Genomic DNA, 72089 nt, shown 5'->3' on the forward strand with positions numbered 1-72089 from the left:
CATCTCTCCGTGCACCTTTCCGTGCACTTATAGCAGATAGTTTCATCTCCTGGGACAACACTTAAGGCATGGTCTCCCTCACCAGACTGTCACTAGCTCAGGGTCATTCTTTGATGACCCTCAGTTCCTACAGCCTTATTACTTGCCGCCCCATTGCAAGACTACCGTGCGGGCCCGTGGCCACCAGGGGGCGTGATGGCCACACGTCCTCTTCCCCCTCTCTCCGGTCCTGCGCGACCCGAGGAGGGCGGAGCCAGCGTTGGGCGGAGCCGGCCAGACCGCCCCGGGGAAGCTATCCCGGCGGGCTGCGCGCGTGGCCGCGTTTGAATGGCTCAGAGTGGGGCTCGGCCCGGGAGCCGAGGGACGTCCTGGGCTGCCGGGCGTAGTTGGTTAGTCCCGGGGCTGGGTTGAGGCGCCGCGGTACCATGAGGCGCCGGTAAGTGACCGCCGGGCCTCCGTGAGCCCGGCGTCCGCAGCTGCCCTGCGGAGGCCGCGCGTCTCCTCGCGCCCGGACGCGCCCTGGGCCCACCTGAGGCCCCGCGGCGGCCTCCGCTCCGCCGAGCCGGCTGCGGGGTCGGGGGCGGGGCGGTGAGGCCGCGGTCTCCGGGCGGGAGCCCCTGCCCCGCCGCGGCGAGGAGCATCCGGGCGGCGGGCGCTGGAGGCCGCCGCGGGGCGGGGTGGGGGGCGCCAGGGGCGGGGTGGGGGGGGCGCCAAGGGGCCCGAGCGGGGAGAGGCGTGGACGCGGCCAGCTGTCACTTAATTTATCTGCGGGTGGGGCCGACTGCAGCACGCCGGGGAGGGGGAAGGACGGAACGAGTCTGCGGCGGTCTCTTTGAGGACCTGTTTTCCCGAGCCGCCTAGGCCGGGCCTTGGTATTTCCTTATTTTCTGACGGGTCCGTGGTTCCCTGACAGATAAGCTTTTGTTTAGCTGGACAAAAGCTTGACATAACTGCGTAAGAATTGCTGATTGCAACTTTAAAAATCTCATTGTATTTTCTGAAAAGTTGTTCTGTAACAGTACCTAGGCTTTTACCACGCTTTTAAATATGGAGATAACAAAGAGTTCAATTGTTTTCTTGTGGCTTGTAAAGTTCCTTGAAAACAGAGGTGTCTATGTCAGTTCCTTTGCAGATTAAAAGAAAAAAAACTGACAAAAATTAGTTGTGTGATAGTTTAGCACTAGCAAAAATTTCTGAGAACCTAGACCACCTAATAATAGCTTAAACTTGTGTCAGTAGTTTATTCTGTTTTGTTTGAACCTGCTTCAGACTTGAATCAGAACTTTATACATTGAGGCTTTTACTTGGCTAATAACTAGCATTGTAATAATGTAAATATTTTGGGGAGGTGTTCTATATGCTAAGCACAGTTTGAGAGCTCTATACTTTGGGACGGATACTATTATTATCCCCTTTTTGACAAGGAGGAAACTGAGACACAGAAGTTGAGTAACTTGTACAAGGACACGCAGCTAATATATTTGGGACCCAAGCAGGCAGGCTTCATGCTTTTAACTATGCTTCTTTAACTGCATCCTTTATATCGTGACTCTTTTTACTTTACAAAGCTCTTTCATTTATTTTTCTCAACTGGGGATATATGTGAAGTGTGTTCGTGTATATATATATATACACTCACACACTATTCAACTGAGTTCTCTGCTCTTGTTGACCATCCTTAAATTTTGTGCACTGAGCAAAAATTCCGCTGGATATTTTAAGATAAATGGAGTTCATAAAGTTCATGTTTGTGTTGTAGTTTATAATTTTAATTACTTTATATCATTCCTGACAGTGTAGAGAACAGTTTGAAACCTATATATTCCTTAAAATATACCATTATATATTTTTGTTTTGAAATACCATTGAGTGGTTACTCTGTGTTTGTTTTTTTTTTTTTTAAGATTTTATTTATTTATTTGACAGAGCGAGAGCAGGAACACAAGCAGGGGGAGTGGGAAAGGGAGAAGCAGGCTTCCCGCTGAGCAGGGAGCCCGATGGGGGGCTCGATCCCAGGACCCTGGGATCATGACCTGAGCCGAAGGCAGACGCTTAGCGACTGAGCCATCCAGGCGCCCCTGGTTACTCTGTACTTGGAATGATTATACTTACAGCTCCATGACAAGAAATAAGCAAAATCATTTCATAAGAAATCAGTTTATAGTGATTTACAGCAGAGCATTTAAATTTCATTCATCAGTTATCAGCTTTTGATTGTCTCTATGCCCAGCAGTGTTAGGTGCAATTGTTTATACAAAAGAAATGTGCCAGGGCAACAAACCTTAGTTTGGGATATGAGATTAACAGCAACAATATAAAATACTGTTGTTTAGTGCAGACGGTGTATGGTGAACTGAACTAGGCTGAACGGTAATGCTTCTGCAAAGACCCAGCTACTAAAGGATAGGTGTAGGGCATTGAATAGAAGTGTGAATGAGGAATTTTAGTGAGGAAACAGTGTGTCAAAGACTTGAAAGTGAGAATGAAATTATTTTTCTAGGAAACCGTGGACCTGATCTATTTGGAAAGTTCCTTTTGAGAAACAGGAGATTATGTGGGCAAGACTGAGAATAAGTATAATTGTATAAGACACACATGGGAAAGAAGTTTAGGCTTGACATATATGTATATACACAGATGATTTTGAAAGTTTAAAACTTTTAAATCAGTGGCTCTCAACTGGGGACAGTTTTTGTCCCTCGGGACATTTGGCAGTGTCATGACTAGAATTGGGGGAGGTGCTGCTAGCATCTGCTGGATAGAGGCCAGGAACGCTGCTGCTAAACATCTTGCAATAAGACAGCCCCTCCATAAGAAATAATTACCCCAAATGTCGGTGGTATTGAGGGTGAGAAACCCTGTTGTGAGCTTATTGTTTATATGGCCAGCCTCTGCTTCCATGTGCTTTATATAAGTATGAATGATGAATGTTAGGAGCATGAGTACAAGTAATATTAAAGCTAGGGGAAGCTGGCTCAGAGACCTAAAGAAGGAGGCTGTTGTTGGAGTCCAGGGAGGAGGGGAGGCTGTAAGGAAATAGGATGAGGGCAGTGAGAATGACATGTAGTGGTAAAATGAGACAATTATTTAAATGACATTTTTTTCTGAGTTTGAAAATAATGACTCTTCACTGAAAATAATGCATGTTCATTGTAGGAAATTTTGGAAATGTAGAGAGTGTGGAAAAAAAAATTAAAAGCACTTAGAACCTCCCACCGCCCCTCCCCCCAGCAAAAAGAACAACTGTTAACATTTTCATATGGTGTTTTTAAAAAAGAAAAAAAATTTTTTTTAAAGATTTTATTTATTTGTCAGAGAGAGAAAGTGCACAAGCAGGGGGAGGGCAGGCAGAGGGAGAAGCGGGCTCCCCACTGAGCAGGGAGCTATGGGACTCAATCCCAGGACCCTGGGATCATGACCTGAGCCAAAGGCAGACGCTTAACTGACTGAGCCACCCAGGCATCCCTATTTCAAAAATTTTTTATGCTGATGATTATTTTCCTCTCTATAAAACTAGGATTATACATTTTTCTCCCTGTGGGTTTTTATTGTTCTGCCTTTTTTTTTTTTGACTCAGCATGTCGTGAGTATTTGCCATTGCTTGAAAAATGCTCTTTTTAATAGTCACAGTCTTTGTTGTGTGTGTGTTCTTTTGAAATTGGGAATTTTGCTTATATTCAAAAGAGACATTTTGAAGGAAGAAATAAAATATGGTGACTGATTAACTATAGAAAATAATAGGGGCAAAAGTCTGTGGAATCTTCAGTGTTTTAAACCTTGGAAGCTAAAAAAAATGGCAGAGCTACTGAAATAAATTGGAAGTCTCATAATAATTTTTTTGAGGGGGGTTTCTCATAATAATTTTCATCTTAGATATAGAAACTGCCATCACAGACACCCATAATGAGATTTTAATGAGGACCCTTGCTGCCTGTCAGTTTACATTCTTCCTAAAACTTTTTTTCTTCGTAGAACTCTTAAAATTTTTCTTTGTTTTTGTTTTGGTTTTTTTAGTACAAAGCTTATTTTTCAATTCTTAGCAAGTCTTTTCCCTCTTGGAAAGTTTTTTAAAATGCAGTTTCTATTAGAATACTAAGTAAGTCTCAGGTTGGTTCATGAATCTTTGAGAGATTAAAGGACGAGTTTGGGTTTTTCAAATGTATAGATTGGTACAGTTTTTAAGCAAGAGATGAGTATACTGTTTTGTGGAGGAAGAGGCATTATCCTTAAAAATGCTTGCCTAGTGCCTCATAACATCACCCTCATCAATATTACATTACTATTTTATCAATCATCATACCCATGACCCATATCAGTTAATTTGGTGCTTTCTGGTAAATGTTTTTAGGAAAGTAATTAAAAAAAAAAAACCTTAAACTTAATACAAATGGTACCTTTACTGGGAACATACAACTTGGATAAGGTACAGTTTGACATTGTTAGATTCAAATGCTGTGTTTACTACTTCGTGCTCATGTCCAAGTATCTCCTCTAATATGCATTAACTTTGGAGAAGTTTTGTATTTACTGTCTTTGTTTTGGGGACATGATGTGGGTAGAGATGGGAGAAAGAGTCTTGTGAAAGGTACCCCCAGTTTGCTTCCCCTATAACCCCCTCTCCAGTTTACACGCTGCCTGAAATTCTTTTTGCCTTGAACAGTCATCCAGGAACGTATCACCTATGTATGAATCATGAATGCCCATTCTAGCATCTCTTCTTCTCACTAGTGTAATCTTAAAACAGGCAGCTTGGTGTTATATGGAAAAGGCACTAATTGGAAGTCACAGTTCTAGGCTTTGCTCTCCTACTGGTGACTGAGTGTTCTTGGGCAGATCCCTTAATCTAATTTGTAAATTGAAATTATCTCCGAGGTGCTTCCCAGTTCTAAGAGTCTGAATCTGTGAAGTATTTACTTTTCAAGGGTAATTATCTCTGGTGAGACTATTAGTCTTTCACATCTTAGTGTTCATTAATCAGATATCTGCCACAGGCATTTGTAAAAGCTACTCCCATATAATAGGATTGGGGGAGAAATTTTAGAATGGAATTTAAGTGCCACTAGCATAAAGCTCCAGGAGGGCAGGGATCATTGCTTTGTTCACTCGTGTTTTCTCAGTGCCAAGAATGGTAATTAGCCTGTAACATGTACTTAATATTTGTTGAACGAAAGGAATGGATTGTTGTTGAGGAAGAAACAAGCTTGTTGGAGTACTGCACAGATGCTCTGAGTTTCTTGAAAGAACTCAAAATACAAACCAACTTGATTACCACCCAGGCATTCCTATAATACAAAAATACCTCTAACTGATAGTAAAGCATCTATTGTTCACTTGGTTGCCTTTCAGAACTCTGTAGTAATTACTGACCTGATTGCCCCTCATGTTCAGAGTACAGTTTTGTCCATTACCAGATCTTACTTTAGTGCAACTTTGACTTTTGAGTGTGCCTTTTATTTGCAAAAACTTAGGCCTTGCTGGGGCACCGGGGTGGCTCAGTCCATTAAGCATCTGCCTTCATCTCAGGTCATGGTCCCAGAGTCCCAGGATTGAGCCACATCTGGGCTCTCTGCTCATCAGGGAGTGTACTTCTCCCTCTCCCTCTGCCCCTCCCCCTGCTCATGCACTCTCTCTTTCTCTCTCAAATAAATAAAATCTTTGCTCATGCACTCTCAAATAAGTAAAATCTTTTTCCTGCCAGTGATTTTTTTTTAGTAAATAAAATCTTTAAAAAACCCAACAACTTAGGCCTTGCTTATTTGCTATACCACTTAGTACCATCATTAACAGTATGTTTAGTGTTGTAACCAAAATAAATCATATAGATTGATTAAAATTAGGCCTTTCGTCTGTGGAGGATTCATGGCACAGCTGTTGGATATTAGTACTCTTGGCATTCCTATTCCAATCATCCTATTTCTACAACTGCCATATAAAATAATCTTGGGGCGCCTGGGTGGCTCAGTCGTTAAGCATCTGCCTTCGGCTCAGGACATGATCCCAGGGTCCTCGGATCGAGCCCGGCGTCAGGCTCCCTGCTCAGCGGGAAGCCTGCTTCTCCCTCTCCTACTCCCCCTGCTTGTGTTCCCTCTCTCGCTATCTCTTTTTCTGTCAAATAAATAAATAAAATCTTAAGAAAATAAAGTAAAATAAAATAATCTTCAAGAATAGTTTTTTAAAAATTAAGAGAAGTTTAAGTAATCTCTGTACCCATTGTGAGGCTCAAACTCATGACCCTGGGTTCAAGAGCCTCCTGCTTTACCGACAGCCAGCCAGGTGCCCCAAGAATAGTTTTTAATCATACGATTCCTATACGAAGCTTCTCAGTAAGTGTATTTTGTCTATAAAATTAAAGTCCATGTTCCTGACCCAGTATCCAGGGACTTGTACTTTTTATCCAGTCTACTTTTCTAGTCTGTTTCCTCCACAATGACCTGAACTCAGTAACTATTTAATTATTGAATAGTTGGTGTAGATAATAAACAAGCACAGTTATTCTCACCTGTTTCCAGGTAAGGAAAGGCTAGTAGGTATGCCTGTATAGGGTGGCATTCATTATTTGGGAAATACTTATTGAAAAATAGCATCAGGGACAAGAATTCATAAACTCCATGTAAACAGTTTTTTCTCTTCTTGTTGGTAGACCTATTTGGAAACTGAATAATAACCATAAGGAAATTACTTGTGTATACTTAGTGGCATCACTTGACTACTTAGTGAGACTGACTACATTATTATGTGCCCACAACATTGTTAGGATGGTTTATCACTCTGGATGGCCTGTGTTATTTTACAGTAACAACCCCCAAATCTCAGTGGCTTCAAATAACTAAGGTTTATTTCTCCTTGATTCATCTTACATGTGAGTTATCTGGGGGCTCAGCTCTATGTTATCCTTGCTAAGGAATGTGGACAGATGGAACCTTAATCTCTGTCCTGTTGCTAGTTGCCACAGTAGAGTGATGGTGATAGGAGTCAGTCACACAAAGTGGCTCTCAAAGGTTTCTGTTTATATTTCATTGGCAAGAGCAACTCATGACCATACCTAACTTCAAGATGATGGGCAAATATAAACTTACCATGTATCTGAAAGGAGAATTGGAATATCATGGCACAGTTTTAATGTTAACCACAGGCACTCTCCCGTTGACATTTTTCAATAATACTTTGTGATGCCTCACTCCAGCTGACCATTATCTTTCATGGTTGACATTGTCTTTCTTTAGATAGGTTCCTTTGTTCATCAACTGTTTATTAAGCACCCACTATGTGCCAAGCACTTTTCTAGATACAGTGAACATGATTCCTGCTGTCATGGAGCTCACAGTCTAGTTAGGAGGACATGAACAATTAGCAAATAAGCAAGCTAATTTCAGATACTGATAATTGCTCTGGTGGGGAAAAAAAAGTTCAAGGTGCTGGTATAGAGAATGGAGGTGAGGTTGGGGTTATTCTTGATTGGGTGGTCAGGGAAATGCTCTTGGGTGGGTAACATCTGAGCTGAGAAGTAGTAGCCCTGGGAGTATATGGGAGGAATGCTTTAAGCAGAAGGAATGGTTTGGCCACAAAATGGAAATAAACTTGGTGTATTCAAGGGTAGAAGTCCAGTGGCTAGAGGATTTAGGAGGAAACCAATACAGTCCAAGGGAGAAATGATGGTAGTTTGGTCTAGGATGGTGGTATCAGAATTGGAGAGAAATGAAGTTTGGGAATATGTTAAAAAGGCAGAATCAACGGATTGGAGATAGGGAATTTATGAAAAGAGAAAATAAGAATGAATCCTTTGGGGCTTTCAGCAACTGGGAGGATTATGGTTCTATTTACTGAATTAGGAACAGTTGAGAGGATCAGATTTGAAAGGATGGATATTAAGGGTTCTATTTTCAATATGTTAAGTTCAAGAATTGTTGACTGTGGAACTGACATCCACGTGGTGCTACTCACAGGCAGTTGGTGATATGAGTTCAAAGTTGAGGGGAAACATTGAGAGGGGCGATTTTTTTTTAAATGAGGTTAATATGTTAAATTTGGTTACAGTTAAGTTTTAGACCTGGGTGTCATTATACCTTATTAAGGCAGTGTGTGATTCCTATGCTGGAAAAGGGTGTTCCCTAAGAGAAGGGGGCATTTTCAAATTTCAGTATATATTCTGATTTCAGCCCAGGGGACATAATGGTAACAAACCACTGTAATGGATAGGGATATGTGGTAATCCTTGTAAGTGTTGGAGTGTAAGAAGGATTAAGAACTATTGTTATAAAAGGACCCTAGCATCATCTTTTGTTGTTGAATTCTCAAAGGGCAATCTACCCTTTTAAGGTATACTCCCCACCCGCACCATTGACTTCAAAATTAGGCACAGGTGTTATAGATTGGTAACCTCAGTCCAAATCATGAAGATAGAATATTAAAATTAGTTTATATTAATTTGTCTTTTTTGGAGTTGTATATCTTACTGGAATATCCTTTCATACATAGAGTCTTATTTATCTTGAAAGCATCAGAAATACCTTTAGTAGCTAAACAAGGGGTCAGAAAGGATCCTTAAGGTGATGTTGTCTTATGTATGTATATATTTATATACATTTCTGAGTTTAAGAAGACAGAAAGGATTATTTTTCTTCCCTATGAATATTTCCAGAAAAATACTGGAATATTCTAACAGGGAGAATAAGAGATATTCACCAAAACATGCTAAGATAATCATCTACTTGGCTTTAGAAACTCTAAGTCTTCCTAAAGATTCAGGTGTTTAGCCATTTAAGAAGAGATGTATATTATACTATCAATACATTTTATTATTTTTTTAAAAAATATTTTCTTTTTTCATGTTTTTATTTAAATTCCAGTTAACATACAATTTAATATTAGTTTTAGGTGTAGAATTTAGTGATTCATCACTTATAGCACTCAGTGCTCATCACAAGTGTCCTCCTTAATACCCATCACCCATTTAACCCATCCCCCACCCACCTCCCCTCCAGGGGCCCTCAGCTTGTTCTCTGTAGTTAAGAGCCTGTTGCGGGGGGAGGAGGGGGAATAAAGATTTTATTTTTAAGTAATGTCTGCACTCAACTTGGGGCTCGAACTCACAACCCGGAGATCAAGAATCACACACTCTTACCGACTGAGCCAGCCAGGTGCCCTACTATCAATACATTTTAATTTAGTTAAAAAATAATACTTGCATTTGATACAAAATTCAGAAAGTCCAAAAGGGAAAAGTCTCCCTCTCATCTCATCCCCCAGCCACACTTATCCTCTCTTTAGAAGTGACTTTTGTCCCCAGTTTCTTCTTTAACCTTTCAGAGATATACAGGCAATCACTCACATACACATTTTGTTTGTACGTAAGTTGTAACATACTTTTCTGCACCTACCCCTGCCCTGCACACTTTCCAGTGTAAGGCATTGAAAAAATTAAGTCTGTAGCTCCACAATTACTGGTAAATGTGATGATAAGCAGCCACCTAGTTCTCAGAATTCAGCTGACTTTTTTTTCCCATTATTAATACCAGTTCCTTAATGTAGTATACTCAGTGGACTTAATTATTTAAAATAAGGAAGAGGTGATGGGAATGGTAATTCCCACATAGCATCAGTTTTATAATTTTCATTTCAGGGTAATTCAGTCATAAGAGAGTTGGAATTCATTTTGGTCTAATTGATTGAAATGATGTATTATTCTTGTACCCATTGAATCTCCAAAAATCTGTATTTTCATGCTTGATCTGCCTTCCTGAATATGATATTATTTCTCAAACCAGCCTTCCGTGCATGGTGGACTGAATTAATAGAAGATGTGATGAATCAGCAAATAAAAAACCCTTGTGGTTTATTTCAAGTTTCAGGGGCTTTGAGTCATTCTGAACATGGAATCAGAATAAGGGTACTTAATTTTATGATTTGAGTAATAATATCAGGCTCTGATAACTTGGTAAATCCATTTCCTCAAATAGGAATAAACCGAGCAAGTGCATTAGACATCCAGGAATTTGATGGGGCACCATTTCCCTGGAGGCTGCATGAATAAGCACTGCTTATACTTGTTTCTGTGCTTCTTTTTCTTCTTCTCTGTTGTTATTCACCTCCTGCCCACCAAGCCATGACCCATGTAACTGAGATATTCTTTTTTTTTTAAGATTTTATTTATTTATTTGACACAGACAGAGACATTGAGAGAGGGAACACAAACAGGGGGAGTGGGAAAGGGAGAAGCAGGCTTCCTGCCGAGCAGGGAGCCTGATGCGGGGCTCGATCCCAGGACCCTGAGATTATGACCTGAGCTGAAGGCAGTCGTTTAACCAACTGAGCCACCCAGGCGCCCCGTAACTGAGATATTCTTTCAAAATGTTAACCCTCAATCAGATTCGTATCTAGACAGGATTAAAAGGCTCCAAACATGTCAACAGAATGTATCGTTTTTCTACCAAGATATTAGTGTTTCATTTAGTTTATAAACAGCACATTAGGGGCGCCTGGGTGGCTCAGTCCGTTAATCGTCTGCCTTTGGCTCAGGTCATGATCCCAGGGTCCTTGCTTAGTAGGGAGCCTGCTTCTCCCTCTGCTTGCTTCTCTCCCTGCTTGTGCTTGCTGTTTCTCTCTCTCTCTCTGACAAATAAACAAATAAAATCTTTAAAAAAAAAAATAGCACATTAACAATGCCATTCACTTTGTCACTTTTTGAGTACAGTGTTGCAGTCTTTGTAAGCCACTGCCCCCTTGTCCAAATATACCTAAGAAAAGAATGTCACCTTTAGGAAATCATGGAATTATTTTTTTAATATGGCTTGATATTAAAGTATCTTTTTTAGTCGTTATGATAAATTTTAACTGTTCTGCACTAGGTCACATACTCTGTTCAGCCCAACATTTGTTTTGATCATCTTTGTTATAGTTATGAAAATAAATTTACCACCTTGATTAAAATTTAGTGATACCCTCATTGAGAACACTGGGTGAGTCCTACTGGACTAAAAGCTGTTGTTACTCTGTAAAATGACTTTTTTTTTTTTTTAGATTTATTTGTTTGACAGAGCGCCCATGTGCACACAAGCAGGGGGAGTGTGGCAGGCAGGGGGAGGCAGGCAGAGGGAGACTGGGAGAGGTAGGCTCCCCACGGAGCAGGAAGCCTGATGCTGGACTCCATCCCAGGACTCTGGGATCATGACCTGAGCCAAAGGCAGATGCTTAACCAGCTGAGTCACCTAGGGCGCCCCTAAAATGACGCTTTAAATATCGTTAAGCCACTCTCTTCTATTTCATAATTTAACTCAAGGAGCAATTTTTCCCCCTAAACTATTTGATAAATCATCAGGGATATTGCCGCACTTAACATTGTATTACAGTGGCTTCTCTGTGTTTCTCCCACTATAAACATGGTACGATGAGAATTTTGCAATAGGAAAAGTTGGGAGGCTTAAGGGTATGAGCAGAAATGAGGCGGGAAACTACTAGTTGCCATGATGTAGCAGTATATAACATCAAAATTCTACATTGAAGTGATTCAAGTCGCTGCGTTTTATAATTTTACAATTCTTTTGTGTTCCTTTACATAACTTGAGAATTTACGTGTTTTGAGGCCTAAGAAACTTGAATTTATCATTTAATGTCTTATGCTAAAAAGAAAATTATTTTATTTAAAATGCAATTTTTTTTACTGTAGAAAATTGATACAGAAAAATAAGCTGAAGAAAATGATACAATCTTAAAACTGTAGAAAAATAAACAGGAAAAAGATTCTACCGTGATACCACTCTTTAGAAAGAACTTTTGTCCTTTCAGTCTCTTTTTTATTTTTTTCCTGTGCTACATGTACACATACACAGAAACATATAACACATGTAGGAAACTGGTATTAAAATTTGCTGACACCACAAAGCATGTTTCTTAACACTAAAGGCAACTTCATCAGTGATGTTTATGTATAACTTAACGACAGCTAACATTTACAGATTGATTAACCATGTGCCAGACATTGTGGCAGTTGGATTATTTTATTTAATCTTCACAACACTACTCTGAAAATAGGAGGTTAAGTAATTTGCCTACAATACATAGTGTTAAAGCAGGACTCAAACCCAGGGAATCTGACTCTAGGACTTATGTCACCCTGTTAACAACATACAGCCATGTCCTTTCAGTTCAATCACCTAAGAAAAGTACAACTTCATATTACTTTCAGATTCAAACTAAAATATAATCTTATTTATTGTCTGTCAAATTTTCAGTTAAAAATTCATAATACAAAGGGCGCCTGGGTGGCTCAGTTGGTTAAGCGACTGCCTTCGGCTCAGGTCATGATCCTGGAGTCCCAGGATCGAGTCCTGCATCACGCTCCCTGCTCAGCAGGGAGTCTGCTCCCTCTGACCCTCTTCCCTCTCGTGCTTTCTATCTCTCATTCTCTCTCTCTCTCAAATAAATAAATAAAATCTTTTAAAAAATTCATAATACAGAATCTTCTATCAAGGGTGCCGATTAGTGGTCATTGCCCACCTCTGTCAGCAGGAGCGTGGATTGGAGGGCTGCTGTCCATCTGCCCATTTGCCAGGCTTATGTAGTTGCCCAGTTTAGTAAATGTGGCAGTTTAAAATAGAAGTTTAAAAGCATTGTTTTGGGGCGCCTGGGTGGCTCACTCGGTTAAGCATTTGCCTTCTGCTCAGGTCATGGTCACAGGGTCCTGGGATCGAAACCTGAATGTATCAGGCTCCCTGCTCAGCAGGGAACCTGCACCTCCCTCTGCCACCCCCCCCATGCTGTTGCTCTCATTCTCTCTCAAGTAAATAAATAAAATCTTTTTTTTTTAATTTATTTGACAGAGAGAGACACAGTGAGAGAGGGAACACAAGCAGGGGGAGTGGGAGAGGGGGAAGCAGGCTTCCTGCTGAGTAGGGAGCCCGATGCGGGGCTCGATCCCAGCACCCTGGGATCACGAACTGAGCCAAAGGCAGACGCCTAATGACTGAGCCATCCAGGTGCCCCAATAAATAAAATCTTAAAAAAAAAATAATAGCATTGTTTCCATGAAAACTAATTGGAATGCGTTAGATATACTAGATGAAGGCAAGTGACTCAAAAACTTGGTTATCAACTTGGGTGTAGCTTACAAAGCTAAAGATAAGTGAAGTAAAACCATAACCATTTAGAATTTTGTACTGATCCTGCTTTGTGAGTGGCATTAGTTCTTGGGCCACTTGAAAGAAACCCAAATTAGAAATCATAGATGATGCATATGCATTATTTTAAGGTACATGTGTACATCACTCTCTGTTTTAAATTAATCCTCATTTTAAATGGTTTTTTGACTAAAAATCACCACTTCCAGTCACATTATGTGAAAGGGCTTCTATCATATATTTGAAGAGCTCAATAATCATATTTTTTGACCCAGTCATGAACTTATCTAGAGGAAATAATTTTGTACAAATATATATGTCCATCAAAGTATTTTCTGAAATAGCAAAAATAAAAATAATATATGATAAAATAGTATATAGTCATTTAAATCATTTTCAAAAAGACTTATTAATATGTAGGAAAACATGTTAATGACAAAATGCAGCCTATAAAACTAAACTGCATGATGGGGTGCCTGGGTGGCTCAGCCGGTTAAACATCTGCCTTTGGCTCAGGTTGTGATCCCAGGGTCCTGGGATCAAGCCCCACATCGGGCTCCCTGCTCAGTGGGAAGCCTGCTTCTCCCTCTCCCTCTGCAGCTCCCCCTGCTTGTGCTTTCTCTCTCTCTCTCTCTCAAATACATATATAAAATCTTTAAAAAAAAAACAACACTAAACTGCATGAGAGAAGCACCAGAATAGTATTGGTGGTTGAATTACTAGTGATTTTTTATTTAAAAAAAAATTTGACTTTTTTTTAAAGTAAGTAATACTTGTATGAAAGGCAAAGTTTTGTATAAAGGGAGCATAAAGTAAAAAAGTTTCTCTGCTATTCCCCAGCTGTATGGTTCATCTCTGTGGAACCATTCGGTGTTTGTTAGGGTATTCTAACATAAGAGAGATAATTTTTATCCATGTTTATTTCTTTTATTTATTTTTTTAAGATTTTGTCAGAGAGCACAAGCAGGGGGAGCGGCAGGTAGAAGGAGAAGCAGACTCCCCATTGAGCAAGGAGCCCGATGCGGGACTTGATCCCAGGACCTTGAGATCATGAGCTGAAGGCAGGCCCTTGTAACCGACTGAGCCACCCAGGCGCCCCTATCCATGTTTATTTCTGATTTTTTTTCCTTTTATGCAACACTTCCTTCTGCCTCCAAATCCAGGGATATGGAGTTAGGGAGGGACAGGACCATAGACTTCCTGCCCACATGTTTTTTGTCCCCCACGACTCTTGTTGAGATCAAAGTTGACTGCAGCTACAGTCATTAAGGGGAATACAATCTCTAACCCAAAGAGCAAGGACATGCCATTTAAACTATGTCATTGCAGAACATTGCTATATGTATATTTAGCCCACAAATAAGCTTTGCTCAGTGAGGTAGTTTAGTATCTGATCTATTTTCTTTTATAAAAGTTTTTAATCATATGGAGAGTGGATGGTATAATGAATATCCCAATTACCCAGCTTCAGCCATTATCAGTGTTTCTTGTTTCATTGATTTTCCCCTACGCTGCAAATCCTAAACATCATCTCTTTTCATCTGTATGATGTATGTATATGTATCTCTAGAAGACTCTTTAAAAAAAACAAAAGTTGTAATAATAATACCATTCAACTAGAAATAATTAACAGTGATTCCTTACTGTCATACACTGCTGATGGAAATGTAAAATGGTACAACTTTTCAAAGTTCGGCAGTTTTCTTAAAAAGTTAAACATATATCTACCACCATCGCACTCCTAGGTATTTACCCAAGAGAAATGAAAGTATCTGTTCATGCTAAGACTCGTACAGGACTATTCATAGCAGCTTTATTAGTAATAGCCAAAGCTGGAAGCCACCCAAATATCTATCAGCAGATGAATGGATAAACAAATTTTGATATATTCACACAATAGAGTACTGCTCTGCAGTAAAAGGGAATGGACTATTGATATACACGTAACAGCATGGATGATGCCCAAAATAATTACGTTGAGTGAAAGAAACTATACCTCCCTTCCAAAAAAGAGTATATACTATATGATTTTTTTTTATATAAAGTAGTAGAAAATGCAAACCAAACTGTAGTGACAGAAAGCAGATCAAGTGGTTGGGGAGGAATTATAAAGGGACACAGGAGATTTTTGAAGATGATGGATGGGACACCTGCGAGGCTCTATTGGTTAAGCATCTGCCTTCGGCTCAGGTCATGATCCCAGGGTCCTGGGATCAAGCCCCACATTGGGCTCCCTGCTCAACAGGGAGCCTGCTTCTCCCTCTCCCGCTGCTTGCTGCTCCCCCCTGCTTCTCCTGTCTCTATCAAATAAATAAAATCTTAAAAAGATGATGCATAGGTTCCCAATATTGATTGTGGTAATGGTTTAATGGGTGTATGCATGTATATATAAGTACACTTTAAATATGTACAGTTTATCATTTGTTATACTTTAGGGTTATAAACTAATAATTCCTTAATATTACATATCCAGTCAATATTCAAATTTCCCTAATTATTATACATTTTAACAGCTTTTAAAATACAGGATCTTAAGCAATGTCCACACATTGTATTCAGTCAATGCAGTGTCTTTTAATATATAGCTTCCTCTTCTTCTTTTTTCTTTTTTGTAAAATATTTGTTGAGGAAACTGAGTTTTGTGTCCCCAAGATTTTCTGTTTTCTGGATTTTTCTGATTATATCTCCATGGTAGTGCTTAACAGGTTCCTCTCTGACTTCTATTTCTTTTAAACTGGTAGTTGGTAACAGGCAGTTGAAGCTTGATTATGTTTAGGCTAGATTTTTTGGCAGTAATATTTAATAGTGTTGTGAAGTGTATTTCCTGTTGTATCACATCAGGAGACATGTAAGGTCTGATTGTCTCCTTGTTTGTGATGCTAAAGTTGATAAGTGGTTTGGATGATATATCCATTATACAGTTCCCCGTCAGCTTCTGTATCTGTTTTGGCTTTGTATTCATGCTCAAATTGAACAACCATTTCTGGAGAAGAACTGAAAATATGGAGATAAACCTCTAGTACATTCTGATTTTTGAGTAAGAGTTTTTACTGTGGTTGCTTAAATAGAGAGCTTTCCTTTATTTCGTTTTTACAATTTCTGTTTGTCTTCAGGACTCAGATCTGGTGTGACATAAGATGTATTTCTAGATACTTGACTGCCTCTCAAATTGGATTCGCTGCTGCTTTTTTAGCAACCTGTACTATCTGTTCCTCTTCTCTAGCACTTACTGTTTTATAATTATTGACTTTCTTAAGTTCTTGTCCTTCTTCCCCCCCACCCCCAGGCCATGAGCTTCATACTCACTCATCTCTTGATACATAGTAGGTGCTCAGTAAATGCATGTTGAATACATGTGCTTTCTTTCCTCTAATCGTTTATAAAATGAACTTTAAATACTAGTACTTGGATTGTGATGATATTCAGTTGGTCACTAAGGATATACACTATATACATATATATTTTTGTGTCTGTATATATTTAAATTAACTAAGGGTTGTTGGATTACCTTTTAGATTGTGTATCTAGAGGTGTGAAATGCAGTTCCTGCTCTGGGAAGTTTTGCAGTCTGATTGGCAAGAGGAGACGCATCTGGATCTGTCAGTGCTCACTCATGTCTTCATTTAGGCCCTCAGTTATTTGTTGATCGTTAAAGTCCTAAATTATGTGATGTTAATTTACTAAGTACCATAAAAAGGTGGTGAAGGAAGAGATCATTGAAGATAGGAATCAAGAAATGATTCAGAGAGGAAGACTTGAATTCAGTCATGGTCAAAAAGACTGTGATGGAATGGAAAAGGATGCTTTTATTTCCATAAAAGAAGAAACATTTTGTTTCCAAAAAAATGAAACATAAGGAAAGGCAGGAAGTGTTAATAGCAAAACAAATGAGACTTATTATAAAGTATGCTTTCTCTGTTTAAGGATGCTTACAATGAGTTTTTAGCCTTTTCCCTGTTTCTTTTTGTGAAAGTTTTTTTTTTTTTAAGATTTTATTCATGTATTTATTTGACAGAGACATAAGCAGGGGGAGTGGGAGAGGGAGAAGCAGGCTTCCCACTGAGCAGAAAGCCTGATGCAGGGCTCCATCTCTGGGACCCCGGGATCATGACCTGAGCCAAAGGCAGACGCTTAACGGCTGAGCCACCCACACGCCCCTCTTCTTGTGAAAGTGTTAATGTGGTTCATTTCTTAAATCTTTGCCATCTTCTGGGACGCCTAGTTGGCTCAGGCAATTAAGGGCCTGCCTTTGGCTCAGGTCATGATCCCAGAGTTCTGGGATCGAGCTCTGCATCGGACTCCTTGCTCAGCGGAGAGCCTGCTTCTCCCTATGTCTGCCTCTCCCCCTGCTTGTGCTCTCTTTCTCTCTCTCTGACAAATAAAGTCTTAAAAAAAAAAAATCTTTGCCTTCTCCTCATTCACTGACACTCTTGATCCTTCTGTGAACTTCCAGTGTCAGTGCTCTTTCTCTCCCCAAAGTTTCCCTACTGCTTTGAAATCTCTTTAATCAGTTAAAGTATTCTCTTCATCAGTTTTGACAACTAGGTAATTAACTTATTTACCCCCCCATTCTCTTTCTCCTAGTTCTTCCTTTATTAAAAAAACAAAACAAAAAACAACCCGTTTTATTGTCTGCAGTTTTTCTTTTACGTTTGGAAGTAGGGTAAATACACAAACAATTTCACTTTTACAGATGAGGAAAATGAAGCTCAGCTGTTTTCAAGGTCACATAGCTAGTTAAGCAGGAAAGCTGGGGATTTGAACATGGGACTGTTTGACCTAATCCTTTAGCTACACTAGACTTTAAGGTTGGATGAGTCTTTAATTTTTCACCCAGGTAGTGAGTTTTGATACCTACTGCATAGGGAGCAAAAAGCTTTCCAGAGAACTTGGGAGAAGCAGGAGGAGCCTGGAAGCCTTTGCAGGTTAACTTTTAACTCCCACTAGCCTCCAAGTGAGAGCACTCACCCCTCATCATTGCACACACAGGGCACTGAGGGCATCTCCCATCCTCGGGGCCAGACAGCCCACATAGATGAGTAGGAACATAGAGAGAACCAGAAGAGCGGGCCTTAGTAATCACAACTCAGAACATACATATAGTTCAGATGCTTTGAGGAATGTTTCTGGAACCTCCGACACTGAAATCTGGAACAATTCCTGGAGGAGAAGAATGGATGTGGGCCCAGTGGAATCATATTTCTCACTTCTGTCAAGTGAGTGTTGAGTGTCCAAGGAGCCTAATGAAAAGCCATGAATGATGTGTGCTCTACACCCCAATTTTTTTAAAGTCAGGTTATTGAGGCATCACTGATGTGAGTTTTGACATACACAAAGTTGTATGTGTATAGTCACTACCACAATCAAGAAATAGAACATGTCCCTCACTATGAAAAGTTCCCTCTGAGCCCTTTATGATCAGCTTCTTCCTCGAGACTCTGGGAGACGTTGTTTTTCTTTCCCTATAATTTTGCCTTTTCTAGAGTGTCATAAAAATGAAGTTGTAAAGTATATAGCATTGGGACTCTCACTTCTCATTTTGCATAATGAGATTGAGGCATATTCATGTTGTCATGTGTGTAAGTAACTTCCTCCTTTTTATTGCTTAGTAGTTGGTAATTTTTATAGAAAAAAATACAGAAAAATCGGTCTAGGAAAGTAAATCTTTCAACCGAGATGGAATGACCATATATCCCAATTTGCTTGGGTCAAACCTGGTTTATGCATAATTCAGTGAAGGAAAAAAAAGGTCAGAACGGATCCATGAAGTATTTTGAAGAAAGATTCAAGAAGACAGTGATCAGTTGGAAGAAGAAAGAAGTCAAAATAACTGCTAGGTTTTTAGTTGAGCGAAGTTTGATACCAGCAATTTAAAATGTGGTAGCTAGGAAGGGCATTTAGATGGTTTGACATTGGAAGAGACTGAAGAAGTTTTAGATGTGTTGACTTGGACTACCAGTGCCAGATCGGGAAGCCAAATACATAGAAGTTAGAGGAGAGACTGTCTAGAGAAATAGCTGAAGCCTTGAAAGCATGTTTTTCCAATTTTAGTGTAGAGATAAGAGTTGTTGAAGGAAAAGGAACCAAAAGGGAGTAGGGGAACAGGGAGACTGAAGATACTGTGGTGCTGTGTTCTATGAATAGATACTGTGTGCACATATGTGTGTGTGTGTGCGCGCATGTGCACACGTGTTGGGGTGCAGTGAAGTGATGAAAAAGCTAAATGGTGATGAAGAACGATCAAAGTCTTTAGAGTTGGCTTGGCTGACCTTGATATGAGCATCATCAGTGTTATAAAAACTCCCTTATAGCTTCAGGTAACCTTGAAGATGGAATTTTTTTCAGATGAGAGAACAAAATAAAATCATGGTTGTAAAGGGTTAAAGAGAAAATGGAAACTAAAAAGCACTCATTGTAGAAGTTTGGCAGGAAAGAGAAATAGAGAAAGAGTATAGGAGTTGATAGAGGAAACCTGAGCATGTTTGAAAGCAGAAGGAGAGTAATCAGTTCAAAGGGAGAAATTGAAGATATAGAAGTGGGGTGGGGAGAGCTAAGTCCCAAATGAGGTGAGAAGGCAACAACTGAGAAAATTAGATAGAGCTGTCCTAATTTTGGAGAAGGTAGAATAGAGCCTTCCTATGAAACTGCTTTTTATAAGAGAGTGACCTCATTAAGTTAAAGTATTCAGACTATGAAAAATAATTCATGTTCATTGTAGAAAATAGGGAAACCTATAAATGAAGGGAACAAATCACTTGTAATTCCACTAGCAGTAAATAACTTATGTTAATGTTTTGACACAGCTCTTTTTGAATGCGTTGATTGTATATTATAAATACACACACACATATATAGTTTAGATAGCTTTTGAATAACCATTTATTTTTTAACCTCTATAATTTATAATGCCATTATTTTTTGAACCACTCACAAAACATTCTTTGAAAATAGTGTTCTTATTTTTTTTTAAGATTTTATTTATTTATTTTGACAGAGACATAGTGAGAGAGGGAACACAAGCAGGGGGAGTGGGAGAGGGAGAAGCAGGCTTCCCACTGAGCAGGGAGCCCGATACGGGGCTCGATCCCAGGACCCTGGGATCATGACCTGAGCCGAAGGCAGACGCTTAACGACTGAGCCAACCAGTGCCCCGAAAATAATGTTTTTAATATTTCATTGTAAGCACTGATCCCATTTGGATCAACCTTAGCATTCTCAGTTCCCATTTTTATCACCTTGTTTTTTAAAACCTGATCCAAATTTCACTGTTAAATGTTTAAATAAGTGCTGCAGATACCAAAGCAGTTATTAAGTGTCTGGTAGCTGAATTTAGGTGGAGGGATCCATATCCGCAGGCTCTAAAGATTATACCAGAAAAATCTCATCTGTGCCTTCTGTTCCTCTCCCCTTCATTGAAATTCTTAAAGAAAAAAACCCATGTTCATCCTTCCCATTCATTTTTTTGTGTGACAGCTGCCTTATGGGGGAAACCTCTGATTTGTCTGTCTTTAAGCCTTAAAAATCCACTAGTCGTCACCATAGCACATACCCTTCCCCAATGTCTATCACCCAGCCACCCCATCCCTCCCACCTCCCACCACTCCAGCAACCCTCAGTTTGTTTCCTGAGATTAAGAATTCCTCATATCAGTGAGATCATGATACATGTCTTTCTCTGATTGACTTCTTTCACTCAGCATAATACCCTCCAGTTCCATCCACGTCGTTGCAAGATTTCATTCCTTTTGATGGCTGCATAATATTCCATTGTGTGTATGTGTGTGTGTGTGTGTGTACACACACATATATATATACCACATCTTCTTTATCCATTCATCTGTCGATGGACATCTTGGCTCTTTCCATAGTTTGGCTATTGTGGACATTGCTGCTATAAACATCGGGGTGCACGTACCCCTTCGGATCCCTACCTTTGTATCTTTGGGGTAAATACCCAGTAGTGCAATTGCTGGGTCATATGGTAGCTCTATTTTCAACTTTTCGAGGAACCTCCATACTGTTTTCCAGAGTGGCTGCACCAGCTTGCATTCCCACCAACAAGTGTAGGAGGGTTCAAGAAGATAGTAGGAAGGGAAAAATGAAGGGCGGGAAATCGGAGGGGGAGACAAACCATGAGAGACTATGGACTCTGAGAAACAAACTGAGGGTTCTAGAGGGGAGGGGGGTGGGGGGATGGGTTAGCCTGGTGATGGGTATTAAAGAGGGCACATTCTCCGTGGAGCAGTGGGTGTTAATACGCAAACAATGAATCATGAACACTACATCAAAAACTAATGATGTAATGTATGGTGATTAACATAACATAAAATAGAATACTGTCCAGCCTTAAAAAAAAAAAAAATCCACTAGTGGGATTTAGAAGAGAGAAGAAAATGTTACCCTTATAGGGTAAGGGAAGGATAGGAGGTAGGACTCCCTTACAGTTTTATGTTCTTGTCTCTCTCCTGTCCTCTCCTTAGAAGAATTAGTACTCTCATTTTATTCAGCTATTCTGGATTGAAAGTTGACTCTACCGTGGTTAGGAATCAGTTGCATTGAATTAATGAAAACAAAATTGTGGTAGAATAGCATGGCTTCTATGCCCTACACTCTGCCACTAACTAGCCTAGTGTCTTTGGGCAAGTTACTTGATCTCCTGGGCTAAAAAAACGTTAAGCTAAGGCTTTAAATTCTAAAACCTCTTTATTATTTATGTATTTTATTATTACATAATAATGGTTATGTACAGTTTTCAACCTCAAGACTCTTGGGGAATACAAGACCTCTGTGAGAGTCTGTGGTGGTAATTGGAGAATACTTGATACCAGGAATATTATTATAATTCTTTTTATACAAACATGCTTTGCTTTTTAAGAAGAGGAATGAAATTGCCTAGTGAAATTGCAGAGTTAAATGCAATGTAAATAATTGATATACTATAAATATTAAGATAAAAAGAAAGCTTAATTTGATCTTGAGCTGTAACAAGTTATTAGAGACAAAAGTCTGGACGTGTTTCATTCCTGTATGATGAGTTTTTCTCATTGTTGTGAGTGGGTAGGGAGTCTGTGAACACTTAGAGCTGTTTAATCTCTTCATTTGGCAGCCATTGTAGTAGATTATATGAATAGATCCCTTTTCATCTTTCCGATAAGAGATGGCTACTGTATAAGGGGAATTCAACCCTCCAGCTCCTTCTACCAGCCAGTTTTTTCCTACCTTTTCAAGAAAATATCCGTAGCAATCACTGTCTTATCTTTTTTTTTTGTCTTATCTTTATTTAAGAAAATACGTGTTGTAGTCAACGTTCAGAACAATTACATGTCAAGTGAGTATTTTGGTCTCTTCTCAGTATCTCCCAGACCTTGCTCTTATTCTGTTTAATTCTTTAATTATTTTGCATTAAAAGATTATCCTTTCTATAATCATCGTCTTCAACCACTCTTAATCCCATTTCAGATTATTCTCTTTGTATATTATCAAACAGCACTGTGGAAACACCTAGGAGCCTCAACAGTTGCTTTAGACTATTTTAGTAGCACTGTCAGATGCTTACTGCCCAAGAAGGGTGCTACCAAATATATAAGATATAAAGCAAAATGGAATTTGTAGTGTAAAAATCCTTTGTAATGAGATTTTACCAATTACAGTTTTGTAATTTACTTTTTTAAAGCTTTATTGAAATATAATTTACATACCATAAAATTCACCTGTTCTAAATGTACAGTTTACTGATTTTAAAAATATACAGAATTGTACAGTCATCAACCACAATCTAATTTTAGAAAATTCCATTACCACCATCACCCCCAGAGAAACCTTGTGTCCATTTGCAATTATTCTCACTTCCCCCTCAGCCCTAGGCAACCATTAATCTACTTTCTGTCTCTATGCTCTTTCCTTTTTTTTCTTTGTAAGATGTTATTTATTTATTTGCGAGAGAGAGCATGAGCAGGGGGAGGAGCAGAGGAAGAGAGACAGGCAGACTCCCTGAGTGGAGAGCCTGACTTGGGGCTTGATCCCAGGACCCCGAGATCATGACCCGAGTTGAAGTCAGATACTTAACTAAGCCACCCAAGAGCCCCTCTATGCTCTTTACTTTTATGGACATTTCATATAAATGAAATTACATAATATGTTGTCTTTTGTGTTTGGCTTCTTTCACTTAGGGTGATGTTTGTACATATTGTTACATCTATTAAAATTTTGTTCATTTTTGTTGTTGAGTAGTATTCCCAACAGATATATCACATTTTGTTTTTCCATTCACCAACTGATAGACATTTGGGTTGTTTCTACTTTTTGGCTATTCTGAATAATATTTTTATCAACATTTGCATACAAGTCTTTGTGTCAACATAAACTTTCATTTCTCATGAATAAATATGTAGGGGTGGAATTGCTGGGTCATATGGTAAATCAGCATTTAGCATTTCAAGAAACTGCTAAACTTTTTCAGAGTCACTCTGCCATTTTACATTTCTATGGTAATGTGTGAGGGTTCCAGTTTCTCCACATCCTTCTCAGCATTTGTATGTCATTTTTATTATAGCCATTCTAGTGGTTGTGAAATAGTACGTCATTGTGGTTTTAACTTGTATCACTATCGTGGCATGTCTGTGTTCTGTTGTTAGTTGGAGTTTTCTATCAATGTTGATTTTATCCTCTTGGTATTGTCTCATAGCCTTGTTGAATTTGTCTGTTCCATCAGTCATTGGGAGGGGATATTTGTTTGTTTCATATGTTTTCAGATTCTCTGGTGCTCTGAAATTTGACGATTATGTGCCTTGTTAGGTCTATTTTCTTCCACAATGGTGACCCTCATTGTGCTTTTTCAGTTTATTTTTTTTTAAGATTTTATTTATTTATTTGAGAGATAACAGGAGAGAATGAGCGGGGAGGAGAGGGAGAAGCAGGCTCCCGCGAGCAGGGAGCCCGATGTGGGGCTCGATATCAGAACCCTGGGATCATGACCTGAGCCAAAGGCAAATGCCACCCAGGTGCCCCCACTGTGCTCTTTCAATGTGGAAATTCATGTCCTTCAGTCCTGTACAGTTTTCATTTATTTATTTGATTTCTTCTTTGTTTTCTCTGTACTCTTTCTGAAATTCCATTTATTTGGATATTGGTTCCTCTAAGCCAATCTTAACCTATTTTTTTTTTCTATGTTTCAGGAGACACCCTCAAGTTTCTCTTCCAGCTTTCTACTGATTTTTTTTTTTTGCTATCTTATTATATTCTATTTTTAATTTCCAAATCTTTGTTGTTTTGTTTTTTGTCTCATTTGTGTTTCATAAATACAAGTTGTTCTTATCTCTCAAGGATTTCTGAAAGTCAGGCTTATTAAGATATAATTCACATATAAAAATTCACCCTTTTTTGTGCATAGTAATATTAGTTTTGACAGGTAACTACCACCATAATCAAGATGGAAAACAGTTCTTTGGGAGACTGACCATCACTAATGTCAGTATTTTTAGATGTGTGTGTGTGTGTGTGTGTGTGTGTGTGTGTATGTATGTATGTATGTATGTGTGTTTTCCTCTGGGACTGATCAGAGTTCCCAAAGAAGGATCTTCTGTACTCTTCCTGGAGTGTATAAGGCTGACCTCAAGCTTCCATGAGGCAAATGGTAGAAAGAAGCTTAGATCTCAACATTTAGTATGTAAACTTTCCTTGATCCCCTGTTAGAAAATACTCCTCTCCTTCATTCGTGCCTGGTGTTTCCTATCCCAAGGACTCCTGTTTTAAATTTTCCATACAAAAAAATTTTATTGGAATGGGGAAAGGGATCTAGGGGCTAATTGTGTCTTAAATGGATATTCAGTCATTCTCCTTATTCTTAAGCCCACATTTATCTCCACTTCTTGAGATCCTCAATATTGCCAAGTCCTGGGCCTTTTGGGGATTCTGCTTTTTACCTTTCCTCATTGCTGATTTAGGTCTTGGCTTTCTCAGATCTGCTGTCATTTATCACTTCTGCTTTGCAGTTTCCAAAATGTTATTGCCATCAACTCATCTTTTCTTCTTTGTCCTTACGGGTTTTATGCCTTTAAAAATCCTTTACTATCACTGTAATGAGGTTTCAGGTAAGGGTAGAAGTAATTGCTTAAGTTTAGTCCATTATCTTTAATAAAAGTCCCCCTTTCTTTAAGAAAGAAAAGCTTACCTTGTGCAAAAGATCCTTTATGATCCAGCTTCTACCTCTCCAGCCTCAGTTTTTACTCTGCTACAACCCACCTCGAGCCTAAGATCCAGTCACATGCATCTTCTTAAGAGATTGCTAAACAAGCCATGTTACTTCATGCCTTTCAGTTCTGCACATGCTATTTTTTCAATGTGCTATTTATCCTTTAAGTCTGCTCAGTAAAGCTTTGCTGACTCACATGACTGCCCCTCTGTTGGAGTGTTTATTGTATTATTGTATTACTATAAAAAAGTCTCATCCTAAAGGTTTTTTAATCTAGGGGTGCAGCTGGATGGATTAATGGCCAGAAATCTTAGAATACCCTGAAATTATTTGCAAATTTTCATGTGTTTGTGCATATTTTTGGAAAGTTCTCTAAGGCAGATTTTCTCCTAAGAGTGTGCATCAGAAATGCTGTGGAGCTTTTTAAAAATATAATTGTTTTGGGTTTCACTCCAGAGACCTGCTGAGTTATAATCTGAATTTAGGGCCCAGAAAGATGTAGTTTCTAAAAGCTTCCCAAACGATTCTTTAGAAGAGCATCTCTGGTCTGTCATCTACATTAATGCTGGGGCCTGGCATATAGTGAATGCTTAGTAAACATTTAAAAAAGGAACGAGGGAGGAACTTATGTTCAGTCATGGCCTGAAGTAAAACTTCCTATGTGAAATGTGAGTGCAAGTGGGGGAATCACTAATTTATTCTGTTATATAAAGGAAGTAATAGTATCTGTTTCCCCCTCTTTGGATATAATTGAAGGAATAGAAAATTGTGGATTGTTTTTTCAAAGGTAGAGGAAAGCTCTGGAGAGCTAACTGCAAGAATGAAAGAAAAATTTAAGGATTAGGCATAAAACAAATCAGATATATATATAGTTTGATTTTTGTTCCTCTGCTGCTTGTAGTTGTATTTGACCCAGTGATTTGATTTTAAGACTAGGCTTCCATACATTTGGATGTCGATACTTACTAATTAGACCTGATTTCATAACCTGTAAATTTAAATTTAATATATGGCTAGTGATATAGAAAATAGGGAGATTGACATGGTGCATTGGCAAAAAATATGCCATATTATTGTTAACTGGCTGCAAATAAGGAATGAGAACAGGAGCCTAATTTCCTGGAATACCCTGCCTTCTGTTTCCTTTGTTTAAGGTTTTAAAATGTGTATAAATTAGAACTATGTCCTCTGCTTTACTTGTAAACCTCTCTTACATAGTGTTATATTTTTATATGTGTGTTAATGATCAGGCTCTTTTGCTTTTTGTATTTTCCATTATTTTTGTTTTGTTGTTTAGGTATTTAAGAGATTATGGCATCTGAAGCCCACAATGTTAAAAAACGAGCCTTTTGTAATAATATTGAGGATCGTTCCACTGATCTTCCTAGAAAAAGGATCTCTAATTTTACTAATAAGAACATGAAGGAGGTAAGTGCATGGTTTCTAGGTAATGGGTAAGACGGTATCTTAATCTTTTCATGCTGCTATAGCAGAATACGATAGACAGTGACTTATAAACAACGGGACTTTATTTCTCACAGTTCTGGAGGCTGGGCAGAAGTCCAAGATAAAGACCCTGGCCAATTTGGTATCTGGTTGGAGCCTCTTTCCAGGCTCATAGTTGGCTGTCTTCTCTGCTGTTTCCTCACATGGTAGAAAGGGCAAAAGAGCTCCCTGGGGTCTCTTTTATAAGGGCACTAATCCCATTCATGAGGGCACCACCCTCATGACCTGATCACCTCCTAGAAGCCCCACGTCCTAATATCATTCATTTTGGGCATTAGGATTTCAACATGAATTTTGAGGAGACATGGTCATTCAGTATATCACAGATAGTTTAAACTGTTAAGTTTATGGGTAGTTTTGGTTAAATTATTTAAACAATAGGAAGGTGATAATTTGCTTATCTCCCAGAATTAAGTACAATTAATGAAATACTGAAAACTGTTTATATTCCAAAAGCTCTATAAGGTTTATGGACAGTATGCTGTTTTGATATGATATCATTTGAATATTATAGTTTAATTCTAAAGAGGAATCTCAGAGGTGCTTTTTGTTCACCATTGCAAGGCTCATTCATGCTGATATAATTTCTTTTGAATGATATTAAAAGTCAACTCACTTATTAAGTACTGTGTAAGTAAAATATATGACTAGTGGCATGGAAAATAGGGAGATGGATATGTTGCTTTGTCAAATACATCTATGCAGTGTTGTTGTTAACTACAGACTGAGACTGCTGCTTTAATCTGAAAAACTTAACTATGGAATTTCAGATTTGTTGTTATCAGTCACAGAACTTAAATATGCTGTTAACTCTCTACTTTTATTTTTCAGGTTAAGAAATCTCCAAAACAGTTGGCTGCTTACATAAATAGGTAAGAGCTTCTTTAAGGTTTGTGGGAAACAGAAATATTGAAAGCTAGGTAAGAATGAAAAAGAGGGAGGGAAAAAAAAGTCTTCTCAGGGCACCTGGGTGGCTCAGAGGGTTAAACGTCTGCCTTCAGCTTGGGTCGTGATCCCAGGGTTCTGGGATCGAGCTCTACATCTGGCTCCCTGCTTGGCAAGGGGCCTGCTTCTCCCTCTCCCTCTACTGTTCCCCCTGCTTGTGCTCTCTCGCTCTATCAAATAAATAAAATCTTTAAAAAAAAAAAGTCTTCTCTTTTATTATAATAAGTAACTTATTGTCAAAGAGCTCCTGTGTGCCATTCTCTGTGGAAAACACATCAGTATTATCTCTAATCCTTACAACAGTCCTACTAGAAAGGTATCATTGCCCCTAACAGTTGATGAGAAAAATTAAGATTTGTGATTTGTTCAGGGTCATACAGCCACAAAGTGGTAAAAATGACATTCATTCCCAGATCTTTTGAACTCTAAAAGCACTTTCTACTAAACTACTGGTTCTCAAAATGGATCTGAGGATAGCGGGGGTTCCTGGAGTCCTTTCAGGTAGTTTATGAGGTCAAGACTATATTCGTAACAATAACATTAATTCATCTTCTTGATTTTCACTCTTAGAAATAGAGTTTTCCAGGGACTACATGATATTTGATACCACAGTAAATTGAATGCGGAGGCAGATATGAGAATCCAGCTGTCTTAACTAAATATTAGAGATTTTGCACAAATGTAAAAAAGTGCCATTCTTCTCACTATATTTTGTTTTGGAAAACGGGGTTTTTTTTGGTAAAATATTCTATGCTAATATGTAATAAGCTTATTATTTCTTAAATGAATCAGTAAGTTTCCTCAGTTTCAGTGTCTGATACAGTAAATATCAGTAGATATTGTCGACATAAAAAAATTCTTTTGAAACCTCAATAATTTTTAAGAGTTGCAAAGTATCCTGAGAGCAAAACATTTGAGAATCACTGTACGAAACTGTGAGATTTGCTCTATTGTGTCTTATCTTATTTAAACAAATTAAATATACTTAAGTTTAATCAAAGTAAGTATTCTTGGGGCCCCTGGGTGGCTCAGTCGGTTAAGGGTCTGCCTTCGGCTCAGACATGATCCTGGGGTCCTGGGATCTAGCCCTTTTATGGGCATGCAGCTCAGTGGGGAGTCTGCTTCTCTCTCTCCCTCGAACCCTCCCCCTGCTCGTGCTCTCGCTCCCTGTCTTTGTCTCTCTCGAATGAATAAAAAATCTTTATATATGTGTATTCAAATTTGCACAATTCAATTATATTTCATTTTTAAAGCATATAGTTACTATGCTTCAGTTTCATTGGGTATAAAGTATTATCCTTTTCATTGCTTTCCAGTAGGTTTGTAATTTTTTCCCTTTAATTTTCTTCTTTGATCTAAGAGTTAGGATTTTTAAAATTCTATTTGCTTCTAATTTTAGTGGATTGTGATCACAAAATGTGTCCTATTAAATCTTTCTGCTTAAAAAGTTGTAAAGGTTTCCATGTAGTTCTTTTTCATTTAAGCAAATCAATTCTTCTTACAGAACAGTTGGACAAGCTGTGAAAAGCCCAGATAAACTACGTAAGGTGATCTATCGCAGAAAGAAAGTGCATCATCCTTTTCCAAATCCTTGTTACAGAAAAAAACAGTCCCCTAGAAGTGGGGGCTGTGACATGGCAAATAAAGAAAATGAACTGGCTTGTACAGGCCACCTGCCTGAAAAATTACGCCATGATAGTCGAACATATTTGGTTAACTCCAGTGATTCTGGTTCTTCACAAACAGAAAGCCCATCATCAAAATATAGTGGGTTTTTTTCTGAGGTAAGTCATTTAAATGAGCTTAACTTTATTCCTGTTATACTATTCGCTTTTTTCTTTGTCATATTCTGCTAGCAGAGTCGTTCATTGCCTGTTGAATTCAGACTCTTTGAGTGATTCTCACTCCCTGAGACAGTTTTCTAGATTAACCAAATTTGAATCAGTAGTTACTCCATTTCACTAAGTTAGTGATATCTGAGATGGAATGAAATGGTTGACAAGCTGCTATAAATATTCAAAATGGCAAGTTGGCCAGCAGAGATTTAAAGGAAAGGAAAAGAAGGAATCTGGCCTAAAAAGTAGACCACCAAAGCCAGTTAGTTATCCAGGAACAAATGTTTTGCTTGGCTCTCAGAATTGCCATTGGAAGCTTTGTTCAGGAAAACATGCTGAGCTTTGCTTCTCTTCTAGCTCAGGTGAAATTAGTTGTTGGAACAGGCTCAAGGGAATTTGGGGGTGGTGGTGAAAGAAATATTCTAAAACTGGATTGTAACGATGGTTGTATAATTCTGTCATCTGTGAGAAGAAAGGAAGCAGGGAGGCATTGGGTGGCTCAGTCACTTAAGCGTCTGACTTTGTTTCCACTCAAGTCATGATCTCAGAGTCATAAGATTGAGTCCTGTTCAGGGCTCTGTGCTCAGGGTGGAGTCCGCTTGGGATTCTCTCCCTTTTCCTCTCCCTCCCCTTTTGTCCCTCCCTGTGCGTACATGCGTGTACTTGCTGGCTCACTCTCTCTCTAAAGTAAATAACTAAAAATCTTAAAAAAAAAAAAAAAGGGAGGGGCGCCTGGGTGGCTAGGTCATTAAGTGTCTGCCTTCGGCTCGGGTCGTGATCCCGGGGTCCTGGGATGGAGCCCCACATCAGGCTCTCTGCTCAGCGGGAAGCCTAATTCTCCCTCTCCCACTCGTGTTCCCCCTCTTGCTGTCTCTGTCAAATAAATTAAATCTTTAAAAAAAAAAGAATCAAGGAGAATTTGATTTAATAGTGAATTATCATGGACCCTGGAGAATAGGGTGGTAATCAAGCTTAGTATTAAAGAGAATCACTGTCATGCTAATTCATTCACAAATACTTAATTGAGGGCTCTCAACTGTAATGCATTCTGCAGGCTCTGAGGAGTTACATCGGTAGATGAAAAACAGACACTGCTCCTACTTTCATGTAGTTAGAGAAGTGATGGGGCCAACGCTAATCAGATAATCAAAGAAACTACATACCCTGAAGAAAAAGAACATATGATTATATAACCCAGAAATCTGGGCGCCTGGGTGGCTCAGTTGTTGAGCGTCTGCCTTCGGCTCAGGTCATGATCCCAGGGTCCTGGGATCGAGCCCCACATCAGGCTCCCTGCTCAGTGGGAACCCTGCTTCTCCCTCTCCCACTCCCGCTGCTTGTGTTCCCTCTCTCGCTGTGTCTCTCTCTGTCAAATAAATAAAATCTTAAAAAAAAAAACAAACCCAGAAATCTGGCCTAGATTGGGACCTAGGTTGGTTCATCAGCTGAATTGAGGGAATGGACATTCTGAGTGCAAATACCTTTATTAAAAAAAAAAAAAAAAAACTTCAGTTATGCATTTGAATTAGTGCCGTGGTGAGTCATTTTTCAAGGTCCCCCTTTTACTTTGCTCTCAGTTTGATTACTTTGCACAAACCTTCCTTAGCATGACACTTAGCTAATAAGTTTATTGATTTTTTTTTTTTAAGATTGATTTATTTTGAGAGAGAGCTCACTTGTGCATGCAGTGGGGAGGAGCAGAGCGAGAGAGTCTTAAGCAGACTCTGCGCTAAGCACTGAGCCCAACACAGGGCTTGCTCTCACAACCCTGAGATCGCAACCTGAGCCAAAACCGAGAGTCGGTCGCTTAACCGACTCTGCCACCCAGGAGCCCCTGATCTTTTGTTATTTCATACCTTTTTTACTGAGTCACTGGTGCCTGCTCTAAAAACCTAAATCTAAAAGTGGTAACATTGTTTTGTCAAAGTTCAAATACACATAACCTTTTGATCCAACAGTTCTGTACCTAGGTATATACCCAAGAGAATTGAAAACATATGTCCACACAAACACTTATAAACAGATGTTCATAACATTCATAATAGCCCAAAGTGGAAACATTCCAAATGTCCTTCACCTGATGTATGGATAAATAAAATGTCATATATTCATACAGTGGAATATTATTTGACCATTATAAAGAGTAAAGTACCGATATATGCTACACTGTGTATAAACCTTGAAAACATTATGCTGTGTGAAAAAAGCCACATCGAAAAGGCCACATATTGTGTAATTCAAATTATATGAACTGTCTAGACTAGGTGAAGTCATAGAGACAAAAAGTAGATTAATGGTTGCCAGGGGCTGGAAAGAAGGGAGAATGGAGTTCAGGGTTTCTCTTAGGGGTGATGAAAATGTTGATTTTAAAATTAATTGTGGTGGGGCGCTTGGGTGGCTCAGTTGGTTAAGCGACTGCCTTCGGCTCAGGTCATGGTCTCAGGGTCCTGGGATTGAGCCCCGCATTGGGTTCCCTGCTTGGCAGGGAGCCTGCTTCTCCGTCTCCCTCTGAAGGCCCTCCTCCCTGCTTGTGCTCTCTCTCTCTCTCTTAAATGCATAAATAAAATCTTTAAAAAAAATAAATGAATAAAATTGATTGTGGTGATGGTTGTACAATCCACAGATATACTAAAAACTGCTGATTAAGTTTTATGGTATGTGAATTATATCTTAATCTGTTATTTAAAAAAATGAATCTAGTTCCGGTGCTAAAATTAATCTTACCGAAATATTTGTGTAAGTGCACATATTTACATACATAAGGATATTCACTGATGCATAGTTTTAATAGGGACAAACCAGAATCAATCTAAATAAATTATAGTGTATAACAACTGGAGATTGTTTTTTAAAAATGAGGTCGATCTGTGTTTTGACATTAAAATCTTTATAATATATAAGTGAAAAACAAGGTTTTCAAAAATACAGGTATTATAATATTTTAATTTTACATCTAATTTGTCTGTCTGGAAAATGGTTTGGAAAGACACATACTACCAGTCTGTTAACTGTGATTACTTCTGGGAAGTGTTACTAGTTTTTATCTGGGTAGATAGAGATTATTCACTTTTTCTTTGATACAGTTCTGTGCTATTTGAACTTTTTACAATAGGAACATATTACCTTACTATATTAAAAAAATGAATGAATGAATTTAAATACTGGTCACAGAACTGAATTTTTGTGATTCCCTTCCCATGTTATTCAGTATATATTTATCTTTGCCTTTAATCCATATAATAAATTAAATCCTAGGCTTGTAGGTGAGTTAAAAATAATTTATTTTACAAATTACTGAGATTTAAAAAGAAAATGGTAGCAAATAAAAAGTACTGATAAAAAATAAACAAGTCCTGGGGTGCCTGGGTGGCTCAGTTGTTAAGTGTCTGCCTTCGGCTCAGGTCATGATCCCAAGGTCCTGGCATTGAGTCCTGCATTGGGCTCCCTGCTCGGCGGGAAGCCTGCTTCTCCCTCTCCCACTCCCCCTGCTTGTGTTCCTGCTCTTACTATCTCTCTCTCTCTCTGTCAAATAAATAAATCTTTAAAAAAATAAAAACAAGTCCTAAATTTATTCAGATCATTTGTTTACTTTGTTCAACTGCAACATTCCTTTTTTGGGGTCAGTAAAAGGAATCACCTCTGCATAATTTTAAAATATGTCTACCAGAATAATTTAACTGGAAAAAAAATGGTTTCATGTCATGTTTCAGTGTGCTTTTTAACAAATTAGATTACTGCCTTTCAGGTTTCTCAGGACCATGAAACAATGGCACAGGTTTTGTTCAGCAGGAATTTGAGATTGAATGTAGCTTTAACATTCTGGAGAAAGAGAAGTATAAGTGAACTTGTAGCTTATTTGGTAAGGTAAGTATGACCTTTTATGCTTTTGTTCAGTTAAAGTAATTTCCATGTTTTATCTTGAAGTGCCTCTTCTTTTTTATGTTATACTGGCTAAAATTTTAAACTTCCTATATTTAGCTTCAGTATAACAATTTAGTTTAAATTATATTTATCAGCAGTCTAAGAGTAATCAACATACAGAAAACCATCTGTTTCATCATATTGAACAAAGCTGTTACCTTCTCTAGGGTTCTTATATATAAAACTAAGAGATACCAGTATGGGAAAAGTAACCTTTTAAAAATCCTCTTTGAGTCAAAATTTTAAGCATGGCTTTCCTCAGTATATTCAAGTCACTTCTCAACATTTATCTTTTTTTTCCTCCCCTAGAGAGAGAGGGTATGTGTGTGGGGAGGGGGGAGTTGTCAGGCAGGCAGAGAGGGAGAGAAACATTCTTTGAGCAGGCTCTCTTCTCAGAGCCCCGTGCAGGGCTAGATCTCATGTTCCTGAAATCATGACCTGAGCCAAAATCAAGACTCAGCTGCTTAACCGTCTGAGCCAACCAGGCACCCCCACTTCTCCAATTTAATGAAGCCTCCCCTGACCACCTTATCTAAAAATGCATATTTTGGGACACCTGGGTGGCTCAGTTGTTAAGCGTCTGCCTTCAGCTCAGGTCATGATCCCAGGGTCCTGGGATTGAGCCCTGCATCGGGCTTCCTGCTCAGTGGGAAGTCTGCTTCTCCCTCTCCCACTCCCCCGCTTGTGTTCCCTCGATTGCTGTCTCTCTGTGTCAAATAAATAAATAAAATCTATTAAAAAAATACATATTTCTTCACTCCCTGTCTCTGTTTTATTTATTCCCATAGCACTTACTACCATCAACTTGCTCTATGTATTTTACTTGTTATCTGTCTCTGTCTTCTTCCACACCCCATCCCCACACACACTCTGAAATACAAGTACTATATTTCTTTGTTTACTGCTGCATCCCCAGCACCTGGCTCGTCATAGAGACTTAGATTCTTTGCTGAATGAGTAAATTTTTCAAAAGCAGTGTGGAAGTTACAGATAAGGAAATCAGCACTCTAAGCAGTTTTGTACCCACAGGATAGAAGACCTTGGAGTTGTTGTGGATTGCCTTCCTGTGCTCACCAATAGGTAAAAAAGAATATTTTTCAGAAAAAAAGTAAGTTTAAAGAAGGGCAAATGACTTATTCATAATTTTACAACTTAGTATTTATTTTAGTTTACAGGAAGAAAAACAGTACATCTCACTTGGCTGCTGTGTAGATTTGTTGCCTCTAGTAAAGTCCCTACTTAAAAGCAAATTTGAAGAGTAAGTGCTAATGTGACTCTCAATTCATTTTTCTCTTTCAGCATCCTTGATTTTGTTGCTTGTGAGTACATAGTGGTAGTTTGAACTCCATGAGACATGCATGGTTTCTGTTTTCAAGGAGCTTATAGCCCAATTAAGAAAAGAATATGAAATGATTAAAGATTAATTACAAAAGTATCTATAAACAACTTAATATAAAATACAGCTTTTGAAAGTAGCGAAATAAAATTTTTAAAGGGGAAAAATCAGTGTGTGTATGTGCTTTTTGAGGGGGCAGAGTATCTTTTTTTGTAAAGGCTTGTTGGGTGAAAACAGTTGAATTCTGTAACAAAATGTCATTTCAGATATATAATAGTTGGTTTAAACTGGCTTCAAGCAGTCATAAAAAGGTGGTGGTCAGAACTATCATCCAAAACAGAAATTATAAATGATGGGTGAGTATATCTTTAAAAATAAACTCAGTCTAATAAAAGTTTTTTCAGAAAAGCAGTTTGATTAAAAGGTGATAATTCTATTCCATGATCATCATTAAATAAAAATTTATTTTCTTCATTTTCAGAGAAATATTAAATTGGAATAGTGTTCACATGTGAAAATTACATATGAAAGTTGAATTCCAGAGCCCAGTAACCCCCTCTCTCTTTTTCTGGCAGAACCTTACACTTCCTTTTTTTTATTGTTATGTTAATCACCATACATTACATCATTAGTTTTTGATGTAGTGTTCCATGATTCATTGTTTGTGCATAACACCCAGTGCTCCACGCAGAATGTGCCCCCTTTAATACCCATCACCAGGCTAACCCATCTCCCCACCCCCCTCCCCTCTAGAACCCTCAGTTTGTTTTTCAGAGTCCATCGTCTCTCATGGTTCGTCTCCCCCTCCAACTTACTCCCCTTCATTCTTCCCCTCCTCCTATCTTCTTTTTTTTTTCTTAACATATATTGCATTATTTGTTTCAGAAGTACAGATCTGTGATTCAACAGTCTTGCACAATTCACAGCGCTCACCATAGCACATACCCTCCCCAATGTCTGTCACCCAGCCACCCCATCCCTCCCACCCCCCACCACTCCAGCAACCCTCAGTTTGTTTCCTGAGATTAAGAATTCCTCATATCAGTGAGGTCATATGATACATGTCTTTCTCTGATTGACTTATTTCACTCAGCATAACACCCTCCAGTTCCATCCACATCGTTGCAAATGGCAAGATCTCATTCCTTTTGATGGCTGCATAATATTCCATTGTGTATATATATCACATCTTCTTTATCCATTCATCTGTCGATGGACATCTTGGCTCTTTCCACAGTTTGGCTGCTGTGGACATTGCTGCTATAAACCTTGGGGTGCACGTACCCCTTCGGATCCCTACATTTGTATCTTTGTGGTAAATACCCAGTACCTTACACTTCATTTTAGGAGGAAAAAGCGCAATAGTGCTTTAACCCTCATACCTGTTATAATGAGTAAGGGAGAAAAAAAGAGATGGCTTTTGGTGAGTTAAGTATTGAGGCACAGGGATGGAAGCATCCTGCATCCTATAGGTCTTTTGACTACCTAGACATTAACCTGAGAATCCAATGTGTATGATTATAATTCTAAAAACTGTACTATAATCATAATTTGAATATTGCCTTAATGTAAAAATGTGTGGGTATTCTACTAGATGAACCAGATTATCATGAAGCTGCAAAAAAATACCTCCCAACAGTCTTCTTAAAGATTTTTTTCTCTAGGCTCTCAAAAATTTCCCACTTCATACCCAAGACCAGGTTGTCCAAATGCTGCTCCAAATGCCTAGTTTTCTTTCCTGCTTTAACAAATAAGTAATCTTTAATTTCCATGATTGGCAAGTATTATTTTAAAGAGTTGCTTGATTTCAAATGGTACAATTTCTTCTGATAAATACTTGAAAATTTGAAACTGTGTTCATTAAGGGTATTTACTAAGTCCATATTCTTATATTTGCATTCTTTTTTCTTTTCTCATAGAAATATTCAGATTTTAAAACAACAATTAAGTGGATTATGGGAACAGGAAAACCATCTTACTCTGGTTCCAGGATATACTGGTAATATAGCCAAGGTAATCCACACTTAAGCTTAAAAGTTAAGCTTAAAATCTCTATTTAAGCTTAATTAAATATTAGAAATAATATATTAGTATTATGCATTTATTAAATTAAGTCTTTCAAATATTCAATACAGTATATTCTTTTTTTTTAGATTTTATTTATTTGACAGAGACAGCAAGAGAGGGAACACAAGCAGGGGCAGAGCCCGATGCAGGGCTCGATCCCAGGACCCTGGGACCATAACCCGAGTTGAAGGCAGACGCTTAACGACTGAGCCACCCGGGTGCCCCTACAGTACTATTCTAATAAGGCCTAAAGTCAGTTTCATATTTACAAATGCTTAAGGTCCTCTGGATATGAATATGACTTCGGCAAGGAACACAGGAATTAGCCATTGAATGTATTTCAGATGCAGCTGTGGAAATGATGTGCTAGAGGGAATTTAATGAACTAGCTCCAATTAGAGAAAAGGTTAAGAACCCAGGTTAGGAAGGCATCCGAAAAGACAATGACACTCAGGAAGCAAGGGGTGAGGAATGTAATCAAATGCTTTCAGGGTATTATTTTGTACTTGGCTTTTGCTAACGTCATGCTTTTGGGAAAGTAAATGTTCAAATCACAGTATGAATTTGACATTGTTCTTTATTTATTTTCTTATCTCTTAAAGGAAAAGATATATTGCTAGTTTGGATTTTAATATTTAAACTCCAGAAAACATTGGTAGTTAAAATATAATTGCAGGGGGGAAAAATCTCTCTTAAGAAATATTTACACCCTTTTACTGGGGGGCATACTGCTATCATAAATGGGCATTAATCAGAAATATACAAGCATTCTTTAGTTTAAAAAATACAGTATTCTAAGTAAGAGGTATTATGTTGTGGACTTAGTTGTAAAATTCTCCTTGGATACCTTCAAGAAAAGAAGCAAAATGATTTATCAAACAAGTGTGTGACCACTGTGTATAATTTTACTCTGTAGAATTCTTAATGACGAAAATCTCATAAACAAATATCAATTTCCCACTTTTTTGTTGTTGTTTTAGTTGTTCTTTCAGTAATGGGGGGGAAATGAAGTAAAAGTTGATAGAAAATGGATATAGAGTATGTATTACATATCACCTTGTTCTGGAGGCACCTTGCATTCTTGTTAGTAGTACTGAAAAAATATTGTCTCCTTAGAAATTTCCTTTCAATTACAGTTTTTTATAAAGAGAAACTTTATGGTGGTTATGACCCTAGATACTGCATTTATTATTAAGAAAACATTGATTGATTTAAAAAGTTCTGTGAAGTTCCTTAAATTGTGATAAAAACCTCTTTTATAGTATTAAGCCCTCAGCTGTAATTTTTCAAGGATAGAAATCAGAAAGGCTGTCCTCAGGCTGGCCTAGAGTGTATATAGCAATGAAGGAATTGCTGGGAATGATTTAATGATCTTGCTTAGCTATAAAAGCAGAGTGATTTGATCACAGGAACCAGAACATTCACTCAGCACTTAACAAACATTTATTGAGCATGTGCTGTGTGCCAGATGCAGTGCTAAACAAAATGCAGCTTAAAAAAGTTCAGTAAGGGGCGCCTGGGTGGCTCAGATGGTTGGGCGTCTGCCTTCGGCTCGGGTCATGATCCCGGGGTCCTGGGATCGAGTCCCGCATCGGGCTCCCTGCTCTGTGGTGAGCCTGCTTCTCCCTCTGCTTCTCTCTCTCTCTCTCTCTCTCTCTCTGACTTTCATGAATAAATAAATAAAACATTAAAAAAAAAAAAAGTTCAGTAAGACACATTTACCCTCAGAAGGTCACAAGAAGCTAAAGCAAATCACGTAACAAAAAGGGAGGAGAAAATGGGGTGTGCATATGTGTATTTGCTGTACCAGCTAATGAAATGTTTTTGTTTTGTTTTCTAAGGATGTAGATGCTTATTTATTACAGTTGCATTGAGAGACTTCATCTACTAAAGAGCATTTGATTATTCAAAACGTCCCCAGACTAAGATTTCAAAAACAACGAAAAAAGTCTCATCTGAGAACTGTGAACCGTGGAAGAAATCAAAACCTTTTTTTTTCTTTAAAAAGCCACATATGAAACCACTAATGAAACCCTAACAATCTACTTCACATTGAAGTGGAAAAATATCCAAAAGGAGCAGCTTCAACTTCAATGAGGTGAAAGTGCACTATGAAGATTGTTCGCCTTTGCTGCATTCGGGATTTATATGGTTATTTGGTATCATTGTTTAAGAACTACTGGGTCTTCATGCAGTCCTGCATAAGAATATAATTTATACTATGTCAAAAAGAAGACAGGACTTATTACTAGGAATCACAAAGACCAATCATCGTGACTTTTTTGAAGATTATGTTTTATAAGAAAACACTTAAATGTGTGCAGCTATTTTCTTATTTTGAAGACTTTGCAAGTTTAAAATGTCATAGCAAATAATCAATACTAAAAATTTGTCCACACTGAGATACTGTGTATACAAAATGCCTTAATTATTAATAAGCCAATGTGTAGATACCAATACCTGTTTAAAAAAATTAAAACCAACCATGCTTCTGGCATGATAAAATCATGGAATTACATCAGGGGTTTCCACTCATGTAGAATATTGTTGTTAAAACTTATTCCATACCATTTTTAAAACTTGATATTTTTCATATCTCTGAAATTTTTTTTTGCCAGAATCGTGTCATGTATGTATGTGTTATTTCTACATAAAAGAAAAAGGTGAATATGTATTTGTATGAATGCTTAACTAGAAATGTCCATGGAGTTGGCTAATTTATATTCACTTTTTATTGTATATAGATTCCTAATATTTTCAGTTCTGTATCATTTAAGCTTTCTTCATTTGAGTAAATTCACTAAATATTTCTATTTTTTGCTTTTTTTAATTCTGCTTTTATATCAGTTCTAATTCTATTTCACTACTTATGTTTTAAAGAATTACATACAGTGCTTTAGAAATGTTTACAGTTAGTGCTGATCTTGTGTTCTAAATTCCAACACTTTACTACCTCCTCCAATGGTTAGTATGAAATGCCAGCAGACTGTATGAGGTCTTTTTTTTTTTTAATATAATTTTTAGTGTCAGTGAACCCACTTCTGGAATGTCTTAACAACTGCGTATCTTATCTTGAAAGTGATTGGGATTTAAATACCACTATTGATGGTTTGTGCATCATCTCATCTGAGTAAAGATTTTTAGTAATTGATTTTTCTGCAGTAATCCTACAAGCACTTGAATGTAAATCTTTAGCATTTATCCAGTTAGCCACTACTGATGTGAAATCCCAAGCAACTTTTTTGCTTTAAAAATGTCATCTTTCACTGAGTTCTATTTTTTGTGTAACTATATTTCATATAGCTGTGTATTCCTCACAATGAGCATCAATTTTAATAATTGGTTCTTAAGTATTTAGAATAATTTAAGATTACTGCATCTCTGTGATTTGAGAGTTGAGTTATATAAGAAGTTGTTTTTCAGGAGGTGGGAATTTGAATCGTAAACCTGCGTCATCTCTGTGAAACCTTAAGATGATGAAATAGAACCTTTCTTTGTTCCTATTCCTTTAGTTATCACTGTCTTATCTAACACTTTGCACCAATTAACTCAGTTGGAGCATGGTGCTAATGAGGCTAAGGATAGGAGTTCAATCCTTTTATAGGTTCATTAACTTTACACATACACAGAACTATTCATGGCCACAGATTGCAACTTCTTATAGGTATGTATCTCGTAATTCGGCTCTTAGTCACAAGGAAGATGATGTATATGACATAACATAAGCTTTTCATCTCAAATGGAAAGACAGCTTAAATAATTGGTATATGTGATACTATAGACTTTTAATCTAATATTTAAATTAAACATAATGTAATATCTAAAATATTGTGTCACTATAATTTTCTCAGGGTAAGACCATTTTCTAAATAGTATCTTTTAAAAATCAAATTTCAATAAATTTCAGTAAAAATTAGATACAAATACAAATAAAATATAGTAAGAAAAGGTAAAATCCTATTAACACTGAGTTCTTGTGCCTAAGTTTGGGTTTGTTAAAGGAAAGTATACTCAGTGCTGTATAAGACAGCAGAATCTTTAGCTCACATATATTATTCAGTATCACACAACTCCTAATTTCTGTTCTTGGTGTTTGCAGTTTACATTAGTATCTACCTTTCTCAGTTACTGAGTTATGGTTAAGTATTATTTTTAGTACGATTTTTGGATAAAAGATGTTAAATAAGTAAATATTGTTGAACACTTTGGTTGCTGTTAAGCTCCTCTCATGCTATTTAATCAGAACAGTGTTGATTTGATCTCCAAAAAGAGCCAAAGAAAGTGTTTACAAAGTATTTTGGCTGTTGTATTGACCTAGATTAGGACAATTGCTGTCTGTCATTGCTCATTTATTATTGTGCTGCTAAGCAGTATACAGAACTGAGGGACTACCCAACGTCTCTATGCCTTTTTACCTCTTCTACCTTCTTAGGTATTCTGTACTTGACTTTGCTAACTTTGCAGGTCTAGGGACAGGAAGTTAATTGAGGTGATGGAGGGTTATAATCAAGTAATTTGCTTCTACTAGAGATAAAGTGAATGGATTTTGTAATGAGTGGTCATGATCAGAATTAGGGTTAAAAGGAAGCAAGCATTATCAGATGGTTTTTAAAATTAATCTTTTGGCAGTAATTTCAAAAGTAATTGACACAGATGATTTACTTGAATCCTGAGATGTAAGGATTTGTATATAAATCCTGTATCCACTTTGGGGAATCATTAATATCAGCACTAAACTCTGAGGGCTACTGAGGAATTAAATCTTAATGCCCTTGAACATTTTTGATACATCTTATGTCCTAATCTTAAAAATGGTCATGTAGATTCAGAACTACATTTCTGGCCTTTGAAATAGGCCAACTCAGAACATTTCTGTATTTGGCAAGTTGATATAATTAACGTTAATGGATGATTTGAGAAATTATTATTAGCTATTAAATGTTAATAATAGGAATAATATTTAAATAGTTACTTAAATTACTTAAATTAATCAAGGGGCTTGAAAAAGCAAAATTTAAGTTAATATTTTAGCAGTCATCCCCAGTTATCTTTCTTCCTATCTTTTAAGAGCAAGATGGTAATGTCAGTTGCCTTTGATGATTTAAAGAAAAAAGAAAAAAGAATCACAAGCAACTGATTTAACTGGAGTGATCCATTTGGATACACTACTTATCTTTCAATATGAACTTTTATTTTCTGGATTACTTCAAATGGAAATAATATTGCTGGACATTTGTTGGTAGGTATTTACTCCTATTCATTCTCCCTTAATTTCTAATTCTAACTATGAAAATTGTCAAAACTTTGTGACCAACTATTCCTGCTCCTTTTTTATTCTGTAACAAGAATATAGAATAAAAAATTCATCCCTAAACACTGTATGCTCCTAATTTGTAAGATAGTTTGATTGATTCAGTAACAGCATCAAGTGTAACAATAAAAACAAATACTGCATATTATATACCCAGTATAAGAACTGTATTTTCCAATGCTGTCCTTAATATTTAAAATATTGTAGTCAGTGTAATGTTCTCTGGGTCAGATCATTGACTTAACAGCATCTGCTAAAATCAAACGTCAGTAAAAATTAAGTACAAATAAAACATAGTATATACCCCAGTATTTTCTCTTATAGACTATAATCATAAAACACAAAAAGACTGTGTACCAATTCTGTGAAAGGGCAGCCCCGGAGCTACCAGTATTTTTCATAGCAAAGCTTGTTATATATTATTGCTTTGATAAACAGAATTATTATCTGAGCTACAAAGCTTTCAGATAAGAGATGTCAAGAGTCTAGATGAGGATTCAGCCCCCAAATTGGAAGTATTGATTTTTTTTTTTACATGTACACTATTTACTACACAAGGTATACCTCAAAAAAGTAATAATAAAGGTCAAAAAATTTAAAAGTATTGTTTATAATATATCACCCACCTTAAATCAAATATCATAGATACAATTGAAACCCTGTGTGTACCTTACCATGTCCCATTATTTCCCTCCTCCAAGGTGACTACTATTCTAAATACAGCCTTTGTCATGCCCCTGGGGGTTTTACAATTTTTGTGTAAATAGGGTCACAGCACACATCCTTCTGTAACTTGCTGCATTTTGCTGAAAATGTTATTTCTTTTAAGATTCATGTCTGTCAGTACACATGGCTCTAGTTCATTTGCTTCCAGAATGATATGATATTCTATTGTGGAAATACACCCTCATGTATTTGCCCATTTTGTTGGTGATGGGCATCCTAAGTATTTGAATGAGTATTGATTCTTATCCTTTACATTATTATGTATTTTCATTCGCTAAACCAGGATTTTTTTTTTTTTTTAATGTCCTGGACCTGGCCAAGACTGTTGTGACACTATGAATTTACACCAAAGCTGAGAAGAGTTGATCAAAGTATTTTCTAGGGTAAGAGTTTTCGCTGGAGTCCTGGAATACACTGAATTACCAGAATTATTTGCTTCTAAAATTAACTATGTTGCATTTATCAACCAAACCTGCAACATGGAGCCTGGATTAGAATTAGACCTCACCTTCCAGAAGTCAGGAAGAGAGTTTTAGCATTCACTTACTTTTCTACTTTGATTTAAAAAAGAGAGTGAGAGAAAGAAAAAAAAAAACTTCATTAACCCTTGTATAAAATTAAAGAGGTGAATGAGGCCCTAATTCTCCCCTCACTTGCCCAGCAGTCCATTCACCAGTTCCTTTCTGTACAACTGTAGTTCAGCCTCAACAACAGCAGGAAAAGATTGATACTCTTAGGCAGATTCTAAAGCTTAAAAAAGGTTTAGAAGAGGCCTATCTTTCCCCTTGGCCATCTGGATTCCTTTTCCTCTACTTAGAATAGATTAGAAATCAGTAAAGGGGAGAACAAATTCACTTTTCAGTCTCTTCTTCTGAAGGCTTCTCTGCCTGTCCCTTAGATGTCAGTGTTCCCTAAGAGTCCCCCCTTAGGTCTCTTCTCACTCTACCAGTTCCCTGAAAAACATTGTTTATTCCCAAGGCGTCCTTTACTATCTACATTAATTGTTCTCATGTTGGGGGTGGACGGGAGGCCATTTTTTGGTGGATCAAATGGACGTGGATATTTTTAAAGGTTGTGAAAACCAACTGTATGTTTTATCATTCTGAAATATAGATCTTGCCCTAAATCTTCTAGCTCATAAGTTATATATGCAGTTGCCTACTGGGAACGTCCACTGGGACGTCTTGTAGACATATTAAATTCAGTTTATCCAGAATTGACCTCATTCTCCACCTCCACTCCCCTCCACCAACCCTACTCACCCCTCACTCCCACCCCCCAGGGACAGAAGGTATTCTGGCTAGGTCCTGGGTTTCTAGTCTCACTGAATAGCCCTAATATCAGCAATTATCAAGCTGCAGAACTTTGAATCATCTCCAAATCACTCATCAAATCCTGTTGGTGCAACTCCCTCAATTTTTCTCATCTTTCTGTATCTCTCCCCCTCTCCTGCCATTATCTTAGTCTGCATTACTCCAGCAGCCCCCAGGCTGGTCTATCTGGCACCGGTCCTGCATCTCTATATGCTATCCTCCACACATGCTGCCCCAGAATAGTCTATAGAGCACAAATTTTACTCCTTAAGGCCTCTTAGAATAAACAGTATGATTTATAATCTGTTGACCACACCTCCTCTTCTCTTCCAGTACTTCAGCTAGAATGAACTTGTTTCAGTTTCTGGGAAAACTGCAAATGCTGAAAATTCTTTGCAAATGTTGTTTGAACATTCTTCCCCAAGTTCTCATTTATCATTTTCTTAATGTTCAGGTCTCAGCTTAAACACAGTTTAAATACCTCTTAAACCTGTTAGAGGTATCTGCTGCGCGCTCTCATCTTAACCCTGTTCTCCTAACACTACTGATATATCAGTGTTTTCTAATTGTCCATCTGTCTTCCCAGCTAGATTGGTAATTTCATGAAGCCCGAGTCTGTTCTCTGTCACATCTCCAGTACTAAGCACAAAGCCTGGCAGGCAGTAGGCCTTGATTCTCACAAATTAATGCAAGGTTGTGGCATCTTTGGGCATGTATCGAGGAAGTAATTGAATAATCCAAAGCTGTTTGTGATAGCAGCTAAAAATGTCTAATTTCAGAAGAAAAATACCTAGTTCTCTTCACTTTTTTGTTTTAGGATATTGGTTTGTAAATGTTCGTGCTACAACAGGATAAAACCTTAGCTAAAATGTGTTTGATTCTAAAAGGTTGTTACAATTGTTTTTCTATTGTATAGTTTCTACATTTCACACAAGATCCATGTAAGAGAGGACCACCTATAAAGTGCAAAGTGAAGGTATTTTCATGTAATGTGTAAAACACATACATTTGCTTGAAATTTAGGACATCTCTTTGGTGTTTTGTGTTTCTCTTTGTCTTAAAATAATTGAGAATCATGTGAGGTACAATGGGTTTTTTCCCGTGAGTTTCTTTTTTAAATTACAAAAGTAGTTCATACTTATTTTTGAAAATAGAATAATAAAAAGAAAATTATCCATAATCTTATCCACCTGGAGGAGCCAATGTGTCTCTCCTTCCAGATTTTCTTCTGGGTGTATGTATATTTTTAATGTAAATGGATTCAAACTCTACATACTGATATTGGGTATATTGTTTCCTCCTCTCCATACACTGGAAAAGCTTGAAGGTAACTGAAAAATATTTTTGCCTATTAAAGTGATATGTTCTGAGCAGTTATTAATTTCTGTGGGGAAATTGGAAGTAGCCAAAAAAATATTTGAGAATTACTTTTGAAGCATTCTTAGTATAGGATTCTGTTTTCTTTGACCACTGCTAATTATTACCTAACTTTTAAAAAATGCTAGCAAGGGGGCTTATAAGTAAAAGCAATTTCTCTGTTTTGAAAAAGAAACATGTAAGTATGTTTAAATGATCTTAAGTAATTAGGAACAAAATTTCAACTTATATTCTGGTGTATTCTAGCCATCAAACATAATTTTCTAATTAGGCCACCCTTTATTTCTGAAACTGATAATGTTTAGCAATACTATGACTATCGAGTCTGTATAAAACTAAGATTTGATTTTTAAGATTCAGCACTATCTGAATAAATCAGGTCCTAATAACCTGACTCTCGATATATTTTCTACAGGAAGTCTATATAATGAAGTGCTTCTAACTGAATAATTAACTGCCTAAATAACTTTCCTTAGATTCCTTTTTCAAGGTTTTATTTATTTATTTGAGGGAGAGATAGAACACAAGTGGTGGGGAAGTATGGAGGCAGAGGGAGAGGGACAAGCAGACATCCCGCTGAGCGGAGAGCTTGACTCAGCTCTAACCCAAGACCCCAGGATCATGATCTGAGCCAAAGGCAGATGCTTAACCAACTGAGCCACCCAGACAACCCAGATTCTGTATTCTTAATTAAAAAGTAATCATTGCATTGTGTCTTGGAGGAAAGTCATGTAATGCTAGAGATGGAGAAAAATTAATTAGTGGTGAGTAATAGGAACAGAGATAGGTAAAGCAAATAATTATACACACACACATTCATGTATATATATTAAAAATGTGAATATTCTCGTATTCCTAGACTCAACCTATTATCCTATGCTTTAATCAACCATAAAGATTGTTATATCTTCATATGGAATAAAGGGAGGAGAATTTTCTTTCTTTTTTTTTTTTTAAGATCTATTTATTTGACGGGGTGCCTGGGTGGCTCAGCCCGTTAAGTGCCTGCCTTCAGCTCAGGTCATGATCCCGGGTCCTGGGATTGAGCGCCGCATCGGGCTCCCTGCTCAGTGGGGAGCTTGCTTCTCTTTCTTCCTCTGACCCCCACTCGTGCTTGCTCTCTCACTCTCAAATAAATTAATCTTTTAAAAGATTTAATTTATTTGCGAGCAAGCATGCCAGCACGCGAGCAAGAGTGGGGCAGTGGGCAGAGAGAGAGAGGGAGAGAGAATCTCAAGCCAACTCCCTGCTGAATGCAGAACCCAACACCAGGGCTCATTCTCCATGAGGTCATGACCTGAATTGAAACCAAGAGTCCAACAGCTCAACTGACTGAACCACCCAGGCGCCACAGGGAGGAGGATTTTCTTACAAATGGGTGCAGTAATGACTTTTACTGAATTCTCCTATACCATATTAGCATTTTTATACTACTAAGTAAAATTCCTTAGTCTTTGTCAACTCTAAGATCACACAACATTGACTTGCTTTCACATCCATTTAAATGTTTGTTTTAAAGAAGAGCAATGAAACTTTATTCTTCACATTATTTGTAAAGTTATTGGTGATTTAGTCCGGTATAGTTTTGTTTTGTTTGAACTTATTAAGACAATTAACAGCAAACAGAGCAACAGAAAATTGTTAGTACCCTTCTAAATAATAATTTTAAAATTTTCAATTATTTTGTGATTTTTTTGTTTTGTTATTCATAAACTTTAAAGATAATTAAAGATAACTATATAGCAATTGAAACAAAATGAACCTAACGTTTTAGACTTTTAAGAATGTCTGATAGTATTGATCCAGGGCCATGTTATTGTTACCTTAGTCTAATAGTCATTTCTGCTTCGTCAGAATTTATGTAGCTATTGTATGTAATGACTTCATTCTACAAATCTTCAAAATATGAAATAGCAAAAGTTTGCTTTAAAAGTTTTTGATGATAATTAGAAACTGTATTTGGTAAAATTATTCATCTGAAGTAATTTTCTATAATTATTTAAATATTGACAAGTTTAGAATTAAATAATGAAAGCTATAGTGGTTATGATAATTGATGTATGTTTGATGTAGTCTTCAAAAGAGTAGCCGATGTTTTAGAATCATATTACACTGTTTATCCTCTTAAAGTTTTCTTGGACAAAGTTTTCTTTTTTTTTTTTAAGATTTTTATTTATTTATTGAGAGAGAGAGAGAGAATGGTAGAGAGAGAGCATGAGAAGGAGGAAGGTCAGAGGGAGAAGCAGACTCCCTGCTGAGCAGGGAGCCTGTTGCGGGACTCGATCCCGGGACTCCAGGATCATGACCTGAGCCAAAGGCAGTCGCTTAACCAACTGAGCCACCCAGGCTCCCTTGGACAAAGTTTTCTTGATATACTTTTGTAATTTGAACTAAATGAAAATAACATGACTTTCTTTTTCTGTTATCTTTATTAGGTAGTGGGACCAAATAATTCTTTGAAAATATAAGTTGATATGGGAGGACTCAGTTACAAGTTTTGTGTTTAAACGACATGAAAGTTAGTGCTTTTTAAATGTTAATTCAGCTGTTGACTAGTGTGATATTTGAGGAACTGCATTATATCCTTGAAATCAAATACTTCAATTAAAAGATATTTATAATATATACACTGCCTGCATGAGCTGCTTGTAGCAGCTGGTACACTCCCATTTGTCATATCACATGTTGTGTGAGTTTCATGTCTGCTACTTTTATCTCTTGATCAGTCTTTTCAGAAAAAAAGTGACAGCTGACTATATATAAGGAAAAACTTCCTCAAGAACATTCTAGTAGAATTTATTAGCAGTGATCTGAGTAAATTCTAACACTGATAGTTTAGAAATATGTATGTACAGCCAAATGTGTACAGATACCAAAGAAGTATTAGGTTCAATAATTAACAAGTCACTAACAAGTATTTTATTTAAAAAACAGCCTCAAAATTAAAGTTGAATCTATGGATTTTTTTTTTCTCTTTCAAGTTAGACTAATAGAAATTTCTCCTGTTAGTCTGATTATGCAGCCCTCTAAAAGTCGTATTTCAAGTGTCCCAAAACTTTTATTGGAAAAGTAAGGAGGTGGTTTAAGACCCAATGAATGCTAACAGGTATGATTGAGGCTATGTCTAAAGTTCTATATTTACTGCAGGTCATTATTTCCTGCAAAACAGAGGCATCAAGCTATGAGATACCCAATGCGTAATAAGATGTCAACTGGTTGAGGTAGCGAAGCTGTCCATAATCAATAGATTACTTGCTATATCCTTATTGATCTTAAGCACAGGTACAATCGCTGTCCTCAGAGAATTGTTCTAAAATACTAAATGTACTACAATTCTAAAACCATACTATTGGGAAAGACTTTGAAAGCTTTAGTTCTTAATTTATACTTTTAGGAAGATTGAGATTTAAGCAAGTTCACACTCAAATGCATAAAGTACTATACTAAACATTGTAAAGTTTTTTCGTTATGTAGTGCATGTTACTATTTACTAGATGCCCGACTGCAGAAGAGGGAAGCTATTTCCCCTGGTGTTGATAAGTCCCTCCAACCTTTATAATCAAAACTCAGTAAGTTTAATAGGGAGTTTTGTATACCCTGTTTATTTTTAAATTAGATACATGAGATTCACACTTATATTTTAGCTTATTATCCACACCGATGTCTTTTGAGAATAGTGGCATCAGTGGGTTAAGGTACAACTTTCAAGGACATTTTGTCTTTCCACCCTTTCCCTGCATATTACGACTTATACAATGGGTAGCTGCTGGGAAGTTTTCCTTACAAGAACTTGACCCAGAAGAATTCTGATTACACCATTTCTAGATCATCTTCAGCTTGCTTTAATGTTTTTGGGTTTTTTTTTTGTTTTTTTTTTACAGCTTTACTGAGGTAAAAATGATATACAAAACCTGCACATCTTTAATGCATACAATTTGATGGGTTTGGACATATACACAGATGTTTACCTGTGATTCCATGACCACAATCAAAGCAATAAACAGATCCATCATCTCCAAAGTTTCCTTGTGTCCTTTTTTGTGTATGTGTGACAAGAACACTTACCATGAGACCTACACTCATCAAAATTGTAGTTTAATACAGCATTATTCACAATAACCAAGACAAGAAAGCAACCCAGATGTCCACTGACAGATGAGTGGATTTTTTAAAAAATGTGTTGTATACATACAATAGAATATTATTAGTCCAGGATTGGGGGAATCTTACCTTTTGTGCCAACATGGATGGACTTGGGAGACATGCTAAGTGAAATAAATCACAGAAGGACAGATACGACATGATTCCACTTACATGAGGTATCTCAAATTTATAGAAGCAGATAATAGAATGGTGGTTGCCAGGGGATTTGAGGAGGGGGAAACGGGGGTTGTTCAATGGATAGCAAGTTACATTTGTGCAAGAGGAGTGAGTTCTAGAGACCTGCTCTACGACATAGTGCTTATCGTTAATGACAATCTTGTTTAGCCATTAATCCCTTTGGAAGTGGAGGTGAATGCCCCGTTAAAGAAACCAGTTTAAATTTTTACTAACAGTGAAATTGTTTTTCACCTTCCTTTTTGATGCCTCTTTATTTTCTTCTACGTGCAGGTATACCCTTGTTTGTATTGAATTTAGATTGTAAGCCTGCTAGAGTGCACATGCCCTCAGTGCTTGTGTCCTGCACCATACTGAGTAAATGGCTGTTTGGTAAATTCTAAGTATCCATTTTTCACTTTTTCTTTCCTGAATTGCTACAGCAACATTCTAAGTTGCTATTTTGGCTTTTCCGGGAAAAGTCTCAGTTTAATTATAAATTCTATGCAAAAGCAAAATGGTAGATCTCCTTTGGGTCTGTGATGCCATTATCTTTTATAGAAAAAAACTTATAAATTATGTAAAATCATAGCCTTTAAATAACCCTACTCCCCGAGATACCATTTTAGCTAAAATACCACGGCCTGGTGGAACTGGCATTGTACGGTGGTTATGCAATGAGTGCAGATTACATTCCTAACGCAGAGAGAAAACCCCAGGTCAAAAGCATGCCCTCTGTAGGGGTGTGCTTAGCCTAAAATAAATACAGTTCCTAAACTTTTCTCAAATGAAATTGCTGAACTACTATTTCCAAAGTTACTTTTAAGAATTCAGAAGGAGGGCAGCTGAGTGGCTCAGTCATTAAGCGTCTGCCTTCAGCTCAGGTGATGGATGATCCCAGGGTCCTGGGATTGAGCCCCGCATTGGGCTCCCTGCTCTGAGGGGAGCGTGCTTCTCCCTCTCCCACTCCCTCTGCTTGTGTTCCTGTTCTCGCTATCTCTCTCTCTCTGTGAAATAAATAAAATCTTTCAAAAAAAAAAAGAATTCAGAAGGAAGCTGTTCCCAAGCACATGGTGAGTCACAAGCAGTGTGACAGAGGGGAAAGAGCACGGGACCCTGAGTCTCAAATGCCTCCAAACAAGCTCAGAGAGCTTATTGGGTGAAGTAGGTTTTATTTACGAGGATTAGGAGAAATGAGTCTGACTTCAGCTCAATACCCCAAAACAATGATTAACTCCGGTCCATGATAGTAAGTCCTCAGCATACTATACAACCTCTGCTTGGATACTACAGAGGAGGAGCATCATGATAAAGCTATGTCAAATTTGGCTTGGAAAGAAAGAGTTAGGCAATATATTATATCAACTGAGACCTTTTTATATTTATGAAGGCGAGGCCAGAAGCTGAGCTAAATCCTTAATCCGTAATAAGCTTACCTCCTTCACCATAGTCTGACTTGCCCATTTTTTTGTATACCTAGGATATTAAAGAGCTCAATAAACATACAACAGCTAGCTGGTTTTAAGCTTTGAGTTTCTGTAATTAGGGAAACATTACACTTTGTTTGAAGAGCATTCAATAAATTCCTTACCTTCTAACAGGATTTGCTGAGTCACTTGATTCAGTTTGTGATTTCTGCAGTATTTTTAGGCAACTAAACATTTCTGTGAAGCACCAGCAAAGCTGTAATCATGTCCCATGAGCACATTTTTGATTCCTGTGTTCAAATCTTGATACCCACTCATGATCTCTTCCAACATGTTATACCTATTTACCCAAGTGAGAGATTTATGAAAATCAGATGATTCTTTTTTCTCCTCCCTGATCCCTATATTTTTCTCCCGAGTTGTTAGTGTTTGACTTTGCTAATAAACATTTTTCTAATCATTTGACTTCTTGTTGACATTGACCATATCTGTGTGTTACTGAAGATCAAAGATAACGATAAAGAACGCAAATATTTCACTCTTTAGAAGCCCTTGCTGTATTTGAAGGCCCTCAGAAGAAAAAGTTTCTAAAGATCATGATGATAGCTAACACTTACTGAATACTAACTGTGCGCGAAGCAGTGATCTGAGCACTTTACATGTATTAACTCATTTTGTCCTCAGTGGTTGGTACTATAATTGTTCTCATGAGGAAATGGAAGTACAAAGAATTTAACTGACTTGCCCAAGGATAACAGTTCATTAAGTGGCAAAGCAGGCAACATGATTCTAGAGTCTTAGACCTTTAAGCTATATTCCTCTTCCAGAATAGTAAAAGAAAGGAGGTGGGAAGGAGGGGTGAAGGTAGGGCAGTTTGAGTAAAATTTGACCTTTGAATATGGCACTAAATTAAAGAGGTACCACTATCCTCCGTGAAAATATGTGAATTGTGATTCTTCAAAGAATATTTTACTCTCTCGGGATACGCATCTGATATTTTTTCTTTTGTGTGATACATATTAAATATTTCTCTGTGAGATATTAATTTATTATTTTCCTAAGTGTTAGTAAATGAAAAAACTAAGTGGGGGTTAATTGATATGACATTTAAACATCGTCTTACCAGTGAGTATTGAAGACTAAAAAATGTCACAACTGTATATTTAAAAAGCATTTAAAAAATTAAAAAAAATAAAAAGCATTTAAAAGTAGTACTAAACATAAGCTGAGTAATAGAGAATACTTTTTCTATACTGTATATGAAATGCAGAAACTCCAAAGATAATTACCAAGGCATTTAGTAGGCATTGTTGGTGAATTAGGGTAAGTGAATGAGAAATGAGAAAAAATACAAAATTCGTCTGAAAAAGGACACAAATTTTTTTTCTTTTTAAGGTTTTTATTCAAATTCCAGTTAGTTAACATACAGTGTAATATTAGTTTCAGGTGTACAATATAGTGATTCAACACTTTCATACAACACCAAGTGCTCATCTCAAAAAGTGCCCTCTTTAATCCCCATCACCTATTTCACCCATCCCGCTGCACACCTCCCCTCTGGTAACATTCAGTTTGTTTCCTATACTTCAGAGTCTGTTTCTTGGGGCGCCTGGGTGGCTCAGTCGGTTAAGCATCTGCCTTCATCTCAGGTCATAATCCCAGGGGCCTGGGATTGAGTCCCACGTTGGGCTCCCTGCTCAGCAGGGAGTTTGCTTCTCCCTCTCCCTCTGTCCCTCCATCTGCCCCTCTCTCTGTCCCTCCTCTTGCTCATGCTCTTTCTTGCTATCTTTCTCAAATAAATAAAATCTTAAAAAAAAAGACTTCCTTGTTAGCATCTGCACAGAAAAGGAAATAATCAATAAAACTAAAAGGCAACCTATGGAATGGGAGAAGATATTTGCAAATGACATATCTGATAAAGGTTTATCCATAATATATAAAGAACTTATGAAACTCAACACCCCAAAAATCAATAATTCAATTTAAAAATGGGCAGAAGATATGAATAGACATTTTTCCAAAGAAGACATACAGATGGCTAACAGACACATGAAAAGATGCTCAACACTGCTGACCATCAGGGAAATGCAAATCAAAACTACAACGAGATAACATGTCACACTTGTCAGAATGACTAAAATCAACAACATAAGAAACAACAGGTGTTGGAGAGGATGTGGAGAAAGGGGAACCCTCTTGCACTGTTGGTGGGAATGCAAACTCATGCAGCCATTCTGGAGAATAGTATAGAGGTTCCTCAAAAAGTTGAAAATAGAGCTACCCTATAATCCAGCAATTGCACTACTAAGTATTTACCCAAAGAACACAAAAATACTAATTCAAAGGGATACATGCACCCCAATGTTTATAGCAGCATTATCAACAATAGCCAAATTATGGAAACAGCCCAAGGTCCATCGACTGATGAATGGGTAAGATGTGGCATGTATATATATATATATTAGTCATAAAAGAGTATGAAGTCTTGCCATTTGCAATGACATGAATGGATCTAGAGAGTATTATGCTAAGTGAAATAAGTCAGAGAAAGACCAGTACCATATGATTTCACTCATATGTGGAATTTAAGAAACAGAACAAATGAGCAAAGGGGGAGAAAGGAGGCAAACCAAGAAAGAGTCTCAATTATAGAGAACATATTAAATCTTGATGTTTTGATTAGTTTCTACTAAGGCTCAACTTTCTTGATAATCATTTCTCTATAATAAGGTCTAGAATATATCTTGTGTGTTCATACCTGTTAGATACATACTTTTAACCATGTATCTTTGCTACCACAGCACCACACAAAATATCCCCATGGTGCTGTGCCTTTCCAGTTATAGGTGGAGCAGGAAAATAAAAAGTTCTGTCTAAAATTTATTTTACTAAATATAACCAAGAAACAGACTCTTAACTATGGTTGATGGTTACCCGACAGAAGGTGGATGGGGGATGGGATAAAAGGGGGAGCACTTGTTTTTTTTATTTTTTATTGTTATGTTAATCACCATACATTACATCATTAGTTTTTGATGTAGTGTTCCATGATTCATTGTTTGTGCATAACACCCAGTGCTCCATGCAGAACGTGCCCTCTTTAATACCCATCACCAGGCTAACCCATCCCCCCACCCCCCTCCCCTCTAGAACCCTCAGTTTGTTTTTCAGAGTCCATCGTCTCTCATGGTTCGTCTCCCCCTCTGATTTACTCCCCTTCATTCTTCCCCTCCTGCTATCTTTTTCTTCTTTTTTTTTTCTTAACATATATTGCATTATTTGTTTCAGAGGTACAGACCTGTGATTCAACAGTCTTGCACAATTCACAGCGCTCACCATAGCACATACCCTCCCCAATGTCTGTCACCCAGCCACCCCATCCCTCCCACCCCCCACCACTCCCGCAACCCTCAGTTTGTTTCCTGAGATTAATAATTCCTCGTATCAGTGAGGTCATATGATACATTTCTTTCTCTGATTGACTTATTTCACTCAGCATAACACCCTCCAGTTCCATCCATGTCGTTGCAAATGGCAAGATCTCATTCCTTTTGATGGCTGCATAATATTCCATTGTGTATATATACCACTCTTCTTTATCCATTCATTTGTCGATAGACATATTGGCTCTTTCCACAGTTTGGTTATTACATTGCTGCTATAAACACTGGGGTGCACATACCCCTTCGGATCCCTACCTTTGAATCTTTGTGGTAAATACCCAGTAGTGCAATTCCTGGATCGTATCGTAGCTCTATTTTCAACTGTTTGAGGAACCTCCATACTGTTTTCCAGAGGGGTTGCACCAGCTTGCATTCCCACCAACAGTGTAGGAGGGTTCCCCTTTCTCCACATCCCCGCCAACATCTGTCGTTTCCTGACTTGTTAATTTTAGCCATTCTGACTGGTGTGAGGTGGTATCTCATTGAGGTTTTCATTTGGATTTCCCTGATGCCGAGCAATGTGGAGCACTTTTTCATGTGTCTGTTGGCCATTTGGATGTCTTCTTTGGAAAAATATCTGTTCATGTCTTCTGCCCATTTCTTGATTGGATTATTTGTTCTTTGGGTGTTGAGTTTGATAAGTTCTTTACATATTTTGGATACTAGCCCTTTATCTGATATGTCATTTGCAAATATTTTCTCCCATTCTGTCGGTTGTCTTTTGGTTTTGTGGACTGTTTCTTTTGCTGTGCAAAAGTTTTTAATCTTGATGAAATCCCAATAGTTCATTTTTGCTCTTGCTTCCCTTGCCTTTGGCGATGTTTCTAGGAAGAAGTTGCTGCAGCTGAGGTCGAAGAGGTTGCTGCCTGTGTTCTCCTTTAGGATTTTGATGGACTCCTGTTTCACGTTTAGGTCTTTCAACCATTTGGAGTCTATTTTTGTGTGTGGTGTAAGGAAATGGTCCAGTTTCATTCTTCTGCATGTGGCTGTCCAATTTTCCCAACACCATTTGTTGAAGAGACTGTCTTTTTTCCATTGGACATTCTTTCCTGCTTTGTCAAAGATAAGTTGACCATAGAGTTGAGGGTCCATTTCTGGGCTCTCGATTCTGTTCCATTGATCTATGTGTCTGTTTTTGTGCCAGGACCATACTGTCTTGATGATGACAGCTTTGTATTAGAGCTGGAAGTCCAGAATTGTGATGCCGCCAGCTTTGCTTTTCTTTTTGAGGGGGGCACTTGTTGTGATGAGCACTGGGTGTTTTATGGAAGCATTGAATCACTATGTTGTACATCTGAAACTAATATTACACTGTATGTTAACTGGAATTTAAATAAAACTTCTAAAATTTTATTTTGCTAAATATAGTAAGAAATCAAAGGTGTTTCTGCTTTTATTTTTTCTTAACTGTGGAGATTTTAGTAGATATCAAAACCTTCTTTGCATCAAAATTGGCAAGATCAGGTTTAATCTGTGGCTAAATTATAATCCATTGATACCCTAATAAAGATAAGCAAACCATTTAAGAAAATTGATGCTAAGTTATTCTTCTGGCTCCCTGAACAGCAAAGACCCCTCACCACCTTGTGTAGAGAAATTTTCACCTTATGTACCTGAAGCTGAAAATGGTTGATGCTCACTCTTCTAGCTTCCCTTGCAGCAGGGATGTGGCCTGTGGCAGACATACCTGCCCAGGTATGAGGTCAGGTCCTTCCAAGCCTATCACTCAGCTACATTAAGGCTACATTCCTCATGCTTACAGTTATATGATACAAAGTGAACAAATACTGCGAAAAGAGGGTGGTCCTGTATGTTGAGTTACTGATTTCCTAATGGTTAAAATAAGCCAAGTTAACAGAGCAGAATGCAGCTAAGATTTAAACATTATTCTGTTTCAAAGAGATAATTTCGTACCCACGTACGTACAACATTATTCATAATAGCCAAGAGATGGAAACAAAATAAAATGTGATATATATAATGGAACATTATTCAGTCTTAAAAAGAGAGAAAATTCTGACACATGCCACAACATGGATGAACCTTGAGGACACAATGCTAAGTATAATAAGCCCGTCACAAAAAGACCTATTGTATGATTCCACTTATATGAGTAGACTATCCTAGATAAGTCTACTACTTATCTAGATGCTACTCTGGATAAGTCAAATTCATAGAAAAAGAAAGTAAAATGGCAGTTTCCTGGGGCTGGATAGGGAGGGAGAAATAGGGAGTTGTTTAATAGGTATAGAGCTTCAATGTTTAATTTTGCAAGATGAAAGCATTCTGGAGATTTGTTGCACAATAATGTGAATATACTTAACACTACTGAACTGTACACTTAAAAGTGGTTAAGATGCGGGGCTGCCTGGGTGGCTCAGTTGGTTAAACATTAGACACTAGATCTTAGCTCAGGTCTTGATCTCAGGGTTGTGAGTTCAAGCCCCATGTTGGACTCCATGCTGGGTGTGGAGCCTACTTTAAAAAAATAAGTGGTTAAGATGGTAAATTTTGTTATGTGTTTTTTACCACAATTAAAATAAAATAAATGTATGGTGTTTATGAACAAGAAAAAAAGAAAAAGGTGATGCTAAAATAACTAATAAGCCTGTGCTTTAGTTAAGGCAGAGGAAAGAAACAATTATGTTGCTATTACATCTAGTTTGTTTTGAAAGGCAACCTATTGGGGGCACCTGGGTGGCTCAGTCGGTTAAGCAACCGACTCTTGATTTCAGCTCAGGTCATGATCTCAGGGTCACGAGATTGAGCCCCGCATCAGGTTCTATGAGCAGCAGGGAGTCTGCTTGAGATTCTCTCTCTCCCTCTGCCCCTCCCCCACTCACACACACCCTCTCTCTCTCAAAATAAAGAAATCAATAAAATCTTAAAAAAAAAAGAAAATGAGGGGCGCCTGGGTGGCTCAGGCAGTTAAGCATCTGCTTTTGGCTCAGGTCATGATCTCAGGATCCTGGGATGGAGCCCCCACATCGGCCTCCCTGCTCAGCGGGGAGTCTGCTTCTCCCTCTGCCTCTGCTGCTCCCCCTGCTTATGTTCTCTCTCTTGTTCACTCTCTCAAATAAATAAATAAATTCTTAAAAAAAAGAAAATGAAATTAAGAAAACTCTTCCATTTACAATAGCACGAGAAGATAAAATACTTAGAAATAAATGTAACCTAAGAAACTTCATACTCTGAAAACTACGAAACATCATGGAAAGAAATTAAAGAAGACCTAGAGAAATGGAAAGACATCCTATGTTAATTGTTTGGAATACAAATTGTTAAGATAGCCATACTCTTGAACTTAATCTACAGACTCAATGCAATCACTATCAGAATCCCAGCTGACTTTGCAGAAATTGATAAGCTGATCCTAAAATTCATACAGAATTTCAAGGGAACTGAAGAGCCAAAACAATCTTGAGAAAGAAGAACAAAATTAGAGGACTCACACTGTGTGATTTCAAAACTTACCACAAAGGTACAGTAACCAAGACGGGTGGTGCTGGCGTAAGAATAGACTTATAGATCAATGAAATGGAATGGAGATTGGAAAAAAACCCTCGCGTCTATGGGCACTTGATTTTTCCACAAGGGTGCCAAAACAAATGGGGAAAGAATAATCTTTTCAATAAATGTTACTGGGACAATCAGATGCTACACAAAGGAACGAATTTGGGCCTTCACATCACCCACAAAAATTAACCTAAAATGGATCAAAGACCTAAATATCAGAGCAAAATCTATAAAACTCTTGAAAGAAAACAGGTATAAATCATTGGCCTTGAATTAGTAAATAGTTTCTTAGCTATTAGCACAAGCAATAAAATTTTAAAAATCAGATAAATTAGACTTTATCAAAACCAAAACTTGTGCTTCAAGGAACACTAGCAAAAAAGTAAGAAGACAGCCCACCAAGTGGGAGAAATTTTTTTGCAAATCAGATACCTGATAAGGGACTCATATCTAGAATATGTAAATAATTATTACAACTCAATAATAAGAAGACTACCCAATTAAAATATGGGCAAAGGATCTGAATAGGCAGTTCTCCAAAGAAGATATAATATACATGGCAAACCAGCACAAGAAAAGTTGCTCAAATCATTAGCCACCAGGGGAATGCAAACTGAATTCACAATGCAATATCACTTCATACCCACCAGGACAGCTACAATAAAAAACACAGATAACAACAAGAGTTGGTGAGGATGTAAGGAAATTGAAGCCTTTGTACACTGGTGGGAATGTAAAGTGGTGCAGCCACTTGGGAACACAGCGTGGTAGTTGTTCAAACATTTAAACAGAGATACCATAGGGTATAGCCATGCTCCTCCTGGTTATACATGCAAAAGAAATGAAAACATATGTCTATTAAAAAAACTTGTACATGAAAGTTCATAGCGGTATTCTTCATAATAACCAAAAAGCGTGTTATGGACAGAATATTTGTGTCCTCCTACAAATTCACATGTTGAAATCCTAAGCCCCAAAGGTGATGGTATTAGGAGTGGGGCCTTGAGGAGGTGACTGGGGCATGAGGGGGGAGCCATCATGAGTGGAATTAATGGTCTTTAAAAGAGAACCTGGAGAGCTCTCTTGCCCCTTCCACCATGGGAGGACACAGTGGAAAGACAGCTGTCTATGAATCAGGAAGCAGGCTCTCACCAGTAAGGCACTGATCTTGGACTTCCCAGCCTCCAAAACTATGAGAAATAAATGTTTAAACAACCCAGTCTATGGTATTTTTGTTATAGAAGCCTGAATTGACTAACACAAAGACTAAGTGATCCAAATTCCATCAAATGATAAATGGATAAATAAAATGTGGTAGAGCCATATAATGAAATATTATTTAATAACAAAAAAGAATGAAGTATTGATGTACGCTACAACACAGATGAACCTTGGAAAGAGTATGCCCAGGTGAATGAAGCCAGTCACAGAAGACCACTTTGTATGATCCCATTTATACGAAATGCCCAGAACAGGAAAATCTACAGAGACAGAAAACAGATGACTTGTTGCCCAGGGAGGGGAGGAGGGGTGGGAGGATTGGGAAGTGACAGCTAAGGGACATAAGATTTGAGGGGTGGCAGGAAAATGTTCCAAAATTGATTATGGTGATGGACAACCAAATGTATGAATACACAAAAGCCATTAAATTGTACACTTTAAAGGGGTGAATTATATGGCATGAGAATTATATTTCAGTAAAGTGTTTTTTTAAGTTGTGGCATTAAAAAAAACAACTATTTTATTATGCTCACAATTTTGAGAGTCAGGAGTTTGGGAGTCAGGAGTTAAGGCACAGCAGGAAAAGCTCGTATCTACTTTACTAGGACTGGATCCTCAGCTGGAGTGACTTGACTGGATCGTGTCGTCTGGTATGGCTCAACTACTGTCATAGGCACTGATGTGCTGAAACTAGCTTGCACCAACTTCTTGGACAGCTGGTTGCACACATCCCAACTCTGCCTTCAGTGGCATGCCATGATAGTTGTCATGGGTCACAGTGGAAATAATTACACCACGGACATTGGAAAATGCTACAAAGCACGATTTCTTGATTTTAGTATTAGGGCAAGGTACACAAGAAAATGAAACAGAATGACAAGAGAAGTCTTTCTGAAAGAAGCCAGCAATCATTTTGTGCTTTGTTGTTTGTCTGTTTCTAACTGAAATTTTAACATAAAGGATAAGCTGTTAACACGTGTCTCTCCCTAAAGTGGCTGAACGAACATTAAGACTAGAACATTCTCACCCTGCAGTAAGGCAGCCTGGTCATGGGTTTTTCCATGTGACCATCACCACGTGACTCTAAGACAGGGAAACTGAAGGGAGACCAGGAGCTTTTCTTGCTGCCTCTGTTCTAGCTAGGACCTACACCTTCACCTTACACACACCTTGTAGTTCAGATAATGTATGTCCTCCATGTAAAAGTCAAGAAGTTAATGATTTCTTTGAAGTCTTCCAACACAATAGATGCCCTCTAAGGAGCGACCTGGCAAGGTCATCATGCAGGTTTTCCAGACCACTGACTCACCAAGACCCCTGGTTCCAGGTCATAAGTAACTTGTGAGGACATCTAAATACTCGTCTTAGTACTAACCAGTTCCTGGATGCCTGAGAAGACATGTACACCAGACCACAACCCTCAATAAAAACCCCAGATCCCAAGAAAGGTGAGACTCACTCTCCTTTCCTTTCCAAGACTCCCAGATGCACTCCCTCCAGGTCTTCAGTGAACTCTGCTATCACTTCCTCGTCACTTGCATTTGATTTCTATCCTGTGTGAAGCCCAGAACCCCCTTGGCTGGTCCTGCAGGACCCTTCTGGGTCCTTGGGCCTACCCAGCCTTTATCAACCCTCTATTTCAGAAAAGTAAAGGTCGGGAATACCACAGAGCACCATGAAAAGCCCAGGAATCAGACATTTACCCTTCAAGGATAACAATTATAATTTCAAATATTTTAAATGTAAAGTTTTGGCAATGGGAGGGACATATGAAATCAGCACAGTTAAGGTCCCTTTGGCAACCCTCTTGTCCATGTTGGGAATGAAATTTTTTGGGTTGATCCGTTTAGAAGTCCCTACTACTTTACTTTTCCTGTCCGATTCAACACCAAAGTTTGAGAGAGCATGAGCTCTGAATTAAGTTTTCAGGTGTGTTGTGACCAACAGATTGTTATACACATAAACACACAGATTTAAAAACATATCATCATTGCAAAAAGATCCTATTATATGTACGTGCTGTGTACAAGGTTTTGTAAGCTCTATAAGGAAATACACAGGAGAAAAATTGAAGTAAGTGGCATAAAACATGTAGGGGCAGGGTATGATTGTGTGTATTGTTTTTGTTTATATTTTCCTTTTTTGTGGATGTGGTTGGATAGAGATCAATTACTTTAGCCTGAGGGAATCTGGAAAACATAGTCCTTGCACTCAAATTAGCAATTTCAGACAGTATGTATCAAATACCAAATTTGTTCAAATACCTTATAAGCTTATGGTAGATAGGATTTCTTCACCTTTGTCTTCCAATCGGAACAGTTTTATTACTGATGTAAACCAAAGTAAAGTGTTCTTCAATTTTATGGTTAGTTGGGATTAGATAGGTTTTAGAAAGATAAGGAGTGAAAGCACCAACACCTACAGTAGAAACAAAAAAAGCCAAGCCCTCTTTATTTTTTTAATATGTAGCTATGATTATTTATTCATACATAATATCTATCACATATGAGTTAATGTTACAATAAGCCAGTCGCTGACGCAATGTTAAATGGTAGATCCAATTCTGCTGCTACTGACCACCTTCACTTTATTTTTTATTATGTTCAGTTAGCCAGCATATAGTACATCATAAGTTTTTGATGGAGTGTTCGATTCATTAGTTGCATATAACACCCAGTGCTCATCACATCACATGCCCTCCTTAATGCCCATCACCCAGTTACCCCATCCCCCACACCCTCCCTTCTGCAACCCTCAGTTTGTCTCACAGAGCCCAGAGTCTCTCATGGTTTGTCTCCCTCTCTGATTTCTTCCCATTCAGTTTTCCCTCCCTTCCCCTGTGCTCCTCTGCACTATTTCTTATGTTCCACAAATAAGTGAAACCATATGATAATTGACTTTCTCTGCTTGACTTATTTCACTTAGCACAATCCCCTCCAGTTCCATCCATGTCGATGCAAATGGTGGGTATTCATCCTCTCTGATGGCTGAGTAATATTCCATTGTAATATAAACCACATCTTTAACCATTCGTCTGTTGAAGGGCATCTTGGCTTCTTCCACAGTTTGGCCAAGACCTCTTTAATTTGGCCCAGAATCTGCTTGGAGTTCATCACTTTACCTCAGGGCTGCTGGTGACCCAGTTGGACCTTCCTGGCAACCTTAGTATGGTTTTCATAAATTTAGAAAATACCACAGGCTCCTGTTTGGGATGGTAAAACTTTATGAACCTATTTGGCAGGTTGTCTTTGAGGCAGGAGTTGGGAGAATAACTAAATCTTCTCTTTTCTCTTTTGTAATAAACAGAGGGATCTTTCCAACTTGCAATCATTTCCTGATTTGAAATTCCTCAGGGGTTGTCTATTGTCTCAGGATTAAGTGCTTTGGCTTACTCGACCCTTTGTGTTCCTGGTTTTGCTTTCCTGTCCAGCCTCATCGCAACTTGACATCAAACGCACGCGCACATGCACGCATGCACGCATGCACCCTACTGGGAGCTAGTGCATGCTTCAGCCAGTATGTCTGACACACCCTGCAGTTTCAGTTCCAAGCTTTCAAACGTTCTCTTCCCTGTGCCAAGAACTCGCCTCCCTCCCTCTCTGCCTTTTCCCTTCAACCACCCTCCCCACCTTCTCTTAAAATAATTTCCCCTTAAACCTGTGAGCCTTAGTTTCTTCTTCACTTCCAATTTTGGTTTACGTCAGGTGTTCCTTCTTTGTGCTCTGGGGGGACGCCGCCCTTCCCCTCTCGTGGGACACAGTATAATTGAGTTACTGCATCTTTACCTATTTACTTGTCAGCAGCTTCTCAGGCAGGATCAGTCTGTTTAAGTCACCATTTTATCCCCACCTTCCAGCTTGGTATGTCCTAAATAAGAAACGCTGGATTACAAATTTGTTGAATAAATGAGTAAACTGAGGAGCAAAGGGCCACTAGGTGTTTTTATTAAACTAGAATATTCAGATAAGACCCAGGTGCTTGTACTTATCAGCCATCCATTCTTGGCTGTAGCCACCAGCTAGCACCTGTTTTTCTATCAAGGGATGAGTCACTCAGTAATAGAACTCCTGTAACAGGACCCCGCTGTGCTATCAGTGAGCACACCCGCAAACCCTCTGTTACTACCGTTGGGATTTGCTGCCTTACACATGGATCATTGATTGTAAGACTGCCTATTTTGTTGCAGGTTTAATGTCAGGTGCTTGCTCAATAAGGTACCCAACACAGTATCTTTTGGGGTTTCATTGTTTGATAGATGTGTGCAGATCATAACGATAAAACCCAGGGGCCTGCGAGCAGTTCATCAGGATCTAGCCTGAAGGTTATTGCCCTCACCACACTGGCCACTCCTCTGACCGGTTCCTCGAGAGGAATGTGAGTAGGGAGCTCAGCAGGTCTCGTGTCAGCACTGTCCGCCTCTGTTCAGGGACTTCACCGTTAGCTTTGGAGCCTTTCTCCACCCTTACCTCCCCCTCACCCCTCCCCATTCCAAATCGTAGTATCCAGGAAATGAAAAGTTATCCTTATAGAAGATTAGGGATCTTTGAGAACCAGAGTTGGGTAAATCTGGGATAGGGGGATTGAACTGCTCTATTGGAAATACAGTTGTTGAAGATTATTTATCTGAAAACTGGTCATATTCTTTTTTTTTTTAAAGATTTTATTTATTTGACAGAGGGAGATAGCACAAGCTGGAGGAGAGAGAGAGGGAGAAGCAGGCTCCCTGCTGAGCGGGGAGCCTGTCTCAGGGTTTGATCCCAGGACCTGGGATTATGACCTGAGCCAATGGCTTTACCAACTGAGCCACCCAGGCACCCCTGTTCATATTCATTTTAATTTAATGGATCAGAGCACTCCAGCAGAAAGAGCAACGGTTAATGTTTGCTGATTACTATTATCACTTTTCTGTCTGGTGTTAGGACATATGCTTGTCACCACTGAAAGACTAATTTCTTTTTTGTTTTAGAAAAGCATTCTGGTTTGGAGGGAGAACTTTGGTCTGGGTATAAAATCAGTCCTCCAAATCTCAGATTTCCATAGCTTGTGCGGAATATGCCTGGAATATGACACAGTCAGCCCCATTCAGGGCATTTTTTTTTTCTCTAAAATCCTATCCCTGTGATAATAGGAAAGTTTATTTCTAAGTGATATAAACAAATGAAGAATGGAAAGGACTAGATAAAATGACTTACTTTAAAATAGATAAAACATTGTCAAATCCTGCATTAATCACAGCAAGGTCACACTGAAATCATCTAGTGATTAGTCATCATCATAATAGTACTTCCATCTATTGAGTGCCTTCCACATACCTGTAGCTGTGCCAGATGCCCCACTTATATTAGTTCATTTAATTTTCATAACAACCCTGTGAAATAGGTACTCTAAAACCTGTTTTTTTCCACCTGAGGAAATTGAGGCATGACAAAGTGAAGCCACTTGACCAAGGTCTCCCTGGTAGTAACTGACACAGCCAAGATTCCAATGCTGGTTCAACCCCAGAGCCTGTTTGTGTATTCTTAACCCCTACACTTTTAAGAGTTGAGTTGGAGCTAAAGAGAAATTCGTTAGTAAACTGATACACGGACATAATAATTTCTGCTTCTGGGCTAATAATAGCCACACAGAGAGCATTCTGCTGGAAAATAAAAATCAGCATTTATATTATACTTGGTTTTCTAGGAGCTTTACTAGAAGCTACTTTGTTTAATGCAAATGCTTCTGCTGAGCTAGGTCAGCAGCTTTTAAAATTGGGGTGCATCAGAATCACCTGGGGAGTTTATAAACCTGGAAATACCCAGGGCCCCATCCCAGACCCACTGGGTCAGTATCTCCGTGGGTGGAGACGGGGCATCTGGTGTTTAATAAGCTTCCCAGGTGATTCTGACACATAGAAGGTTGAGAATCACTGAGGTCTGTGAATGGTAGGAGGGCTTTTTTCAGGAATGATAATCCTCAAGTTTGTAGATTTACTGAGGGCCTCACAGGAAGTGTGGGGATGGCTAAATTATAACACATAAATTTCAAACCATCATCCTGTCTAAATTTATAGAATAATTATCAATTGGCAACATCTGTGGTATGATCTCTCCTAATGGAACTGATCGTCACCTCATTTTTCCTTTCCCTGTTGAAAGATTGTTTGTTAATGATAATAGCTAGCACTCTGTTTTGGTGCGTTCATCTTTCTTACTTGGCATGTGAGCAATGGTAATTATATTCCCTGTAACCACTATTAATAAAATCTCAAGCAGTTTAAAACAACAACTGTTCAGACTCCAAATAAAGAATCACAAAATCCCAAGATTAAAGTCCTCATGTGCAGCCATATATTACTTGATTCTCCTTCACGGCATCTCTGCCCAGTTGCTAAGTGGCCTGTTCCTGCTGGATGGCTGGCACTACCTGAGATCAGTCTATTCCATCTGACTTAGAAATCCTTCCCTTTAACAAGGTGAAACCTATTTCTCTAGAGCTTTCATACACTGGTCCTAGTTCTAACTCCTCTATCAGAACGTCTTAGCCAAATCAGCCAAAATGTTGGCTCAAGAAAGCAACTCCCTGATTGCTGTTTTCTGGGAAGTTCACAGGATGAACTTGACATAAGCTGTTTGTCCCATGGCCAGGGCATGGGATGTTCACAGCATGAACTTGACATAAGCTGTTTGTCCCATGGCCAGGGCATCTGTCAGGCTTTTTTCTGACAGAGGCACTTAGAATTATAGGATTTCGACTAAATTCGTGATTCCTATTTTTTAAAAAATAAATTTTAGCAATTCTATAGAGAGAGATTTATTTGGGGTATCTAAATATAGATGTCCAAATGACAGAAAAAGGAATGTGATCTTATATTTTCTCAAAGCATTCTAAGTGTTCCATTTTATATTAATATCATTAGCATGCTATGTTAGATGTTGCTACCAGATTGAAGGTTTAAGATGTTGTTTACTTTCTCTGTGAGATGTTCAGAACCTTCTAAAAACCTGGTGGTGGTTAATAGGTCTTTTCTAAATGAGAAATATCGTGCACACCAGCTTCCTGTGATTGATTTGCTCCTTTGAAGCTTGAAAGAAAAAGCACATTTATGTCTTCACTGCCCAAGAACTTCTGACTCTAACACTCCTTCTTTCAGGGATACATTTCCTTTTCACTGTCATTTCTATAGACCAGAACTTGGGACAGTCCCTTTTCCAATATCCTTTACCTGGGGCCAGAATGAGAGGTCACCATTCTCCTCTGTCTCCCCTGATACTTGCAGGCTGTTATGCTTGTATCGTGGATATTCTTTTCTGAAACTACTCTGATCTCTCTTTGTTGCTCTGAGCCAACCTATTTGAGACATTTTGCCACCGCCTCCTTAGTGGCTGGACTCCCACCATCATTGATGACTTCTTCAACAGTCGAGTTGATTCTTCATTTTTTAAAAAAAAAAATTTTAGAGAGGGAGAGGGGAGGAGGAGCAGAGGGGGAGAGAGAGAGAGAGAGAGAGGGAGGGAGAATCTTAAGCAGGCTCCACACTCAGCGCAGAGTCCAACACAGGGCTCGATTTCATGATCCTGAGATCATGACCTGCGCCAAAATCAAGAGTTGGATGCTTAACTGACTGAGCCACCCAAGCGCCCCTCAAGTTGATTCTTCAAATGTAAAACAAAGAACAATAGTAACAAAAACCTATTTATGAGTCATTTGTATTTATTTTATAAGAGAATAATATGAACATATAGACATGCTCTGACAATTGAAAATTACACCGTGGGAAATTATATATCTGCTTTAGCAAAAGGGACTGAATGCTTGACATTTAGAACTACAATAATACATGTATGTTTTAAAGTCTGGTTTTTGGAAAAATACATTGATTTGTGTCACTAAAACTTTCTAGGGTTAACTCCCACACAAACTAACAGGTAAAGTACCCTAGCCGTGGTTTATAATTAAAAAGCAAGAAGAGCAGCAATTGAAAATTATGACCAACTCACAAACCTGCTGATGCAGTGTTTCAGACACCATCCTGTCTGAAAACTGTAGGAATTCTAACTATCTGACTGCTCATTAATTGTAGGAGCTCAGCAGCCTGCCAAGTATTGTATGACTGCCAGCATTCCTCATGGAATTCTGATTTAGCTTTGGCAAACCAATGCCAACTTATGTATTAAGCACGGTAGGCACAATGCCTAGGGCCCAGGAGACTTTAAGGGAGCCCACAAAAATATCTTAGTTTCTTTTAAAATAAGAAGAAAATAAATAATAATGAATCTGCCTGAATTATATTTGTCTTTATACCAGTGCAGTTATAAAATAAAATTTTAATTTTTTTATGGAAGAAGGGGTCAACAGAGGCAAAAGTGCCTAGGACCTCCCCAAATCATAAGGCCCTGTGGTAAACTCTAGTACTCTGTTAATGCAGCCCATGGATGCCAAATTTTAATGGCTCTTAATAACTTATAAAATAGAGCATTTAGTGTTATATAAAACTCTATGGAACTGTTTATCATGTAATCATAAGAAAGAACTTGAATTTTAGCATCTGGACGGGAGGATACTCATAGCCCATCTATGACTGGAGGACCACTTTTATTGATTACAGCTCTCCCCCACAACGTTCCTACTCAAAATATAGTCCATGGTCTAGCAGCATAAAGGAGTTTGTCAGAAATGCAGAACCTTAGGCCCTACCCAGAGCTTCCTAATCAGAATGTGTTTTTGGGTTTGTTTGTTTTTGGTTTTGTTTTTTACAAAATCCTCAGGTGATATGTATGCATGAGAAAATTGAAAGGCGCTGTCAGTTTTAGAAGAATCTACACCTAGGAACTATTCTGAATTCTAATAGGGAGGAATTCTCCCAAAGTGACATGATTGGGGGGGTGGGGGAAGAGAGAGAAATCCTTGGTCAGCACCACCTCTACCCATCAAAAAATGAGTTCAGATTCCACAAGAAGCAGAGGAATCTTCCAACAAATGTGGAAGAGGTGGTGATAAAAAGACAGCAAGAAAACTATAAAACTTAAAAGAAAATGTAGGAGAAAAGCTTGGTAATTTTGGATTAGGCAATAATTGCTCAGATATGACACCAAAAGCAGAGGGAAAAAGTAAAAATAGACAAATTGTACTACATCAAAAATTTTAACAGCTTTATTGAGATATGTTACATTCCATACAATTTGTCCATTTAAAGCTTTTAGTGTATTCACAGAGCTGTGCAACCATCACTACAATCAATTTAAAAACATTTCCGCCACCTCAAAATGAAACCTCGTATACATTAGCAATCAATTTCCTCACTTCCCCCAGATCCTGGCATTAGTCTGCTTTCTCTTTATGGATTTACCTACTGTGGACATTTTATATAAGTGAAATCATACGATCTGTGGTCCTTTTTGGCCGGTTTCTTTTTCTTAACATAATGTTTTCAAAGTTCATTCATATTAGAGCATGTATCAGTACTTCATTCCTTTTTATAGCCAAATAATATTTCATTGTATGGATATACCACATTTTGTTTATCCACTCATCACTAGATGGACTTTGAGTTATTTCCACTTTTTGACTATTGTAAATTATGGTGCTATGAATTCTTGTGTACAGGTTTTTGTGTAGACATATGTTCTCATACCTATTGGGTACATACTTAGGAGTAGAATTGCTGGGTCATATGGCAACTCTGTTTAACATTTCAAGGAACTGGCAGACTATTTTCAAAGCAGCTACTCTACTTTATATTCCTATCAGCAATATATAAAAGTTTCAACTTCTCTACATTCTTTTTTTTTTAAAGATTTTATTTATTTTTCAACAGAGAGAGAGAGCAAGAAAGGGAACACAGCCAGGGGAATGGGAGAGGGAGAAGCAGGCTTCCCTCTGAGCAGGGAGCCCGATGCGGGGCTCGATCTCAGGACCCTGGGATCATGACCTGAGCCGAAGGCAGACGCTTAACGACTGAGCCACCCAGGCGCCCTTCTTACCAATGCGTGTTATTATCTGACTCTTTTATTATAGCTGTCCTACTGTTTACGTACATCACATTGTGATTTTGACTTGCACTTGATTTTGCATTTCCCTGATGGCTACTGACGCTGAGCATCTTTTCATGTGCTTATTGACTATGTGTATTTCTTCTTTGGAGAAATATCTGTTTAGATCCTTTGCCCATTTTTAAATTGGATTATTTGTCTTTTTATTGTTAATTGTAAGACTTCTTTTTATGTTCTAGATACAAGTCCCTTATCATATATGTAATTTCAAAATGTTTCTTCCATTATTTAGATTGTCTTTCTACTTTCTTGTTGGTGTTCTATGAAACACAAAAGTTTTTAATTTTTATGATATCCATATAACCTATTTTTTCTTTGGCTCTTTGTGCTTTTGGTGTCATACCTAAGAAGCCATTGCCAAACCCAAGGTCTTGAAGATTTACGTCTATGTTTTCTTCTAAGATTTTTATAGTTTTAGTTCTTATCTTTAAGTCTTTGATCCATTTTGAGTTAGTTTTCCTACATGGCATATGGTAGGAGTCCAGATGCATTATTTTGCCTGTGGATACCCAGTTGTCCCAGCACCATTCGTTTGAAGGGTCATTCTTTCCCCCATCGAATTATCCTGGTACCCTTGTCAAAAATAACCTGAATGTAAACGTGAGGGTTTGCTTCTGTACTCTCAATTCTATCCCATTGATGTATATGTCTTTGCTACATAAAAATTAAAAATAAAACTTTTGTACAACAACAGAGTGAAAAAGACAACCTACACAGTGGGAGAAAATATTTGTAAACCATATATCCAAAAAGGAGTTAATATTCAGAATATATGAAAAGTCCTATAACTCAACAACAACAAAACTATCTTTAAAAAATGGGCAAAGAACCTGAATAGACATTTCTCCTAAGAAAAAATGTAAATGGCTAATAAGCACATGAAAAGATATTCAACATCAATAGTTGTCTTAATCCATCTGGTCTGCTATTAACAAAATACCACAGACTGGATAGCCTATACTCAACAGAAATTTCTTACAATTCTGGAGACTATGAAGTCCAAGATCAAGGCACCAGCATGGTCTCATTCTGGTGTGGGCTTGCTTCCTGGTTCATAGATGGCCAGCTCCTTCTTGTGTCCTCGCATAGTAAAAGGCGCTAGAGATCTCTGTGGGGTCTCTTATAAGTACACTAATCACATTCATGATGGCTCTCCCCTCATGACCTAACCACCTCCCAAATGCCCCACCTCTTAATACCACCACTTTAAGAGTTAGGATTTCAACCTATGAATTTTGAGGGGACACAAATATTTGACCATAGCACTAGTTATTAGGGAAATGCAAATCAAAATCAAAATGAGATACTGCTTCTCATCTATTAGGATGGCTATTATAAAAAAAACAAACAAATTAACAAATGTTATGAAGATGTAGAGAAACTAGAACCCTTGTGCATTGCTAGTGGGAATATAAAATGGTGCTGCTGCTGTGGAAGACAGTATGGCGACTGCTCAAAAAATTAAACATAGAAATACCATATGATCCAGCAATCCCACTTCTGGGTACATACTCAAAAGAAGTGAAAGTAGGAATTCAAACAGATATTTGTACACCCATGCACTATTAGCAGTACTACCTCACAATAACCAAAAGTTAGAAGCAACCCAAATGTCCATTAATGGATGAATGGATTAAAAAGTAGTATAAACATACAACAGGATATTATTCAGTCTTAAAAAGGAAGAAAATCATAACATTGTGACACATGATACAACAGGGGTAAACCTCGAGGACATTATACTAAGTAAAATAAGCCAGCTACAACAAGGCATATACTGTATGATTCCACTTACATACGTTATCTAGAGTAGTCAAATGCCTAGAAACTGAAGGTAGGGGGCACCTGGGTGGCTCAGTTGGTTGAGCAACTGCCTTCAGCTCAGGTCGTGATCCTGGAGTCTGAGGATCGAGTCCCACGTCAGGCTCCCTACTCAGAAGGGAGTCTGCTTCTCCCTCTGACCCTCGTCCCCCCTTAATGCTCTCTCTCTCTCTCTCAAATAAATGAATAAAATCTTAAAAAAAAAGAAAAAGAAAGAAAGAAACTGAAGGTAGAATGGTGGTTCCCAGGGGCTGGGGCAGAGGGAAATAGGGATTTGTTTAATGAATATAGACTTCTGTTTTGCAGGATGAAAAAATTCTAGAGATTTGTTGTGTAATAATGTGAATATACTTAACACTACTTAACTGGGCACTTAATGGTACATTTTGTGTTATGTATATTTTGCCACAATTTTTAAAAAAGATGATAAGACACAAATCAAGAAGAAGATCCAGTTTTTACACTTACTATGCACAGATGTAAACAGAGGGCTAATGCTTTATGAAGGCTGGCATATAAGGCAGACAAAACTGGGATGTTGCAAAGAGGGCTTAGAGATGCCTTGAGTGAAACTGGAGTTCAACTATTGTACTTTTCAGGTTCTGTGACTGGTTTTGGAGCCAGTCCTTTAGCCTAGGTCCCTGTGGTGCACTGAACGTTGCCATCCTGCAGCCA

At 38.0% G+C, this 72089-nt stretch overlaps 1 protein-coding gene across 1 annotated transcript; it reads left to right on the plus strand.

Annotated features, from left to right (window-relative positions):
* The first annotated feature begins 286 nt into the window (after positions 1-286).
* KATNBL1 (katanin regulatory subunit B1 like 1) lies at positions 287-42292 on the plus strand. Its single transcript, XM_027570890.2, has 10 exons — positions 287-436; positions 26599-26729; positions 27639-27679; positions 29257-29536; positions 33333-33451; positions 34538-34588; positions 34677-34766; positions 35111-35200; positions 36764-36857; positions 38753-42292. Exons 2-10 carry the CDS (start codon positions 26613-26615, stop codon positions 38783-38785), a joined length of 915 nt encoding a protein of 304 aa, XP_027426691.1. The 5' UTR covers positions 287-436; positions 26599-26612; the 3' UTR covers positions 38786-42292.
* Positions 42293-72089: the final 29797 nt, after the last annotated feature.

This window comes from Zalophus californianus, chromosome 6 (genome assembly GCF_009762305.2).
Source record: "Zalophus californianus isolate mZalCal1 chromosome 6, mZalCal1.pri.v2, whole genome shotgun sequence".
Taxonomy (NCBI): domain Eukaryota; kingdom Metazoa; phylum Chordata; class Mammalia; order Carnivora; family Otariidae; genus Zalophus; species Zalophus californianus.

Excerpts from the sequence above, each read along its gene's own strand:
- KATNBL1 (XM_027570890.2), top strand. The coding sequence starts at position 26,613 with ATGGCATCTGAAGCCCACAATGTTAAAAAACGAGCCTTTTGTAATAAT. Across the intron at positions 27,680-29,256 it reads TTGGCTGCTTACATAAATAG|AACAGTTGGACAAGCTGTGA; the intron begins GTAAGAGCTTCT and ends TTCTTCTTACAG. Across the intron at positions 36,858-38,752 it reads ATACTGGTAATATAGCCAAG|GATGTAGATGCTTATTTATT; the intron begins GTAATCCACACT and ends TTGTTTTCTAAG.